The sequence below is a fragment of the Paroedura picta genome, chromosome 5 (assembly GCF_049243985.1).
Source record: "Paroedura picta isolate Pp20150507F chromosome 5, Ppicta_v3.0, whole genome shotgun sequence".
In the NCBI taxonomy this organism is placed as follows: Eukaryota; Metazoa; Chordata; class Lepidosauria; order Squamata; family Gekkonidae; genus Paroedura; species Paroedura picta.
The window spans coordinates 42,503,693-42,567,553 of NC_135373.1; the positions used below are offsets into that span (position 1 = coordinate 42,503,693).

A 63,861-nucleotide genomic window follows, 5' to 3' on the forward strand; every position below is an offset into this window, starting at 1 on the left:
TCACCTGGAGTTCTGCTTTGACAGGGCTATCACTCAGCCAGGTTCTTCCCTTGCTTCGGAGCTGTGCCACTTGCTCACAATAGACCCTGGATACAGGGACAGACAGCACAAAAGAGTCCAGCTTCCACAGATGGCTCTCACCACTATCTGGAATGCACCTGAACATCTTTACCCATCTCTGGTCTATCTTCTTTTCCTGTGAGAAAATCTCTTTTTGGCATTTTGACATGATGCAGAAATCATCAAACAGCCTGTCAGTGTCCAGGGCCAAAATTAAGGGCTTTGACAAGACTTTCTAATGGATCCCACTCACAGGACTGTCAAGCGCAAACAGTGCTTTGTTGTTGAAATCTGACATATCAAAATTAAACCATTTCTCAAGGTGGTCAATGTGTCTTGAGAACAGCCGGTCTGCTTCAGTTTGGAATTTTGCCCTTTGAGATGCAGAGTTGTTGATCAGTGTGGCCATAGCAGATCTTCCATAGAACTATTTCTGTCTCCTCTCCTTAAATTATTCGAGAAGTTCGTTCAGGAGTTCTGTGCAGCTAACATATTTTTTCATAATGGGATTGAACATGCCATCAAATTGTATAGGAAGTACATATCACACAGAGTAAGAGATGACTCCTCTTCTGGACTGAATCCTTCCTACACTTTTTCATAGTCTTCTTCCCCACATGACAGGAAGTACGTGTTCAGCACAGGCAAGACCAACACGGCTACCCATGTGAATCTGTCTTTATGGAAGGCACCACGTTGAGCCGGTTGGAATGGAACTCCATCATCCTTGTTCTGTGGTCTGAGGAAGAGTGCAGGCACTCGAAAGTTCACAGAGATAGATCCTTGTTGCTCTTATTGGACTCTGATTTTGTTGTGCTACTTCAGGCCAACACGGCTACTCACTTGAACTGTTCAGCAGTAGGCATCTGAGACAACCACCGCATGGGACTATGCCAAACCAGATCTCTATGCCCTCCATCTACAAACTCAAAGAAGGACCTCATGGAGCCTGTACTTTTGGCTAAGCATGAGAACACACTGGCAAAGGCTTTTACATTGAAACTCAGTGCTCTCTTCCCCGTTATAAGGCACTTGTGAAGTGAAATACATGGCATGTACAGCCCACATCTATCAGTCACAAGCTAAGCTGCTTCCGTTTTTGAAATGCTGACTTGTGTTTCCCAGAATTCACTGCAGCATTGTCAGCGACATCAGAGGACAGGTTGTCCAAAGTGAAACCAGTTGCTGCTCTTTTCTCAAATCACACACCACTGCAAGCCCAAGGAGCTCTATCAGAGCACAGGTAACTCTTTGGCCAGGTCTATGTCAGTTGCATTCCCTCTGCCTCAGAGGAGAATTTGCAACTCTAATGCTTCAGGAACTCAGAAATTTGGAAACTTAAAAAAATAATCCACATCTGAGGGAATTCTTAGTGGCCCTTGGAGATGTCCTAGGCATGCTAGAAGATATTACACTCTCCTCTTTGCTATGCCCTTCACTATTATTCCGTTGGCATCAGGTAGACGTGATCTCCCTCTTAGCGTCTAATCAGAATGTATGTGTACTACTGAGCCCTCTTCTCTGTTGATCTAATGAAGTCATTTAAGAGCCTTGTTGATCTCCAGGAGAAGAGCTGGATTCAAGTCCAGTAGCACTTTACAGATCAATGAAGGGAGCTTCAACTCGCAAAAGCTCATACCACAAATGTCTTGTTGCCCTTGCTTGCTGGGATTCATTAATGCTCCTCTATGTCTGCCAGTTGGGGGGGAGGGGAGGAATACAGCCTCAGGTCCACGATGTTGGGGGTCTGGGCTGCCCACAGGTGGCACACATACTGCCAAGCAGTCCTCCGCCCACCAGGGCAGGTGTCACTGGGCATGGGCTGGTTGGCCCATGGGGGCTTGATCAGGTCCTGTGTGTCTCCATCAAGTACGGCACCCAAGGCATGAGCCCTGATCACCATATGCTAAATAGGTTGTTAGAGCCAGTTTGGTGTAGTGGTTAGGGGTGCGGACTTCTAATCTGTCGAGCCAGGTTCGATTCTGCACTCCCCCACATGCAGCCAGCTGGGTGACCTTGGGCTCGCCACGGCACTGATAAAACTGTTCTGACCGAGCAGTGATATCAGGGCTCTCTCAGCCTCACCCACCCCACAGGGTGTCTGTTGTGGGGAGAGGAATAGGAAGGCAACTGTAAGCCGCTTTGAGCCTCCTTCGGGTAGGGAAAAGCGGCATATAAGAACCAACTCTTCTTCTTCTTCTTCTTCTAGGTGTCTAATAAAAAGGCTGTTCAATGTGTGCTGTCCCATTCTCTGCTCACTATTTCCATGTCTTGTGTATGTTGGTGGTGTGTGTTTCAGGTGGGCTTCCTGTCAAATTCCTAACTTAAAATGTTGTACAAAACAGCCCTATCGACACAACTTCAATCAATCTACAGCAGGAAGAATGATATTTTTGGATCAAAATTAGTATATTACTTCCACTCTAAGAATCCATGCTTTCTTCTCTGCTGATCACGGCTTGGCCAAACAGAAGCATCCCCTCATAGATCAGGACTGTAACTTATAATGGGCAATTCAGGAACCCCTGACTGCACACGCATGCTAAGTGGCTATTTTACCTGTGCCTTTTCCCCCCTTTAAAAACATTAAGATCCTTCTTCAGAGCAGGAGAGAAAGCTATTGAGTGAAGTCTGGGTCGGTAATTTTTTATTACAGCCACTGGAAAGCACAAGCTCCTAATCCCCCAATGAGCATTTGCTATTTTAAATGCTCTTCCTGCTTACCATCCAGCCTCAGGATGCTGCAATAATCACTGCTGCTCCCTTGTTCTACCATATTAGTACTCTATTGTTATTGCCATTTACTATTACTGTTATGTAATTTCTAGCCACTGATTTTCTAGCCACTGATTTCTCTGTACGGTTCCTATTCCGCCAAGTTTTTATGTAAACCGCCCTGAGCCCCAGGGGAGAGCGGTATATAAATGTAAAATAAATAAATAAACAAAAATACAGCAATCACTGTGACATTATTCTCTTTATGGGGACTTGCAGGTGCCCATGCAGAGGTGGCCAGTGGCCACGCATGGAACATCAGTGTCACTTTTGCTGCTGGATATTAGGCTGCAAGCACATACTTTATCAATGTAAAAATTACTTTGATTAACACTCACTGATATGTGCCAAGGGAAGTGAGGAGAGAACACATTTCTAAAGAGAGAGGTTCTGGGACTGTGTGGGAGCTCAGATAAAATGGACAATCCTTACTGATGACCCCATCAGGTAGCTATGCAGTGTTACTCTCACGGAGTGGATGCTGAGAGAGGCCATGGCTTCGTTGTGCCTATGACGTTCATGGCAGAAGCACGAGCTGAACCAGAAACTTCCAGATTCAGAGGTCAATCTCTCTGGAGTGCTCCTAAGCAGGTCTACCCAGAAATCAATCCCAATTCAGCCAATGGAACCTACTCCCTGGAAAGAGATCTTAAGGATGTAACCTTAGTGACTTTTGTGAGAGTTATGGGCATTTGAAGACGTGTCTCGAGACTGTGTGACTTGATGAACTCCAAAGTCATTCGATTGCTTCCTAGGCGCCACTTCAGAACAAGTTGAGGATTGCAAATTGTTTAGAACAACATTTGAGCCTGGTGGCCCCTTGAAGAAGTGTGCCTGCATCCAAAGCTTATACCCAGAACTGAACGTTGTTGGTCTTAAACCTATGCTTCGGTGGGTGGGTTCTATGGCATTGTGCTCTATTGAGGGACCCCCGCCCAAGACTCCATCCCCACATCTTCAAGACTGTTTCTGCAGTCAAAGAATGCCTGGTTGCCATTCCCAGTTGCCCTCATTTCTAAAGTGACTGTGCTCCAAGCCCACACTTCTACACAAGCAGAGATTTGCCTCTTGGATTTACTTTCCCCTCCTCGTTCTCTGTGAGGCTGCTGCCTGCCCTCCCCGCCTTTCTTCATGAAAAGAAAGATAAACAAACAACCTCATGCTCCATTTGCCCTCCCCCAGATTGCTATGGCTCTAAACTCGAGAGTCAAAAGGCAGAAAATAAAGCACTCTCCAGCCTTGTGCTCCTCCAATACTGGCTGTAGCTTCACCTAACCCCCCTCCCTCCACCAAATGGGAAAGAGACCGAAAACTGGGACAATGCAAATGCAGAAGGACAATGTGTTTAAAATTGGGGGGAAAGGAAGGCTGTAGATACAGGTCCAAATCGACTAGAATTTGACAAGTGAAAAAAAATGGAAGTGCAGATTCTACCCAGAAGGGAGAACCATGGGGGGGAGGGGGATTTTAAAAATGCAATAAGATACAGTCCTTTCATCAAGCTCAAATGTATAAGAGCATCAGCAATTAATACCTTGAATAAGAACAGCTATTTTTCGCTTTTATTTGTTTCTAGCAACACCTTCTTGCAATAAATAATGTTCTCCTTCATTCCGCCCTAGCTGAGATCCATTGTACATAAAGGGAGTTTTGTTTCAGCATTATTCAAGACCGAGAGTGGTTGTTATCTTCAGAAATCTGCCTCCGAGCCAGAGGGAGGAGCGTCTGTGCAGGAGCAGGTAGGTCAGGCAGGTGCAGAATGGAGCTATGCCATTTTGGGAGGATCATTTCAGGTAGGTAGGTAAGCTGGTTCACAGTCGAAAAGCCAGCTTTGAGTTTGCTAGATCTGGCTCATGAAAGCTGATACCTTGACAATCTCATTGGTCTTTATGGTGCCACTGGACCTTTAAGGTGCGACAAGACTCAGATCTCAGACTTTTGCAGGGGGAGGATACTGTTAATTTTTTCTTTTCTTTTTTGAAACCTGAAATTTTCTATTCGAGAACAAGCTCTCATTCTTTTAATGGAAGTTGTCCAGTGCCAACCCCAACTCTGGTCAATAGGGATGGTTAACTTAGCAGGGTTAACTATTACTCCAGGTAGACAAAGGGTTTTTTTCTATTTTTAATATAAAATAAAATCCTATGCACAAAAAAAAGAGCATTAAAAAAATCCTACCAGCCCAGTTGAAAAGTACATACATTTTGATGGTGCCAGGGAGACACCGTGTGGCCAGAAGGGGAATGTAGTTTCATCTGAACATCAGGTCCTTTCTGAAACAAGTTTGGGCCCAAAAGTAAAATCCAGACAAAGAACAAAATCCTTGTAATACTTGATGTAGTGGCTTCTAATCTGAAGTGGCCTCTAATCTTGATTCCCCACTCCTCCTCCACCTGCAGCCAGCTGGGTGACCTTCGGCTGGTCACATTCCTGCTAGAGCTGTTCTCACAGAACAGTTCTGTCAGAGCTCTCTCAGCCCACTTCCCTCACAGGGTGTCTGTTCTGGGGAAAGGAAGGGAAGGCAATTATAAGCTGCATTAAGACTCCTTCGGGTAATGGAAAGCAGGGTATAAAAACCAACTTTTCTTCTTCGACTACTTTTTATTAGCTCCAACTGAACAAGGCATAGCCGTGCACAGCTTTTGAGTTCCCTCAAAATTATTCATCGGGTCTTCTGTCACTAAATTAAAAAGAGGAGAGAAGCTGAATTTTCAATTATCATGCTCTTGAGTGTCTCTCGTACCTGGATATAGTAGCAGATTCCAGTTTCGGGTTGCTGCTCACCAGGAGCCATAAAAGCAGGCAGCGAGAAAACAATACTGCAATGCTTCACCCCAGTGTTTCTAATCTCCCCCAGAACCAGCAAGATTTCAAATTCCTTTAGGGGAGATAGAGTAGAAGCAGCAGCAGGTTTGATAATGACAGAAAGTGAATATCTGCAGTACAAAAGCATATTGATTTGGTTTTCCACGAACAATCTCTATCCTTTGTAAAGGTAAAGGTAAAGGTATCCCCTGTGCAAGCACCGAGTCATGTCTGACCCTTGGGGTGACGCCCTCTAGCGTTTTCATGGCAGACTCAATACGGGGTGGTTTGCCAGTGCCTTCCCCAGTCATGACCGTTTACCCCCCAGCAAGCTGGGTACTCATTTTACCGACCTCGGAAGGATGGAAGGCTGAGTCAACCTTGAGCTGGCTGCTGGGATTGAACTCCCAGCCTTATGGGCAAAGCTTTCAGACGGCTGCCTTACCACTCTGCGCCACAAGAGGCTCTATCTCTATCCTTTGACGATGCACTAAATATTCTCTCTTGAAATGATCCTTGGAAAACCCTCCCTGCATGTCTCTATCCCACCTTAACTCCAAGTAGCTCAGTGTGGCACGCATGGCCTTATCCATCCCAGATGTTACCCTCACAACAATTTTGTGGGATAGGTTATGCGGCAAGAGAATGACCAGCCCACAGTTACCTTGGATCAGAACATGCTTCTCCACCCTGTAACCACAACCCCACACCAGCTCTCCCAGAACCACCAGTCTGCATATTCCATGGGAAGAAAGAATATACCTGTTTGCTGAGTTCATTTATTAGCCACCTTTTCCAAAGAGACTCAAGGCAGATGACACAATGAAAGAGAACAGCGTCACAGGCACAGGACAATACAACCCTTAACACATGCATGGAGACCAGATTGTAAAATTAGAGGATGGTCGTTAAACATGTCTACATCTAGTAGGAAAGACTGTGATGCTGAGAGCAGGTAGTCATGAGACACAGATTAAAGAGGATAATAAAGGTTTTTAAAGAACATGGAAGGGTTGTTCTTCAAAGGCTGAGTTCATCAAGTTAATGGGAGGGCACAGGAGTTGGCATCCGCCAGTCAATGACACTCTGTTGTTTTGCTCCGCACACTGGACCGGTTCCCAGCCCAAGCAACAGAGGTTTAACTTGGAGATACAGGCAGTACTTCTGGAGCTCAGCCTGTTCTAGCCAAGCCCAGCTCTTGTCTTTCTTTTTACCAGGAAACTGACGTCTTCCCAGGTAGGCTCAAACCCTAAAGGTTACCTCTGGTGGGTAGGAAGATGCGTAACCAAGCCTCTAGCAAATCTACCAGTACCTTGTGGGCCACGTGGCTCGGATCCTTTGCGGGTAGTAGCAGTTGGTATCAGTTGGTCTTTGCCTGCTCTGCTCCCAGAAGGAAGCCTCAGGTGAGTGTATAACTCTGGTTTGCACTGTAGAACTGAGGGACCCATGCAATGCTGGCTTCTGGGGCCACTCAGCTTGGCTTGGTGTAGGGGCTACCCTTGGTGTAGCTTGGTGTAGTGGTTATGTGCAATGACCTCTAATCTGGAGAAGTTTGAGCTCCCATTCCTCCTCCACAGGCGGCCAGTTGGGTGACCTTAGGTTAGACACAGTTCTCTTAGAGCTGTTGTCACAGTCCAGTTCTCTTCAGACCCTGTCAGCTACATCCACCTCACAAAGTGTCTGTTGTGAGGAGAGAAAGGGGACGTAATTGTAAGTTGCTTTGAGACTCCTCTGGGGAGTAAAAAGTGGGGAAACTAAAAGTGGGGAACAAAAAAAACCCTCTTCTTCTCTTCTTATTCTAGAACAATTTCCAGTCTGCTCCTGCTGTTGTGTGAACCTGTAGGAAGCCTGAAGCCATCAACAAACTTATACAACATGTATGCACAGTTTTTAAGGTATGGATTGTCTTTTGCAGTGGATTTGTTGTTTATCAAGGACCCCCTTAAAAGAGTAGTGTTTGTACAGTACAACAGGATCCAGCACCCTGGCAAGCCCCGCAAAACATTATAGCCTGCCTGCCTGCTTGCTTGCCTGCTTGTGGAAGCAGAGCAGGTCCCACCCACCTGGTAGATTTGGCAGAGGTCTCTGGCACTGTCAAATCACACTAGAAAACCAAGATGTGTACATCATCCCACCCTCAGCTTCCAAGCTCCACCCCCAAGCCTCCATGCCATTCTTCATTGGGGGAGCCAAGCCAGTAGATGGGGACTCTTCCTGTGAAGGAGAGGCCCACACCTGGTGTTTATTTTTTGAGTCACAATTCAGCAGAAAGCTTTCTGGTGTACCACTAACTTGAAAAGTCACCGTACGCCCACAGCACCCCCTGCTTTGCATAAGTGAGTCTAATTGATTGTTTTCCCAACAATTCAGACATGCAGGAATTTGAGTTGATTTTTCTGTATGTTCCTGTTGATGACTGGCAGCTGAGTGTCTAAAGATGACCTAATTGAAAAGCAGCAATTGAAAGCAAAGGCTAGGGTTGCCAACTTCCAGGTGAGGTTTGGCGATATTCTGGCATACAGCAGATCTCCAGCCTATAGAGATCGGTTCTCTTTAAAGCTTAGATTAGAATCTATGGCATTAGACCCTTCCCTGCCTCCTCAAACCCTAACCTCTCCCGGTTCCACCTACCCCACCATCCAGAAATGTCCAAATCTAGACTTGGCAACCCTAGAGAAGGCAGAGATTCTGTCTCTTGGGATTGTCCATTCACACATGCACCTCATCGTTCCATCGGACAATGAACATGTGTGCACAAGAGTGGCAGGCTTGTGTGAACAACGCTCCATTAATTAGCATGGTGCTTGCGTAGAACCGAAGATAGCTTGCTCCCACATCCAAGCCATCACTTTGGGTTGCAACCAGTCCAGTGACCACCATGTTTGTGTCGACTGGCTCTTGGTTCACTGAATGTGAAAATTATGAGCACCCTGAATGCATGAAGTGGCCATCCACTGAGCCAGATTCTTGGCCTACCAAGGTCAGCCTTGTCTCCTCTGACTCTCAAGGATCTCTCAAGGATCTAAGAGTATCTGATATCTGATACAGACTTCAAAAAACCCAAAACACCATCCATGTAAACCGCTTTACAGGATCAGCTCAACATAAAAAATGTGCAAGCTTTTGAGTCTCCCAGAACTCTTCATCAAGTCTGGTGAAGATTTCTGAGGAACTTGAAAGTGTGTGCAAACTTATGGGGCTTTTGGTTTGGTCCTAAATGTATTACATGGATGGTGTTTGGGTCTGTTTGCCGTTTATTATTGGCAGAAGTGGTTTAAGGATTTGCAAGGCCTGGCAGAGTACAATTGTATCAGGGGCAGCCAGACAGGGAGCAGAGGGGTCCCCCACAGTGGAAAGGGCTGCCTCTCCAAGTGTCCTTAAAAAGGGCAAAGGGGGGAGGAGAGAGGCTACAGCCCTGATCCATGGGGAGGGACAGTGTGGGACTCATAGCATGTGCTACGTGAATAGACCAGCCCTGACGATTGGGACAAAACAGGTGAAAAACGTGGGTCTACCTGACAGGCTTGTTTGGCGTAGCTTTCCTCTGCTCAGGGCCACCAACCTGTGTGGAACCTGTAGGCACTCTAGGATTGAGTGGCTGCCATGAGGGCTGGGCTCAGTCATAAGACACTGGGAGGCTTGGCAGAAGGTCAGGAAGTTCTTTGCAAGCCTACGATGAAAGGAGTTGCTTCCAAATGGGCGCTCCCTGCAGACACAGAGGTCGTCCCTCCTTAGTTCTCCTGACGTGCCTCCTGATAACAGTACGATGGAAGAAAGTCAAGGCCAGCTCTTTGCTTTGGCGAAGAGACAGGAGAGGGGAATGGGTCCCAGGGAATACAAGGAGCCATGGGGAATCACTCTGATCTGTTTGTTGCTTGTCTAAGGAGCTTGTTTTCCTTTTCCCTCCATTGATTCTATTTTAGATTGGATGACTGGATGATGTTGATGGTTTCCCGTGATTTTTATCTGCTCGTGAACAGCCTGAAATGCTATTTTTACCCCACAGGTGGGAACATTACTCCCCCACATCACACCTCCTTGGAATCTAATACTGGTGTTCTGCTATAAGTGTGTGTATGTGTGTGTGTGTGTGTGTGTGCATGTATCTTTTTGTCCTCCAACCTTCACAACTTGTCAGGATCAAGGAATGTTGGAATCAGCCCTGAGTCTGGCCTGCCCCTCTTTCACAAATGGCAGGACATCTTCCGAATACTGGATCAGGGTCTCTCTTCGAAGAGGCACCTCCCATCTCACGTTGGGGCATTCAGTCCCTTGTGTGCACCAGGCAGGTCTCAAACCACATTCAGAGCCCTGCTAGATCAGACTGAAAGTCATAGAACTCTGTGTCCTACAATGGCCAGACAGAAGAAGACAGAGGAGGAGGAAGAGCTGGGTTGGTTACTACCAAAAGAAGTCTCAAAGCAGCTCGCAATCACCTACCCTTCCGCTCCCCACAAGAAGACATCCTGTGAAGTAGGGGGGGCTGAGAGAATGCTGAAGAACTGTGGCAGGCCCAAGGTCACCCAGCTGGCTGCCTGTGGAGGAGTAGGGAATCAAACCCGGTTCTCCAGATTCGAGGCTGCTATGCCACTACACCAAGCTGGCTCTCACAGCAAACTGGCTTTCAACGTCATAAACAGGGCACAGATGCCATCAGGACACACATGTACTATTTGCATTCCTCTGCCCCATAAATGTCACTCAGGAGTTCTCTGCCAGGGCTGGACATTGGGTTCTGTTTAGCCATCATGAGTAATGGCTGTTGAGAGATGCATCCCCTCTGACTGCATTCATTCATGGCAAGTTGTTTCTTTTCCTCTATAAAGGGACCTTCCAGGTGGGTTTGTCCAATTTCTTTTTAAAGCCATTTAAGCCAATGGCCTCTGGTGTCTCCCACAGCAGCAAAATCAGTGAATTAAGGAGGAGGGAACATGATGAGGAAGATGTTTGTCTGCTCTTTGGTTTCACAGAGCGACCCTGAGTGTCAGTATCATGGCGACAGATAACATGTCCTCCCTCTCTTTGGATGGTGGACTCCGAGGCATTGCTTGAAGCCAACCAACCCAGCAGCATCTGCTGGCCCCCCCTCAGGCACCCCCTTCCATGACTGAATATACTGACTTACCTAAGGGTTCTGTGCAAGTTACCATTCCAGTTGAAATATTGTTCTAGTTGATATGTTATGTTATGATTCATATATTTGTTATGATGTTCTATGTCATTACCCTATATCTTTTTATGTAAACCGCCCAGAACTGTATGGAAGGGTGGTATAAAAATCTAAGTGAATTTAATTAATTAATTAATTATATCCTGCTGAAGTGCTTCCGCTCCCCAAACCCTGCCCTCCCCAGGCTCCACCCCCAAAATCTCCAGGTTTTTCCTAACCCAGAGATGGCAATCCTTCCAGGGAGATTCAAAGCAGTGCTTTTCTTTCAGGTTTCCATGGCAGAGTGGGGATTCAGCCATGGGTCTCCCAACTTCTAGACCTACACCAGACTTTCTCAACCAGGGTTTCGTGAAGCCCTAGGGTTTCTTGACAGCCCTGGAAGGGTTTCCTAGATGGCTAGGAGTTAATTCAATTTCAGTATATATATTTAAATATGTTAAGGTGATCAGGTGATATGACTATATATGGTCATTTCAACCTGCCCCCTCCCTCTCAAAATAGCCAATGATATGGCCCAGGAGGGGGTGGGAAGGGGAGGAGCCCCAGGTGAGCATGTACACAGTTATGCTTCCCAACCATATTTTGTATTATTGTGCCACTTCTGGGGTTTCTCAAAGCCTGAAGAATGTTTCAGGGGGTTCTCAACAGTAAAAAGAAAAGTAGAGGAAGCCTGGCCTACACTCTACCAGCACACCACATTGGGTGTGTAGTGCTACTACATTCAGAAAAGGGGGAGGGGACCAAAGGTGTTCAGTTAGAACAGGCATGCTACTCATACCTTCCCAAGGGGCACACGGCCAACCTCCAGTAGCCCTTGGAGCAATCCAGGCCCTCCAGGGGGCTGTACCCCTAGCCCCTCCATCATGGCTGCCCTGTAGGTGTAACGGCACCACCCAGCCCAGCCCCTTCCTCAGCCAACCTTTCTTAAAACTCGAAAGCTTCAACTCCTTGTCACCTTTCTTGGTATTGAAGTTGCCCCTCATGGTTTTGGTGGCCCTCTCCTGCTCCTCTTCCAGTTCTCCTGTCCATTTTGCGAGATGGGACAACCTAGACCGCACCGTCTGCTTCCCTCGGCCTCTGCCTCTTGCGACACAGGCTGCTGCCTTCAAATCCAGCCCTCCTGTGTTGCTCCACCCCTGGAATGCTTGCTTTTGGGATGTTCCTTTTCCTCCCCGTCCTTCTCCACACTCTCTCAGCAGGGCAGGAGGAGCCTGGAAGTTTGGATGGCCTTTAACTGAGGGGGGAAAGAACGTTCATGCTGCAGATGGAAAGAGCTGACAGGGGGGGAAAGCATTTTAGGAGAAGAGGACTCCCTCCAGGTAAGGGTTTCGGGGCACTGCGGTGGGGGGGGGGGGGCGAAGAGACCTAAGAATGCCTTTGAAGTGTCACGTCGCAAGAAAGGAGATGAAGACTGAGCCACAGTTGCCGAGCTCTGAGACACCAACTGTGTGAGAAAGGCTGATATGGAGCATGAAGTGTGTGTGTATGTGTGTGTGTGTGTGTGGGGGGGGGGTTAATATTGGCCGCAACCCATCAGAACTAAGCCCCAGAGCCTATTTTTCAGTGCTGGAAAGCCAAAACGATGTGGCATTAATATACTTCCAGCGTGCCGAGAAAAGCCGATCCGTTTCCAGTACGAGCCGTACAAACTCAGGAAGGCTCGCAAGAAGGGTCTTGCAACCAAGAGCACATCCCCTACCCACCCTCCCTCTGCACCTCTTCTTTCAGAAATGGAGCGCTGACAAATAGGATCAAGTTGCAAGAAGTCTCAGGTCAGGGAATTCCAGTGGAGCCTGAATTTTTCTGGCACACACTGGCAACCCCGAAGGAATCTCCCCTGTGCAGTTCATTTTTATGTTTGGCGTGACAATCCAGATGCCTTGAGTATTGCGTGTGCATTGGTCAGCAGGGCTGGAAGGTGTAGTTCAGTGGGATCGGTCAAGGGGGAGGGGCTGTGGCTCACTCTTAGAGCATCTGCTTGGCCTGCCGGGGGTCTCAGCATCTCTACACTCAGGTGACAGGCGATGTGAAAGATCTCGACCTGTGTGCAGACTGGACTGACTTTGATGGTCCAGTAATCTGATTCAGTACCAAGCAGCTTCCTGTGTTCAGGGTGGTAATTCGGGGGGGGGGGGGGCACTTTATTTGGATTAATGGTCTGGAAAACTGTTGGTATCTTCCCGCCCCCCCTTTTTTTCTCTCTCTCTGCCGCTTTCATTCATTGTTGTAATAACTCTGCAGTCCAGTTCGGAATCTCAGCAAGATAGGCAGAGGATCAACAAAGTTGCTAAATAGCGAGAACAACAGCAATAGTAATAAAACCCGTGTGAAGCAAATCCTAGCGAAATACCAGCCAAGCTACCAGAAAAGAATCATTTACATTCCTAAAGTTCCCCAACAATCATAGTTATCAAAGTATGAGAGGGAGTTGGTGCCTTGCTAGACATGGGGGGGGGGGGGGGGGGTTGCTTTGCTTTGTTACCTTTGGATAAGGCCAAGCGAGTACAATAGGACCACAGGCTTAGATCCAAACAAGTACAATACGACACAGACTTAAATTACAACCCGAATGGTGACGGTAGAAAACATCTAGATAAAATTACCTAGTGTAATTTTCCCCCCATATTAAGGCCAAAAATGGACACCGAGCTCATCTATTTGCTCTGCTACGCAGTATCAAAAAGGATCTTGAGTCTTTTTGCTTGCAATTTTAAGCCCTACTAAATTCCACTGCAAGGCTGAGAAGCAGCCCGTTTATATCCTTATTTTAGTGATAGACAACTAAGATTTGCCAGCTTTGGATAGGGAAATTCCTGGTGATTTGGGGAATTGCGAGGTATAATGTCATTGAGCCCACCCTCCAAAGCAGTCATTTTCTCCAAGGAAACTGATCTCAGTGGTGCGGAGACCAGTTAAACTTCAGGGAGATCACCAGACCCCCCCCCCCATGGAGGTTGACAGCCCCATGCTATGGATGCCAGCCTCCAAGTCTGGCCTGTAAAGCTCATCTCTGGACTATGGAAATCACATCCCCTGGAGAAAATGGGTACTTTGGAGGATGGACTCTACGGCATTGTACCCCATGAGGTCCCTGTCCTCCCAAGGCCCCATCCCCAAATCTTCAGGAGTTTTTAGACATGGATCTGGCAACTCTATCCCTTCCCATTCCCCATCAGTGGCCAGGGGGGAGGCGGGAGCTGGAAACCTTACACTGTGTACAACAGAGGCCAGGATAATGTCATGGTTCCTAATCTGCTACATAATTCCATGACGTTTGAATCAGGGCCTTCCAGATCCCAGTCAATGGGGGATTGAGGTAAAAGTGATCAACCCAACCTCAAAGATAACATCTTCCACTTGCTTGCAGATTTCCCTTTGTCCCCACTGCTGAATTACTCAAAAATGGAGAAGGAGAAAGCAGGGACATCTTTCTATCCACTGGACTGTGTCTTCAAAACCCTGCTTATTAATGGACAGCCCACTTTAGGCCCTCTGAGTCTTGTCCATTAGTGCATCAAAAGCTCTGCCTCTTCCTTGTTTTCTTGCATCCCTCTGATATACTCCAGCAGTCCATGTTCCTCATAATTATGTTATCACTGCTGTTTTTTACTCCCCAGCTAGTGTGAATAGCAAGGGGTTCATCTTTTGAGAATCAAGTTCCTTCCCTTGCATCTGTAGGAGTTACCTTCTTTAGTAAGCAGGTAGATGCTTCTTCAGGTCTCATGCATATTAATGCCTGTGCATGAACACTAAACATGATTGCCAGTTCCAGGTTGGGAAATACCTCAAGATTTCAGGGGTGGAGCCTCAAGAAGGTGGTGTCATGGAGGGAGAAGCAGAGCAGTGCCATGGTTAAGAGAGGCAGCCTGTACTCTGGAGAGCCAGGTTTGATTCCCCGCTCCTCCACATGCAGCCAGTTGGGTGACCTTGGGCCAGTTATGAATCTCTTTACAGAGCAGTTCTGTCAAAGCTCTCTCAGCCCCACCTCCCTCACAGGGTATCTGTTGTGGGGAGAGGAAAAGAAGGTGATTGTAAGCCACATTGAGACTCCTTTGGGTAGTGAAAAGCGGGGCATGCAAACCACTTCTTCTGCTTCGTGGGGAGAGCAGGGACTACAAAGCAGCCATTTTCTACAGGCCATCTGACCCCTAATATCAGTTGTAATTTCAGGAGATCTGCAGCCACCACCTGGAGTTGGCAGTGCCAGCACTAAAGCACCCACCCACCAATCTCAGCCTGCCATTTTGCAAAGGTGTATATTAAATTGAATCAATATCCCTGACCTGAGTGACTTTGTTCCAGTCACTTTCTTTCCCTCCTCCTACATGGGCTAGCCAGGGTTGGCCCTGGTTAGAACTTAGATGGGCGATCAAGTTGGTATCCAGAAACAAGCAATAGCAAACCACTTTTCTTTGTGTCTGCCTTGAAACCCGTACAGGGCTGCCATAAACTGGTGGTGAACTGACAGCGTTTTTCACAGCCACTGAACCAATCCTCCCCACCCTCTCTTTTAAATTGCTTCAGTGCAATATAAATCAACATGGTATGCAGTTGCAGAAATGGAACCTTCAGCATCATATAAAGCAGAGGGGCTGGGGAGGGCTTCTCAGGTGGAGCTCCTCATCTTGGTATAAGGATTAACCTTACAAGCACATCCCCACTTGGGCTTGTGAAATGCTGGGGGGTTATGGGAGCCATCCGAAGCAGGTTCACTTAGTACCATGTTATTCAATGAGATTTACTTCCAGGCAAAGGGTAAAGGCAGAAGGATGTGATGACACTTTTCTCTCTGTCGGCTCTCCTGGCGCTCTGATTGTGGCATCTGCTTTTGATGGCACAGTGGAAAGAAACCTGAGCCATGATGTTTGAAGTAACATGGAAGGAGCATCTTTCTTTACACTCACTGCCCGATTGTGCTAAAAATCTGTTTAAAAAGGAGGAAATGAGGCTGACAAGGTCTGCAGAGAGCCTGAAAGGTATAGATTCCATAAATAAACAAACAAACAAACAGTGTTGGGTGAGGGCATCCTTTCTCAACATTTTGACCATTGAGAAGCCCCTGAAACATTCTTCAGGCTTAGAGAAACCATGGAAGTGGCAGGATCGTGCAGAATATGGTTGGGAAACATAGCTGTGGACACGCCCACACGGGGCCTCTCCCAATCCCCTCCAGGACCATTATTGGCCATTTTGGGAAGGGGAGGTGGGCTGACATGCAAAGGGTCATGAATAAGAAGATAGTCTCACTGACACCACCTTGGTTCTTACTGAGCATGCATCATTAATCAGGGCTGGTCCTGCACTTAATTTTTTTCCACTTTAAATCTTGCTGAATTCTGGTCGATTTGAACCCGTATGTACAGCCTTCCTTTTTCTCAATTTGAAACATACACCCCTTCTGCATTTGCACCATCCCAATTTTTAGTCTCCTTCCTGCTTGACCGGGGAGGTGGTCAGCTAAAGTGGACATTGAAGGAGCTTTATTTCCTGCAGCCCAGAGCAAGCCAGGGTAGGGGCAAGTGGAACATGAGGCTGCTTGTTTATCTTTCTTTTCATGCAGGAGTGGGGGGGGGAGGGGGAGGGGAGGGGGAGAGGAGGGGCAGCAGCAGCCTCACAGAGAATGAGGAGGGGAAAGTAAACCCAAGAGGCAAATATCTGCTCATAGAAGTGTGGGCTTTGAGAGTGCAGTCACTTTAAAACAGATCCCAAAATGAGGGCAAAAATAAGTCTTGCAAAGGAATGGCAACCGGGAACCAGGCAGTCTTTGAACCTAAGCCCTGACCAATCAGCGACAGACTGCTTCGCTACATCAACATTGGAGGCACAAGAGAGGAAGTTAATCCAGCAAAATGTAGAACATCTATGCTTAATACTGGAGCTCTCAGAGCAGTTTCCTCAAGTAGCAAGTTATATCCGCTCCTGGATAACACGGGAGAAAGGTAGTGTTACCGTGGATCAATCATAGACATTGCAGAGGGAAAATTTAAAGCGCTAAATATCACGATTGAAATTGAATCATGTGTAGATGGCTTTCTTTAATTCGGGGTCACTGGGGATAAAAAACCCAGTGCAGATTCACCCCAGGTTGGATCTCTGTCCTTCAAAGCATTTGTAGATAAGAAGCATGAACAGTTAGTCTAATGGTTTATGGAAGTCCTAAACAGTGGCTAGTTTTAGGAAGGTCCTGTGACTATCAGCTTTCCTAAACCCAATTTTTTTACCTATGTCTGCCCCTTTTGAACCCTCTTTCCTCTGATCCATACTATGGAGCAGGCAGGAGAGAGGAGCTATGTCTCAAAAGTGAAACTGGACTAAAGTCAGGGCTGTCTCTTACTTTTTCCCTACCCCAGGATGGCCCAGGCAAGCCCAATCATGTCAGATCTCAGGAGCAAAGCAAAGTTTGCCCTGACTCGTATTTGGATGGGAGACCTGTAAGGAGCACTAGAGTCTTGGCTTGGGGGCAGGCAATGACAAAGCACCTCTGAACATCTCTTGCCTGTCTCCCAGGCTATTCTAGGGTCTCCTGGCTCTATTACACACAAGCCATATACTGCATATAAGTATATAATAACTTTCTATAAAGACGTGTCGCTGTTTATAATTGACACAGAGGAAAGCTAAGCTAGAGTCATGGTAGGGGCTCCCCGGGAGTTTCTCCCAAGCCAGGTGGCACCACTGCCGAACGTTCCCAGTGGAAGAAATAACAGCACGGGAATGGTTCTCTCTTCCAAACTTGGGCTGGCATATAAAATCCTGTTCTTATCCCCCCCCCCCTTCCCTGGCATTCTCGTTTTCCATCTTTCAGGAAATGCCTTCCTGACTGGTCAGCTTCAAGCTCTGAATCAGTAGGGCAGGAAACCATGCCCTGGGTTAATTGCTGTCTGTCCACATCTGACACATGTGGCTGACTGGAGTTAACACGGCATTGATTTTCACTTTCTTCTAGAAAATCGTCCGCTTCCCTTGTCAATTTGTTTCAGAATCAAAGGTTTTATACTGTCGGTTTTATCACCCTTGCTGTTGTTTTACTGTTATTACCCACCAACACTCAGGAGAAAGCAGGATGTTTTTTTTTTATGTAAAGAAGAAGGAGAGTTGGTTTTCTTACTCCAATTTTCTCTACCCGAAGGAGTCTCAAAGTGGCTTACATACGCTTTCCCTTCCTCTCCCCACAACAGATAACATAGGAGATCTGTGGGGATGAGAGAGCTCTGAGAGAACTGTGACTGGCCCAAGATCACCCAGCTGGTTTGATGTGGAAGAATGGGGAATGAAATTCAGTTCTCCAGGTTAGAGGCTGCAACTCTTAACCACTGCACCATGCCATTTCCAACAATGCCATCTTTTTGCTATGGACCCCTTCATGGTGTTCCTGGGGATCCCTTATTCTCTAGGACTGGGGTGGCCGACATGTGGCTCTCTAGATAAGCAGGGGCCTATGGGAACTGTAGTCAATGGACATCTGGAGAGCTACATTTTGGTCACCACTGCTCTAGGACCAGCATTTCACAGAGATCAGTGGATGGTAGGAATAGGATTGACAGGCCCAACATCCAGCATCCGGGCAGCAAATGGCTGGCTATATCCTCCATTTCAAAGTGCTAGTTGGGGAATGGCGTAAACTGGATTCCCCAACCTAAAAAGCGTCAGCTAGAAGCCACCATCAGGCCACCAACAAAAAAAATGTGTTGAGGTGAAGAAGTGCGATCTCCACCCCCAATGTCCTGCCCTCTCACCCGCCTCCCTCTCCCTTCTCCCAGGGAAGGGGTTTGTTTGTTTTAAGAGAACTGCCTGGAGCAATGAATAGGCATACATGCATGCAGGCAAAACCAAAAATTATTTTCCCTCAAAGCTGTCACACAAATTATGCCTCTCTAACCCCCCCCCCAAAAAAAATCAGGAACAAGATTTTTTTTGAAGAAGAAGAGTTAGTTCTTTTATGCCACTTTTCTCTACCCAGAGGAGGCTCAAAGCAGCTTACAGTCGCCTTCCCTTTCCTCTCCTCACAACAGACACCCTGTGAGGTGGGTGAGGCTGAGAGAGCGCTGATATCACTGCTCAATCAGAACAGTTTCATCAGTGCCATGGCGAGCCCAAGGTCACCCGGCTGGCTGCATGTGAGGGAGTGCAGAATCGAACCCGGCATGCCAGATTAGAAGTCCACTCTCCTTACCACTACATCAAGCTGGCTCCCCAAGTACCAAGACTTATGATTCCATAAGGGGTGGCAATAAAAAAAAAAACCCACTATGCAACAGAGAAGTATTGAATTTTAAAAAATTATCGGGCATCGCGGGCCCTTTAAAACATTGAGAATGGGGATTGGCTGCTAGGATTGATTGACAGGCAGAAGAGAGTCACATGTAAAGCGCGTTGCTCTCTTCTTCCATTTCCAGCAGGCAGTGTGAAATGTAAGGAGCATGAAAAGGTGGCATATGGAAGAAAGACAGCAAGAATGTGAAGAATGGCTGGAAGCGCGATAATATTTAGCGCCAGACCATTACGCTGGCGTATTGCTATTTTTTTCAATGTGCGGAAGTGCCCTAGGATCTGGGAAACCTGGATTTGAATCTTCACTCTGCCATGAAAGCTAGCTGGGTATCTTTGGGTCAGTCATTCTCTTTTTATCCTACCTCACAAGATTGTTGTGAGGCTGAAATGGACAAGAGGAAATGCTGCAGACCACTTTGAATCTCTACTTGGCTTGTATGTTGCCTGCAGTGTTCAATGGAGCAGTGGGAGCAAAGTGGCAGGAGGGTTTTGGTGTTGAGCATGCCAGGAAGCGACATCAGTGTCAGGTGACACTCTAGGAATCCCTCCAATACCTGTGGTAAAAAACCATAGAGACTTAGGGATTTCCTAGACCATCACACAATCCCAGTATCCACAATCTCTGCCCCCCATGCTCTCAAGAATAGCCAGCCAGGTCCCCATTGGGGAGAAATGCAGAGTGCAAGTAAATAAGTCATGTCTTCTGCAGTGTTCCCATTACCCAATCCCTGTTATTTGCCTGCTTAGTTTAGGAGTGATTTGGAATGTGCCAGGCACTCCCTCCCTTTCCCTCTTAACTAAGCACCACTTAATGAATGGTATTCTCCAATTAGGGAGCACCCATGTTATTTGGGATGCTGAGTCCAAGTCTGGGTACATTCCTGTACGCCATGTCAGGATCCGATCCCAGCAGGGCTTTTTTTTTTCTTTTTGCAACTCTGCCTACTCATTCCTGGAAAGGAATGTTTCCTGGCACAATGTATCGGTTAGCCTTAACATTTTCCTTTTGGACTCCGGGAGGGGCAGTAAGCATGGAGGATGCCAACGTGGAAAGAGCTGTGCTTTCTCTCCATTGCAGAAAGCCTCCTGCAGGAAAAGCTGAGATGTCAGCCTTGGGAGGGGATCCTGGCAGAGACAGGTACAGGACTCACCTATGAGTCATCCGTTGGCCTCTTACATTAACTCTTACATTAACTTGGATCATTTACTGTTTTTGTTAAGTTTCAAGTGGGTAGTCATGTTGGTCTGAAGGAGCACAACAAAATCAGAGTCCAGTAGCACCTTTAAGAGCAACAAAGATTTATTCAAGGTTTCGAGTGCAAGCACCCTTCGTCAGACAAAGAACTGACCATCATAACAGTAGGAATATATAAGCAAAAGTTAATCCTGTTACATTGGTAAACTGTGTCAGCTATATGATAATTCTGCATTTGGATGTTGTGACACAGTTTACTAATTTAACAGAACTAACTTTTGCTTTATATTCCCACTGTCATGATGGTTGTTCATCGTCTCACGAAGAGTGCTTGCACTCGAAAGCTCATGCCTTGAATAAATCTTTGTTGGTCTTAAAGGTGCTCCTGGACTCTGGTTTTGTTTTTGTGAAGCCGTCCCTGGCCAGCGACGCTGCTGGCTGGGGTGTGACCAAGCTCTTTTTAACAGCAGGGAGAATGACATTGGCGTTTCAGAAGCAGCAAGGATAGCCTGGAGGGGCCTCCCACCTTCTCGGTACCCTTTGGCACAGTGTCTAAAACGTACGTCTTCCAGTACAAGAAAATCCATGCTTTTGCGTCCAAAGTTCCACATAAATGTTACCTCCACCAGAATAGAATGCTGTTGGTATTAAAGGTGCCCAGTGGACTCAAATTTTGTGGCTTCAGAGCAACACAACTACTCACTTGAATCTACCCCCAACTCCCTGGGTTGCCTTTTAAAATGAAATGAGAGTACAGACAGTGTGGTGGTGAAAATCCAGGGTGGACAGATGAAAGTGGGCCAAATGCTACCCCATGCGGGCATGAGATGACACAGAGCAACCAGCCTCAGACCAAAAACAAGGCCCCAGTGTGGCAAGAAGGGTCATAATTCCATCACTGCTGGCTATTTTCCCAATCAGATATCATAATTGTTTGTTTGTTTATTGTATTTATATACTGCCCTCCCCGAGGGCTCAGGGCAGTTTACACAAAACAATTAATTGGTACAGGTAATATCATTCTGGTAACAGTAAGGTGGTAACAACAATAGCATTAACATAATACCCCTCCCCTATAGCTAGGCTTACAATTTGCCTGTTCATGGCAGATCAACTCCCCCCCTCCCCCCCCCCCCCACATTTCCTGTGCTTGATCAACTGAGCATCATGAAGAAAGGGAACAAGGCTGTGGATGCTTTGACATCGCTTCCAGGGGACTGACGTCACAGTGTCCACAGCCATAATTTCCCCTGCTCTCTGTGGCATTTACCATAGAGGTTGGGGGAATTCCCAGAGCTTCTTGGGGGTCTGTGGCATCACTTCTAGGCGATCACCTAGAAGTGATATCTCACCATCCTGTGGTATTCCTCCTTCCACAGGCCTTGCCAACCAAAAGCTTCTGGGCTTCCAGGCACGGAGCTGGGTGATGCTCCCCCAGCTTTCTGGCTTCCCCACAGAGGAGAACAGCTTGCTTTAATGGCTTGTCATCTTTATATGGATAGTTTATTATTTTAATTAAGTGGTGTTGAGCAAGACTCTGAAGAGGTGGCCTTGAAATCTCCTGAATAAAAGCAATCTAGGTATAATTCAAAGATACAGTCCCTCATACCTGTTTCCCTTCAGGATTCTGGGCCGTAAAATTGTTCCCCAGGTAAAAGTTAAGCCCCAGACATAAATCCCAGAGAATTCAAGAGGGATTCCTGGCTGTGTTAGTTTCTAGCTGAAAAACTAAGCAGAACAGTCCAGAACAATCCTGTTAAAGACTCAAAAAAAAGTATTCTGGCAGAGCTCACTTTGTTAGCTGCCTGTGACCTTGCCTTCCCCCCTCTCCTGTCAGGGGTCTCCAGGGGCTACTTTTCATTTTTAAATAAGTCAGCAGACAGATAGGTGGAAATCCGCAAAACAGACTGAGCCCCTGGAGGGATGGAGAAACATGTATTCTTTCATGGTGCTCATCGTTTTCAGAAATCTCGCTTGATCCCTCGCGTGCATTTGAATAAATGAATTGATTAAATCTTTGCCCTGTCGCACAAATAAAAACAGTTGTTGCGACAAAGGGGAAAAACAGCAGAGAGCTTTGCCTGGCGTTGCACCATTTTAGAAGAGACTTTCCCTCCCGGAGGGGGGGGGTAGGACAGTGTCCCCGCATGGTTGGCTGTTGTGCTGCAATTGAGCTAGAGAGGTCACTGGCAAGGAGATTTGGGCATGTGGCCAAAATGACCCAGGCACATGCATGCTGAGGAGCCACAAAAGCACCATAACAAATGAGGTAGGAATGCAGCCACAGAGCCAGAAAAGAAAGCCTCTCTTCTAAGCCAGAAGAATTTTTGTGTGTTTTTTTTAATTAAAAGTAACACTTTTTTTAATGTGCCAATTAAATAGCGGCATTCATTAAAGCAATTAAAGGTAAAGGTAAAGGTATCCCCTGTGCAAACACCGGGTCATGTCTGACCCTTGGGGTGACGCCCTCTAGCGTTTTCATGGCAGACTCAATACGGGGTGGTTTGCCGGTGCCTTCCCCAGTCATTACCGTTTGCCCCCCAGCAAGCCGGGTACTCATTTTACCGGCCTTGGAAGGATGGGAGGCTGAGTCAACCTTGAGCCGGCTGCTGGGATCGAACTCCCAGTCTCATGGGCAAAGCTCTCAGACTGCATGCCTGCTGCCTTACCACTCTGTGCCACCAGAGGCTCTTAAAGCAATTAAAGGGGCTTTATTGGTTTGGTTAATTGTGGGGAAATTGATGGGAATTGATTGGGAAAGGGTGAAACAGACTTCTAGATCACCCATTAGCACCTTCCTTTGCAGGGTTGCCAACATCCAGGCTGGGTCTTGAGATGTCTCAGAAAGACAGTAGATCTCCCTACTACACAGATCAGTTCCCTATAGAGAAAAATGGCTGCTCTGGGGAGTGGACTCTGCAGCATGATGTCTCACTGAGACCCCTCTCCTCCCCAAACCTCACCTGACCAGGCTCCACCCCCAAATATCCAGGAAATTCCCCACCTGTAATTGCCAACTGTCTCCTTTCCTGGGCCTATTCTGCACACAATAGATAATGCACTTTCAATGCACTTTAGAAGTAGATTATCATGTTCTGCACAGGAAAATCCAGCGGCCAAAACAGTGCAGTATCCTATGTGTGCAGACTAGGCCCTAGAATCCAGGATCTAAACTGTGTGATAACAGTGACACGTGATAGTTCCTTCAACTCTCAAGCAGCCCTAAATGAGAACAGAATACTAAGTGATATTGTACATCCTAATGTTGTTCTAGGTGCTGGGGTGGCCAAACTGTGGCTCTCTGGATGTCCATGAACTACAATTCCCATGAGCCTCTGGCAGCACTGTCAGGAGCTCGTGGGAATTGTAGTCCATGGACATCTGGAGAGCCACAGTTCAGCCACCCCTGTTAGGAAATCAATCAGTCCATCACGTTTTCATCAGAGTTTCCCCCAAGGAGCTATGGGTGGCCTGTGTGGTTCTCACCTTGTCCATTTATCCTCACAACAACCTTTTGAGGTAGGCTAGACAGCAAGACGGAGACGGACCCCAAGTCACCCTTCAAGCTTCAGGGTTGGTCGGGGATTATTTGAACACAAATACCCCAATAACCGTCTGACAGAAAATCTAGTAGAGTAAACTGGATTTGGAAAGAGAGAGCCAGTGTGGTGTAGTTAAGAGTGGCAGCCTCTAATCTGGAGAGCTCTGCTTCTCCCCCACATGCAGCCGGCTGGGTGACCTTGGGCCAGTTGGGGTATAGAAACCAACTCTTCTTCTCCAAACAAATGAAGCTATACTGGACCGGCTCAAGGAGGGATGAGGATGAGGAAACACCTCAAGAGGGGGAGATCCAGTCCAACAGGCCTCACTGCAACTCCATAAAGGAAATTGCGGGAGAGAAACAGCGGGTGATCCGTGCAGCCTGGAAATGTTTGCGCAAGGCAGAGTGGGCAGGAGAGGTAGGAGACAATTATGGCTGAAAAGCAAGCATCATTTAGGCCTCTGATTAAGAAAGGAGCACATTTGCATTTATAAAACCCACGTAGGGAGCTCAGAGCAAGGAGGTGATGGTGAACCTGCTGCTGACAGAGCATTCCAGTCAACAAAACTGCTTTCCTTGTTCTCTGTTCATCTTTACTCTTGCCTGGATAGTCTAGCAGACCGTCCCCCACAGAGCTGTTCATCTGTCTGCAGACAGGACTCGTGCCACTGCAGTTTGAACCAGTTCAAGTTTCCACAGCAGTCTCAAGGGCAGCCCTGCCATAGAGCGAGTTGCAGAAGTCTAGCCTAGAGGTGACTGTTGCATGGATCATTCTGGTTAGGTCCGGCTCCGAGATATATGGTGCCAGCTGCCTTGCCTGGTGCAGAAAGAAAAAAATATTTTATTCCTGTCACCTCTTGGAGTGGCAGCAGGCAACAAGGGCTGCCAGTGGGAGACCCGGCAACCCCCATCTGGGGCAACTGTGCAACAGCTGCACATTGTTTTAGTTACTGGGCCAAACCATTTCTCTACCAGTACTTTTAACTAGGGAGCTGATCTTTTTAATTTTACTTCTTTTTCAGAGCCAGCCAGGCGTTGTGGTTAAAAGCCTCTAATCTGGAGATCCGGATTAGATCCCCCACTCCTCCTCCACATGCAACCAGCTGGGCGACTGGGGACCAATCACAGTTCTCTCAGAGCTCTCTCAGCCTCACCTACCTCATGGGGTGTCTGTGGTGGGAAGTGATCGTAAACCACCTTGAGACTCTGAGTAGTGAAAAGCGGGATATAAAAAAAACAACCTTCTTCCGAATGTCTTGTCCTTGTAACAGAGGACTGGTGTATAGACATGGGTAGTCCAAGGTTTTCATGGCACAGAGTTAAATGCCATTGTCTGCTAAATAACAGCTAATTGTCAGCGTCTTCTTTTTACAACCTGCTCCTAGTCCACGTAAGCTATACGGTTGTGATGCTGTTGCTGCTTTTCCTTATCAGATGCCTCATGCAGGGTTTTTAATAGCTTGATCGTATGCTTTTTATGATTTTATCCTGGACAGACAACCAGAGGAAGGCTAACAGCTTCACGGTTTGTGTTCAGAGGCACAGGGATTAGAAACAGGACCGTGGACTGGCCGGCTCTTGGGTCTGATTCAGCAAAGTTCTTCATCTGTTATATCCACAGAGTTTAGTCTGTGATGAATTAGTAAGTCTCCGCAGTTATACCGACACAAAAGATGAATCATTGCAGCCTCTGAACCCTCTGGGGACTTTAGCAAGTATAGTTTTCTGTTCTAACTTCTCTGTCTCTTTGCCTGGCAAGAAGGCGAGGGCAGGGGGGGGGGGGAGGCAGCCCTGTCAGGCTCTTCTCCACCCTAATTAGCCTGCTAACACTCCAGCCCCCCCCTCCAGTCTTGTATCCTCTACGTTTCAAAGGGAACCAACATCCTTCTGCAGCATCTCCTGTCCTCAAAGCCCCCCTCCCTCTCAAACCAACGCCTGACTTTCTTCTGTACCAAGTGCAGACTTCCAGTCGCTGGCTGGTTGGAAAGGTCCTTGATCATTTCAAAGAGCGGAAACCGATGCTTGGCGTTCTGCCGCTGGCGGTCCAACCACTGCGCCACACTGGCTTTTGGCATTCTCACTGGGGTAGGCGTCGGGTAGGACTTCTGCCAGCTTTATTCTTCCGGCTAGGAAGGCCAGAGGGCCTGTTCTCCTCTTTCCTGGAGTAAATGCCAGTAGGGGGGGGAATTATTTCCATTGGGGAGGAGGAATTCTAGTTCCCTGCAGTTGCGCATGCATTGGCCTGTGGCTGGAGGCAGGTTCCCGCATTGCATTCCTCCTCAGGGGGCAGGGCTACAACCTCCTGCAGCTTTAGATAGGGGGCCATTGGCCAGCCAAGGATTGGCAGGTCCTTGAGTGGGATCTTCAATAATCTTTTTGTGTTTGGGGGAGAGAATTCACAGTCCAGCAAATCCCAGATATTGAAATCATGAACACATGGCGCTTTTTGGCCTCAAATCAGGCTTTTTGGCCTCAAATCAGACCTTGAGTTCATCAAGGTCAGGATAGGCATCAGCTCCCCAGGGTCTCAGGTGGAGGTGTTTCCTATCAACAGCTTACCTGGTCCTTGTACCTGGAGATGCCAGGGATTGAAACAGGGGCATAGGAGAGTATGGTTAACTAAATATGAGTTTTTCAAATTATCTGGCTGAATTGATGAGTGGTTCATTTATTAATGAGCTTGTTTGTTTGCTTGTTCATACCTCACCATTTTCTCCAGGGGAGACTAGAAGAACCTTGCATCATTCCCCACTGCTCCCTTTAAATCCTCATAACAATCCTGTAAGGTGGGTTAGGCTGAGAGTGTGAGACTGGAGCACAGTCACCCAGCAAGCTTCATTGGCAGAGTGGGGATTCAAGTCTGGGCCTTCCAGGTCCTTGATCCAGCTGGCAGAAGTGCATGGTAATTGTAGTGCATGGACACATGGAGAGCCACAGTTTGGCCACCCCTGTCCTAGTTCAGCACTCTCACCAGTATACTACACATCTCCTTTACAAATGTGACTGGAAAGACAATGAGGTACAGATTTATGAGGTGGGCATGCAGGAGTCAGAATTAGGGGGAAGCCCAAATGATTCTTGCTTTCCTCCACCCCCATGAATGTTCTGCCATCCTTGGGCTATAGCGAACATTCACAACTGGCTTTTCCTGAGTGAACAAGACCATCCGATTGCTAGTGGTTGCTATTGTGCAATATCCAAGAGGGTTCGTTTGTTCCCACCTCCATGAGGTGACTCAGGTCTAACAAAGCAATGAGATGTCATTGGTCAGCTGCCCAGGGGCTCTATCCATAGGCCGTGCCAGTTAGTCACCTCTTCTGACTTACACCTTCTCTTGTTTCAGGGATTGTTAACTGAAGCCAGAGACCATGAACTGGGGAGGCTTTGAAGGACTCCTCAGCGGTGTCAACAAGTATTCCACAGCCTTTGGACGCATCTGGCTCTCGGTCGTTTTCATCTTCCGCCTGCTGGTCTACCTCGTGGCTGCTGAGAAAGTCTGGGGTGATGACAGCAAGGACTTTGACTGCAATACGGAGCAGCCGGGCTGCCCCAATGTCTGCTTTGACCATTACTTCCCGGTCTCCCATATCCGCCTCTGGGCCCTTCAGCTGATCCTTGTCACCTGCCCTTCCTTGATGGTGGTCATGCATGTTGCCTACCGAGAAGCGAAAGAGAAAAGGTACAGGGAGAAATACGGAGACAATGGCAGGCGGCTCTTTCCTGACGTGGGCAAGAAGCGTGGGGGCTTGTGGTGGACCTACCTCTTCAGCCTAATCTTCAAGGCTGCCGTGGACATTGTGTTTCTCATTATCTTCTACATTATCTACCCAAACTACACTCTTCCCCTTCTAGTAAAGTGTTTCCTACCACCTTGCCCTAACATTGTAGATTGCTACATATCCCGGCCGACGGAGAAGAACATCTTCACCCTGTTCATGGTTGTGACAGCCTGTATCTGTGTCCTTCTCAGCCTCATCGAAGCATCCTACCTCATTGTTAAGAGATGTAAGGAGGTCCTTCAGGTCAGAAGTGACAGATACAACCGACACCGCAGTGGGACCCTCCTACACAAGGACACTGGCTCACTTCCCCCCAATCAACAAGAACCTTGTGAAGTGGGGGTACAGGTCTTCCATGGGGCAGACTACAAACTAGCCACTGCATCTCTCACAAACAGCTCTCCGTGTACATCAACAAAACATGAGAAAGTGGGTTAAAAGTTCCACCAAGTGAGGAGAGACCACCCCAGAAGAACCTGTGTAAATTCTCATTTCAGAACCTTCTTAGCCATTGATAGAAGAAATGGAGGGAAGGTTGGGGGATGAAGAAGAATGTCAAACTAGCCCTGTTGTGCTAGCCTCTGTCATACGCTTCCTAATAGAACCCAGTCCAAGCTCTTCATTAAAAAAACAGACTCCAGTTCCTGAGGTATTGATCCTCCTTGATGTTGTAATCTATAAGGCCAGAGGCAGGTGCTAGTTACCTTCAAAGAGCCTACAAGCAGTTTCAAAGATGTTTTTGCTAGCATGATGGTCTGTAATAAGACTGCTATCACTCTAGTCAAAAAGATATTGCCCTCTAGTTTCTGGAGAATGCATTTCTGGATGCAGAACCCACAATCACAGGGATACCCATCGTGGAATCTTTGGCCACCACGTTGCCCACCAATACCTTCCTTGATGCCCACCAAGTGTTTTTTAAAAAGTGGGTGGAGCCAGGTGGGGCTCCTACCCAATACAATACAATACCTTTATTGGCATAAAGCAGATTAGGAGGCTATACAAAGATAGTCAAGATACATCGGACAGTTTAAGTTTAAAAACTGAGGACAGAAATTTAGCCATAATAAAAGTGATGTCGGCATCCTTATCACTCAGTAAAAATTGGCAAACCAAGTCTCTTGAATGGTTTCTCCATTTTGGTATAAGAGGTATGATATGCCTTCTCTGTTGAGTAAACAAAGGGCAATCCAGTATGATATGTTGGATGGTGTCAGGAGAACTTGATTCACAGGTGCATAGTCCTACCCAACAGTCTTTGGAATGACAACTGGAGATCTGGTTAGCCTTGAAAATAAAAGTTGCTTCAGCAACAACTGTCACTACAACGTTGGTTCTATTCACTTTTTTCGCAGGTGTGTTTTCTAAAATGACTCCTCTTGTCCCACGTATTGTGACTTTCTGGTGCATGGGTGTGGTTTTCTCTGCCTTCCTGGGTGCCATTTTGTGGCCTGCATCTTGCAGCAGCCATTTTGTGGTTCTGCACCATACCTTGTGTCAGAATTTCAAAGGTGCCCACAGGCTCAGAAGGGATAGGGACCCCTGACCTACTGCATCACATTACTGTGATACCAAAGAAAATCATCTCTAACCTGAGTGACAGAAACTGGCAACAAATACTTGACATCTGAAGAAGGGACCCTATGCATCCTTGATGCTTTTGTACCATGGCAACCACAAAACATGACTGAAAATATTTTTTCCATTTTGAGAGTCAGGACAAAGGCAGAAGATGCTGGGTGTTCTGTATCTGAAGCTCAGGACTATGGTGTGGGGAAAGGGAGAGTCAACGTTGTCCTGGTCTAAAATGGCCTCAGGGAATTGCTACTTAATCCAATGGACATAATTGGGCCAATTCAGTAGCATGTTTTCCAGAATTTCTGAACCAAACAAGGATGATTGGAGAGAAAAAGAATGCTGGGCCGGCCCTGTTGTTGTGGCCCAATCCAGCTATGCAACTCTTGTTGAAGAAGAAAGACGTGTGCTAGATGGGTGGTGGGAAAACATGACTTTCTGGAATCTCTGGCAATAATAAATAAAAATATTGATTATTTATAAAGTGCCTCGACAGTTTGTAATTATTTCTGATTATTTATCAAAGTACGCCTGACAAGTATGATAACTCTGTGAAAAGGAACAACCCTTGCCACAGGCTTGTACTGTATTTTTGCAAACGGGCAAAAAAAAAAAAAAGGATACACTGGTCATAGACTCTATTTGAGCATCTTGGTCACATTCATTAAGGTGGGCTTTGAGTCACTTAAGCCCTACTCAGAACAGAAAGGGTAAGAGCTGGACAATTTCCACCAAATCTCTCTTCCCCTTGCAGAGCACCCTGAAGAGTCCCTGTCCCTGGGTAGGGTTACCAGGTACCCCCAGCCACCAGTGGTGGATGGGGAGTAGGTTTACCAGATCCATACTGAGAGATCTGGGAATGGAGCCTGGAGAGGAAAGGAGCTCAGTGGTCCAACCTGGATTCTGGCATCCCTACCCCAAGAGCAGCAGCATGGAGGTCAGTGGGCATGGAGATCAATCAAGGGCAGGGGAGAAAGTTCCATTCTGCCACTAGAAAATGTAGGCTGGATGCAACCAATGGCTTTGTCTGTCTGGATTCTGTTTGTTGGAATATGCAAAATCTGCCATGTGCATAACAGAGCAGAATACAAAGGGTTTCCTGCAGGGGGCATCAGAAGAGATGTATATTTAACATAGATAGGATAGGAACTTCCTGATGATTTTCAAACTGTTTTAGTGTCCTGATTGGCACAACAGGAGACTTCCTGCTTTTTGAGCACACTTCTCCCCTACTTACTTCCAGAACAGTTGTTGGACAGAAGAATGATTGCAGACAAGAGCTAGAACAGTTAGTTAGGGGAGCCTCTCTCTCTCTCTCTTGCTCTCTCTCAACATAGTTGTTTCTTTTCTGAATAAAAACTAATTTTTTTCTTTAAGCAGCCTGGTCCTCCACACTCTCTGCACATTGAACTGTGCCAGCATGATTCTAGGCCCCGAGTTAGCATTCAGGCTGAGAAATACGGTAGATAGTATATGATAGGCAAAGAGAAGAAGAAACACAAAATGGCTGTTTTATGCAAGGCTAGGAATGCCAGTCCTCCAGGTGGGACCTGGGGATCCCCTGGAATTATAGCTTCTCTCAAGACTAGAGAGACCTGGCAAAAATGTCTGCTTTGGAGGGTGGACTCCATAGCAATATACTCCACTGAGGTCCTTCCCATCCCAAATCCCACCTACTCCCAGCTCCACCTCCAAGTCCCCAGGTATTTCCCAACCCGAAGATGGCAATCCTATGCAACACTCAGCACTACCTACTTGATCAGCTCATAGAAGTTAATTTCCTGATTTTGAGAGGGAGAATGAAGAGCCACCAGCTAAAGACGGGACTATGGCATGCTGTTAGAGACACGCCACCAGCAGGAAGGACAAAAGACCTGGGATTCTGACAACATGAAGGCACAAGGAGCCCTGATCAAAGTTTTGACTGATAGAAACATGGTAAGAGACACATGTCCAGACAGCAAAAGCAATTTGGAACCCTAAAAACCCAACTGATGACAGTTAGGACCTTCAAAGGTTGAATGTCTGTATGAATGTTAAAATTATATAACTTTTATATGATTTTTTTTTAAATTAAAAAATTAGGAGTTAAAAACATATACAATATTTGCTGGTGTATAAGACTACTTTTTCCCCCTGAAAAACATGCCTCCAAGTGGGGGGGTCGTCTTATACGCCGGGTGCACTTCAGTTGGGATAGACATAGCTGCCCATAGTGGCCCATAGTACTGTATTTTGAGTGGAAATGTTGGGGGGTCGTCTTATACGCCCAGTCGTCTTATACGCCGGCAAATACGGGTATACATCCCATAGGCTATTGCAAAACACTGTGCTATGCACTATATGAACAATAGACCAATGCATTTCGACCCTTATAGGGCCTTCTTCAAAGGTCTGATTTTAACACACACCATTTCATTACACATATGAAATATGTATAGCAGCCAATAAAAGCTGCAGAGTAAGAGCTGTAAAGTACTAGAGCCACTTAATGAATGAAGATGACTATTTATCAATTATTAGCTCTCTTCCAAAGGCTGCCAAAATTTCAATGGTGTGTTCTCTTATTAGGGCATGTATTGCAATATATACACTAATAAAAGAACACACCATTGGAACTGAAATCTGTGTGACCACTTAGATGACATGTTTGGTTTAAATGAGGAACTCCAAAGTATTGGCAAAGAGATTTCAGAATAAGATCTGGTTGTAGTCAAGTCAGATTTTATTACATGTAGCCATAGGCCATTACAATACAAAAGGAAAATATAAAAGGATTTAAAAAATTTCAGATCAGTAATAAAAAAGGAATGTGCAATCTCAGATAATAATTACTTAACATCATAAAAACATTTCCAGATTACATATGTCCACATGTCCTATATCTATTCTAGGTATTTGCTCTCTGCAGCACCACTTTGGCCCTTATTTTCTTCACTGGAAGGACAAATAATGACATTTTGTTAGAAACAAATGAATTAGTATCTGCTAACAAAAACACAAGTTTTTCCTGATTTCCGGATTTATCATTTATCATTTAGCCCATCTAGTAGGCCAGCAAGAAATTTGGCCCTAGGATCCGTATACAATGGGCCAAGTGAGAATGTAATGTTGGAGATTCTCCAGAACTAAAGCTCCACAAATACAGAAGCACTGATCTTTTGGTGTTTTATGGTATCGCCCACTCAGTAGAGCTGTTGGTGTTGTTTGAAATCGCATGGAGGTAAAAGCTACTCTGAGACTATGAGTTAAAAGATAGACTAAATAGGAAGATCTCAAATGATTTATTTTAAATAGTTTGTACCAGGGTGAACTTTTAGATTGCAGGATTAAGGATTAAGATCTGGTTGTATTAACTTTAATTGCCAAAATTTATGAAAATTTATTGAATGGTTGATTGATTTCTTTCCCACTGCTATCAGCAAGCTGTCTCGCGACAGGTTACATAAAAGATAAAACCCCACATAAAAATTAAAAATTAAAAACATTATCAACACCCCTTACAATCAAGTCCTGGCAGCGAAAAATAACACCCCCCCAGCTACACCCAATTTCCACCCATATCCCAAATTGAGAAGCTCAAAGCACATGTTGCAATGGTAAGCATTGGCCATTCACACAGACAATGGAGGAAAATGTGAGTTGTGACATGAAGGACTACTTGATTAAAAGAGGAATAGAACATCAGCTCACTGAGCCAAACACTCCAGAACAGAATAGCATAGCATCAAGAAAGAATTGCCCCTTAACTGAGTTGTCTTGGTGCATGCATCTAGAAGCGCAGCTACTGGAAAGAAGCCATTAACACTATTACTTGCCCACAGAACAAGCTACTCAACAAAGGTGCCAAAAGAAGGCCATATAAACTATGGTATAATCATTATAATTATTATTTTATTCTTATAGCCTGCCCTTCCCTGGTAGGTTCAGGGTGGGTAACATCAACATTAAAAACATTCAGTACAAATAAATTCCAATAAATTACATAACAATGTAATCTAATTTAGGTTTTAATATTAAATTAAATGCCGTCTCATCATTGTGGTTAGAATCATTCGGGGTGGGGCATCTTGGCTGGTATTTGGGAAGATTTTCTTCATAGTTTGTCAATTCAGTTTTCAGACGAGGCCAGTATTTTGTTGACGTTAATTTCCTGACCTCAACCATAGGCCTGTCAGACAGGCCATCCAGAATTAGTCAAAGTCCCAGAGGGCCCTGATCTCACTACGCAGAGAATTCCACCAGGCCGGAGCCCTAACCCTGGTGAAGGCTAGTTTTACTTCTTTGGGGCCAGAGACCCTGAGTAAATTTAGATCATTCAATCTTAGTGGTCTATGGAGAATGTAGTAGAAGAGCCAGTCCAGTAAATACAGGGATCCCAGACTATTTAGGACTTTAAATGTAAGAATCAAAACCTTGAACTTGATTTGGTTCTCCAATCTGGAACCAGTGAAGCTTGGAGAACACTGGTGTAATTTGTGCTTTCCATGGGGTCCATTCTGGACCAGCTGGAGTTTCTGGAGCAGCTTCAAGAGCAGTCCTATGTAGATTGAGTTACAGAATTCTAATTTGGATCTCACTGCTGCATGGATCTTGGTGGCTAAATTGGGTGTCAAGAGGTAGGGGACAAGTTGTCATACCTGGCAAAGATGTTAAAATGCCTGGCGAGCAACATTTGTGATTTGGGCCTCTATAGATAAGGAGGCATCTAGAAACTCATCCAGACTCTTGATAATGGTCAAAGGTATTAAATAGACCCCATCTGGAAGCTGAGCTACCTCCCTACCGGGCACACTGGCCCAGCCAGAGGGCATCCATATTAGCTGGATTTAGCGTCAGTCAACTCTGAGCCATTCCACCATGGCCTCCAGAGAATTGGCCAAAGAATCTGGGGGTGTAAGTGGATGACAGCTCATCAACATATATAGCTGGGTGTCATCAGCGTATTAGTGGCAACCCAGCCTGAAGCCCCAGACCAGCTGAGTGAGGAGGCACATGTAGATGTTAAATAATATTGGGGAGAGAATATTTAGGGCTTGCCCCTGGGAGGTTCTCTCCCCTAGTACCACCATCTGTCCCCAACCTTGGAAAAAAGACCGCATCCATTGTAAGGCTAAGCCTTGGGTCAGCTACATGGGTATGACACAAACCAGTTTGAAGCATTTGAGGATATTTGGTCATGAGAACTGAGCAAGGCATTTTTGGAGAATATACCTTAGGATGTAACAGCTGCAGGATCTTTAATCCATTAAAATCTGGCCACACAGTCTGATGTTGAAAAACAAGACCCCACAATCACAGAACATCGAAGAAGACACCATGATGAAATAAAGCAGAATACAACAGCCAAAAGCAGTACAGTTAAGCACCATGGACTTTGCTGGTGAAGCACCAGCAGAATCCCAAAACCCAGAAATGGATGCAGAAGCTGGGGCTGGAAAGTCAACTAGAACAAATAAGAGAGCATTACCAAGAAGACTCTCCTACTAAATTAAATTAAAGGCTGTTGCAGAACCTTCCATGTGGGACATCATAGATACAAACTAGCCAGGTAAAAGGGTGGGAGAAGATAACAGAAAAGGAAAGTGGAGCTCTTGTTGAGGACATCCACATGGACATCCACAGACCTGCCTCCGGGCAATAGAGCAGCAGGATACAGATGGGTTTTCTAAGAAGAATCACAGAAAACTTTACAGAAAAAGTTGAACCTCAAGGACTATGCACACTAGATCTTGAGAGGGGGTGTTGGAATATGCAAGATCTGCCCATGTGTATAACTAAGCAGAATATAAAAGGTGTTCTGCAGGGGCATCAGAGGAGATGTACATTTAGCATAGATAGGATAGGAACTTCCAGGTGATTTTCAAATTATCTCCCCTAGCATCCTGATTGACTCAACGGGAGACTTCCTGCCTTTTGAGCACACTGCCTTCCTGCTTGCCTCCAGAACAGTTGTTGAACAGAATTATAACAGCAGACAGCAGCTAGAACAGTTAGTTAGATCTCTATCTCTCTCTTTTAATTTTTGAGCAGCCTGGTGCTCTACTCTCTCTACATATTCAAACAGTGATAAAACTGTTGAATGAACCTTGGTGGGAGGCATGCTGGCCGTCAGGAGAAATCTCAACAAACTGCCCCAAACTGTGGACAATACTCTAAAAAGGCCACTTGAATGTTCCTGCATGGAGTCCAGATCTTCTTGTTCAACCACGAGTCAACACCACCCTCCAAGCTTGACTGAAACCCTGCAAGGGGTGGCATCTCTTACCACTCCCTTGGGTGACCTACTCCACTTAGGCAATTAACTTTTAGCGATGGGGCAACGGTGATTACGTAGGTGTCCCGCTTCCTTTGAATCACCGGCTCTTCGAGGTGCTTTAATCTCTTGGGGAACTGGCCTGGACTGACCTACATTCTCCTTCTCGCTATGCCAGAAAGCAGGCTCTCCAAGACAGAAATTACGACCTGGCATCAATTGTGCCGGACCAGTCGTTTTTATTTAACACTTCTTCCAGAAATGGCATCATGCTTTTCTACCAAGCGTTGAAGAGCGGCGAGCCATAAAATTTAGGGATGCGTGCTTTAATCTATTTAATTGGTAAGTTAATTAACTGAGTTTATGAGTCTCTGAGGACCAAGATGGAGGCTGGAAAGCTAAGGACATACCCTTTTTTAAATGTTAGGTTCTTTTGTGCTACTGTATCAGGGCAAGAGCATGGGAAAAAAGAATGAAATGTTCTAACACACAGTGTTTGCTTTCTTCATTAAATGGCAAATCATTCTGGGCTTTGCTTTGATGCGGCACAAAGGTCTGGGTAGCATGCCAACGCATTTATCTTTAATAGTTGAATGGGTGGGGGCAAATTATTTATCCCCTGAAAATTCTTTAATGAATCGAGAGCCCCAATGTTAAGTACTTAAAATCATCTCTCCTGGTCTGGATGGCTTGTGCTAGCCCAATCTTGGGCTTGTGCTAGCCCAATCTCAGAAGCTAAGCCGAGTTGGGCCTGGGTAACGTTTGGATGGAAGACCACTAAGGAAGTGGAGGGTTGCTAAACAGTGACATGCAATTGTTATTATTTATATTTAATTTATATACCACCCTCCCATCTGGGTCAGGGTGGTGTGCAACAAACACATTACAATAAAACAGTAAAGGCCTTAAAAGAATAAAAGAATCAAGGAAACCCTAAATCACGACAGCTCCGTGCCAATTCTCAATGCATCTTCGGACAGCACCTTAAACAGCAATTCTCATTGTCCAAGGGGAATGTACGGGGGTGGGGGGAGGCCCATGGCAAATCATCCCTGTTTGTTCCTCCCTTTGAAAGCCCCACTGCTTGTCTCAAAACACCACAGCACAGAGAGTCTGGTGTTGCTCAGTGAAATGGAGAAAGCGCTGCACAGTTCAGTCTTCTTCCACCATGAACCCACAAAGCTCCCTTATACCGAATGAGGCCATTGGTCCATCAAGGTCAGTACTGTCTACTCAGACTGGCAGTTTGAGTTGCCATCCTGCAGGTAAGGGCTGGAGATCCACTGGAATTACAAAGGATGCCCATATGACATAGAGCGGTTATTTATTTATTATTTGTTTCCTTATAATGTTTATTCCACGGCTGCTGGGGGGGGGGATGCTGTTTTGGGAGGTGGACCGTATGACATTAAGCCCCTCCAAGGTCTGTCCCTTCCCTAAACCATACTGTACCCATGCTCCACCCTGAAATCTCCAGGTATTTCTGAACACAGAGTTGGCAGTCCTAACTTGGGAGTGTCTCTCCAGAGTCTCAGATCAAACCACTGTCCCTTTTAGCTGGAGATGTTGAGGATTGAACCTGGGACTTTCTGCATATCAAGTAGATTATGTACCATTGAGCCACAACCCCTTCCCATCAGAGACGTTTGGGCATACTTTAGCCATTGTGCTCGATTCCAGCTCAGCTGCAAATCCCCTCCCTCGAGGTACACTTCCCACTGAATTTGAATTGCCGCTCATTTCAAATTTGATCTGCTTTGGGAGCCCATGTTTGGCTGGAAAGCAGAATGTTAAAAATCTAATAAAGCAAACTCGAAGGCGTCAGAATCGGCAGCAGTTCAAAATAGGGGGAAGAGCAGATCTGCCATTCCAGGTGGAAAGTGACAGGTCCTGCTGTGGATACACAAGCTAATTTTGTTCTGTGGATCAGGACCATCCTCTTTCTCTAAACAGGCGTCCAATCTCATTGGGAAGGCCAGGACGTGATCCAAAAAAGATAAGTCCGTTGAATTCGGTGTCTCTGGCTTGAAAACCGAATGCAGCACAATGGCTAATTGAGCTGATTAGCGGAATGTGGATGGGGCACGCCCAGCATCAAGACACACCACTGCACCATTGTCAAAGTCAGAGGAGCCTTGGGGCTGTCATGACTGTAGGAAAACCCAGCAAGAGTCAGCAACAGGCTCTGTCCTCAGGTGAGGGCACGATCGTTAGACAGGGTTCCTTCTCTCTGTGCTGTAGAAATCCCAGATTGTCCTCCAGGTTGATCTAAGGAGGCCTGCATCCATTGAGATATTCTTGGCGAAGTAAGTTTGATTTGCAGCCTTCATTCTGAAGCTGGGGAGGTGGCATCTAACTGAGGGATAATGGCTCAACTGAGCACTTGAACAGAGGGGCAGAAGGAGAGAGTTGTGGCTTGAGGTGACAACTGGAGGTCTCCTGGAATTACAACTGATTTCTAGAAGAAGGAGTTGGTTTTTATATCCTGCTTTTCACTACCTGAAGGAATCTCAAAGCAGCTTCCCTTCCTCTACCCACAACAGACACCCTGGTAGAAGGTAGGGCTGAGAGAGCTCTAACAGGACTGCTCTGTGAGAACAGCTCTAGCCCAAGGTCACCCAGCTGGAGAAGCAGGGAATCAAACCCTGTTCTCCAGATTAGAGGCCAACACTCTTAACCACTAGACCAAACTGGCTCAAAGTTCTGTTCTATTGGAGAAAATGACAGCTCCAGTGGGTGGACCGTAAGGCATCGCATTCCAGCTGAGCTCTATCCCCTCCCCAAATTTCACTCTCCACAGGGTTTGTTCCCAATTCTCCAGGAATTTCCCAACAATTAATTGGCAACATTAATCACAATGGTATTATCTTCTAGGAGATGGACCCAGAGGCAGTCAGCCCAAGCCATGACTCTACAAGCTGTGTGTAGCTCATCGGCCTTGAATTAAGGCAGGTCTCTCTCCACTGGCACCATAAAGAATGACAACATTTCTTCCAACAGAAACTTGCATACATTACCCCTCACTTCATCAGATGCACAGGAGGGGAACTCTGTCAGGCTGACGTATATTCAGAACAGATAACGTGGCAGGGGAGGGTGGGGAGGAACATTAACAAAGAGAAGCCAATGCAAAACAAGATCAAATCCAAAGGGTGATCATGTCACCCAGCATGGGTGTGAGGCAGACACTCCCAAATGTTGTTAGATAGGCCAAATGTAAAAACATCTAGTACATGATAGATTAAGATAAGCAGATGCAATAAGAAGTTGCACGCAGGTACCGCTGGAGTAATTCGCCTCTTCAAGGGGCTGGATAGGCAAAATATTAGCTTGGGGCTCCAAATCCAGGAAGCAAAACAAAAAAGGGAGCAAACACCCAACCCAAGAATACAAGTCAGGAACGCAACGGCAGAACAAAAAAATATTAAAATTAGAATTCCAATATTTATTAAGAAGATTAAAAACTGCATTAAAATATGTTGTATTGCACATACAGTCTCAATGGTTGCACATGATGTGGCCATAGACCAAACATATTTGGACCCAAAGGGTTTTCATCAGTGATCAAATAAATTATAATATATGCATGTATATAATTTTAACACCGCCCGTGGTGCCGCGGGTGCCACGGACTAAATAAAAGGGTAAGGGGTTCTGGGGCGGGATGTGTCCGGGATGAGGAAGGGTCCGAATTGGACCCTTCCTCCGGACAGACAATCGGAGGGACCAATCGGCAGGCGTGCAGCCGATTGGTCCCTCCGATTCCCAGCCCCAGCAACTGCGAGTTGCCCCTTTGCCGCAGTTGCTCCTTTGCCGCTGGTCTGACGCCCCGAGAGGTGCGAAGCACCTCTTGCCGCATCAGGCCACCGCCCGAGGGAGCCCCCGGCAGTCGCGCGGAGCGCGGCTGCCGGGGGCTCCCTTGCCTAGCGACGAAGAAAATGGCCGCCCTGCCACCAGCACCAGGTAGGCTGCACCGCCGCCGCTGCCGGGGGGGCAGGACGACCCGCCTCCGTCTCACGCGCCGCCCCACAACCTCCCCGGGGCTTGGGGATCGCTTTAAATCCTGCCCGCCTCCTTAAAACGGTCCCCAAGCCCCAGAGCTTGGGGAACATTTGGCTACATGGGGGGGAGGGGAAGCAAACCCTCCCCTAGTGCCCGCTGTATTTTTTTGACAGCGGGCTCTACTGCTAGTCTTATAATATTACAATAAGACCTGGTCATTGGCATAAGAATCACAAAATATGAAGCTCCCAGTAATATATTATGACTAGGGCAAAGCCCGTTGCATTCAGGAATGCAACGGATGCTAGACTGGGGGGGGAGGGATGGAAAAATTCCGTGGATGGACTCCCCCCCCCCCAGGACCTGGAAAGGCTGCAGGCCGCAGTGAACTCACCAGCAGGGGCAGCTCTCACATGGCAGGGATCTGCAGCCTACGAGCTTGGGAGGAAAGCGGAAGAAGTAGGGAGTAGTCAGAGGTGGGGGATAGAAGGCTGGCCACTGGACAGACAGGTGAGCCGGTTGGAGGAAGAGACACTCAGAGGTGGGACAGCTGCCCTGAGTACATGTTAAGTCCTAAGTGCCACTTAAGCCATGAGACCAGCTCCTCCTCCAAGCCCTTACCAGTAATATTAAGTGGAACAGATTCCTGATGTGGAGTTCACAAATTATCAACCACCACCACTCTGTCCAAGGCCAAGATTGAATCCTGTGCATGTCTCCTCACATGTGAACCAAAGGAAGGTCACCAGGCATGGTTGGTGGAGGCTGTGATCCAATGAGGGGTCTAGGGTTACAAGGTGCCAGGAAGGCCACCACCAGTGGATGAGGAGATATAGTTCTCAGATCCAGGCTGGGAAACTGTCTGTATCGGGGAGGGGGCTTGCAACCTACACTGTGCAGGTACCAATTAACTTCCAGAGTCCTGTTCATAATCCATTATACTACATGTCTGCACAGTTTTTAAGGTATGCATTGTCTTTTGCAGTGGATTTATTGTTTATCAAGGACCCCCTTAAAAGAGTAGTGTCTGTACAGTACAGCAGGATCCAGCACCCTGGCAAGCCCCACAAAACATTATAGCCTGCCTGCCTGCCTACTAGAATGTCAAGTCTAAGGTCTGTAAAGGGTCTTTAGGAGTTTGATCCAAGTGCATTCTCTTACTTCAAGATGGGGAGAAGCCATTTGGCTGACATGCATTTAACCTTTTTAAGGACCGATAAGACTACCTTCCTCATGAATGTACATTAGTGAGTGTTTTACAAGAGATCAAACTTGGTACCATTCTGTTGTTTAGATCTGCAGAAAAGGGATTTTTCACCATGGAGGAAAGCTGGAACCAGGTACACAAAAGAAGAGCCTACTAAATCCTTCACATGGTTCCTTTTCTCTTTGCCACTGCTAAAGATAGAAGGACCACAAGCAAGTGAACCTCTTGAATGTCCACACAGGGCTGTCATTCATCTAATGTCATATGTCTGTATTTTTTCAGTCTGACCTGGACTGTTTCCACACTGGGAATTTCACTGCCCCAGTGGGAGCACAAATCCAGGCCAGACAAGCTGAATTGGGCTAAATGCTCCCCTATGTGGGACCAGGAAGATGCAGGGCAACCTGTCCCGATTCAAACTCCAGCCTGCAACCTGGCATAAATCTTCCAGTGTGGAAATGTTCCTGGCCTCAGTCACATGAATGATGTTACCACATGGGCTCAGTTTTCTGCATTGGGCCAGGCCAAACATTATTCATGTGATGCTAGGCTTGGATGATGCAACACCTGACCACCCACCATACCATGAATGTAATTACAGGTCCAAACGCCCAACCTGGGCCCATGGTAGCATGAGGCAGCAAAATTAAACCCCAAACATCTTAATACTTTATCATACCTGTTGGACCTGGCTTCTGCAAAGGCAGAGGAGCAAGATTGTGGTAGGAAATCCCCCTTAGCTCTGACCAGAGAGCAAGTCCGACTGGAAGCTCTTAGGTATATCAGATCATATCATGTGATCTGCTGTGGCTTATTGTTTTTTAAGAGGCTTATCTGCTGGTCTCCCACTTTTGTCCGGAACTAGGAGGTAGAATACAGGCTTGATCCCTTCCTCATATCTCACATTCAGGCTTTGCTAGTCTGTTTTGGTCAAAAAAATCAGTGCATAGGAGTAATCTCACTATAGTGTGCAACAACATAGTTTTGGTGAGGGTGGATCTTATTGTCCGGAGAACTTATATGGGTGTATATGGGTGGATGGCCATATCATTTGGACCTCTGATGGGTGGATCAGTTACTCCTCCAATGGGTGGATCATCTGACTACCTAAAATGTGACATCTATATTCTTATCAATGCTAATTTTATGAATCAACTGTGTCATTCCCATAGAGAAGAGACAGCAGTCAAACCCATCCTCACTGTGCCCTGTAGCTGGGTGTCATCCTTCATAGTCTACCTGCCATTCATGGGGTTGTAAAGGGAAGAAGAAGAGGAGTTGGCTCTTATATGCCACTTTTCTCTACCCAAAAGAGTCTCAAAGCAGCTTACAATCTCCTTCCCTTTCCTCTCCCCACAACAGACACCCTGTGAGGTGGGTGAGGCTGAGGGAGCCTTGACTTTACTGCTAGGTCAGAACAGCTTTATCAGTGCCGTGGCGAGCCCAAGGTCACCCAGCTGGCTGCATGTGGGAGAGCGGGGAATCAAACCCAACTCGCCAGATTAGAAGTCACCCAGGTCTGGATCCACTTCCACCTGGTTCTAATGAGACCATTTGAGGAAAGGCAGCAAGTATCCAGTAGACAGTGTCTTCAAGTTGGGTTGCCAATGCATGTCTGAGAAACCCTGAGGACAGCAGCTTTTGGGAAAAGGAGGAAAGTGTACAATGCCATAGAGCCCCCCCCAACCCCTCTCCCCCCCCCCCAAGGCAGCCATTTTCTCCGGGCAAATTGATCTCTGTCATCTGGAGATCACTGTTCATTCCAGCAGTGTTAATTCTAGGAGATCTCCAAGCCCAACACCTCACCATGGAATCATAATAACAATAATGACAATATCGACAATAATAAAAACCTGTAGTGAAATTGTTCATACTGACTAGAAAGAATGTTGCGATAGAGTTGCTGTTCTGTTGCACTGGAAGCTTTGCAAGAACTATGGCTTACCGTTAGCCAGAAATTCATGGGAGCACAAACCAAGCAAGATCATGGAGAACAAGATAAGAAAGATATTACAGACAGTTACACCTCTGGAGCATAACATCCATGATATCACAGTTGGAGGAAAAAACAGAAATAGGGTATGGATCATTGACAATCCTAGGAGACAGCAGAAGAGGAAAGGAAGGACAGGAACTACCAGGACCTATGAACTGAGTTAGAGCATCTCTAGGAGAAGAAGGTCACCATTGTGCCAGTCATCACTGGAGCCCTTGGAGCAGCGCCTAGAAGTTTCAAGAAACACCTTGACTTTCTGACCATTGAGCAGATGACACCAGCTCAGTGTCACAAACCAAGACTGGTGTAGAATATAAGACAATGGAGACATTCTTATTTTTAATAGAGTTAAGAGCTGTTTATTGTGTCCAACAGGGTACGTCTGGAAAACTTCATGATAGAATAGTCTGTTTCTAAGAAAAGTAGAATGCCCTGTCCTGGGATACTTATTCATAAAGACATCATCAATACATCACTTTTCCTGCCACCTGCTATTCCCACGGCAGAAAGGCTTTTATCTTCAGAGGACAGTCAGAACAAAGCAAAATCTCCATTTTAACACATAGTGGCCCAAAGGCGGCCTGACACACTCACTAGAGTAATAACATGCAAAACAAGAGATAGCATTGTGAAGGACACTTTCTACTTCCCGGGAACAAGCTAGTGTATGTGTGGGGGGTGTGAGGGGGTGCGTGCACATACACTGAGAACCACATGGGGGGAGGGAAAACAGGAAAACAGGAGTTGGGCCTGATGGTTCCTAATATTTTGGTTGGCTTTGGCCTGAATCCGTGGCATGTAGTAAGGGATGACATGGCACTCAGCTCTAGAAAAGTGCTCCTTGGAAAAGCAAGAATCCTGCAAAGATACATCTGCAGTTTCCAAGAATTTTGGTTCAATCTCAAATTGCAGAACACCTTCAACCAGTCAAATATCCAACTGTGACATCCTCCTCCTCATTGTATTTTTGCTATCTTACTGTGTCCCACAAGCTTCCTTGACAAAAGTTTTGTCTGAAAAAGATTACCATTAAACGTATGGACTGGTAGTGGTTATATGCACGTGAGCTGCTCTTTAGACTGTTGGTGGTCGTCCTCCCCAACCTGAATTGCTCTTCGCCATTAATGAATTGATTGGACGTGACAGAGAGAAAGGGATTTGGCTTATGCAAACGCCACATAAATCATGGTGGCTCGGGGTATTCATAATGAAATGCCTGTTCATTGCATCAGTGTATTTAAGTCGTGTTAAGACATGCTGAATTACCAATGCGTGCTCAGCTTGTATAATGAATGAATTGAGTCCCTCTGCTCTTTGCCAGGTTTGAAGGATTAAATGCACAGTTTCAACCCATTCCCGCCTTTGAGACACTGCAATGCAGAAAACCGGGAAGGCTTTTATGAGCCACCTTGAGTTTTCATAGCAAGAAAAAAAATCGAATGACATTCCAAGATCCACCAGATAGAGGTCTTTGAAAGGAAAGCTTCTGTTCATCGTTTTGTTGTTGTCGTCGTCGTTCTTTCGATGAGGTGGAGAGAATCCAGCTGCACATACGTCAGTCTAGACGTACGGACGCAGTGCGTGTGCCAGCTGCAGAGTAACAACAGGGGTGGCGTGCATGTTTAATCTGGCTTAATCTATTCATGAATCATGGCCAACTTGCTGGCAATGATGACGAAAGGTTTGGAGAAAAGGTGGTGCGTGGAGGAAAACAGTGGGAGAGAAAGCACGCCAAGAAAACCCCGATTTTGAAAGCAGGGAGTCTAATGATCCTGCCACAAACCCTTCACAGATTTGTAAATCTTCCCTAAATCGTATTTCCTGAATACACAGATGTGTGTGTGTGTGTGTGTGTGTGTGTGAAGTGACATCAACTCACTTCAAGGTTGAGGTGACCTTAGAAATTAAAGTCCTCCCAAATATTTTATGGTTATGCTTAGGTCTTACAAACTGTGGGCCACAGCTTCCTGTATTGAGTCAATGTATATCATGTTTGGTGAGCAACCTTCAACTTTACTGAGCAGCCAGGAGATGCCGCTACTTTCCATACCTGCCTCCCGAGAGGGGACAGGAAGCTGTGCTGCTGAGGAAGCGCTGCCGCCACCGCGCCGCCTTCCTCCTCCTTCGCCCACCGCCGGACTCACCTTCTCCTCGTCGGCGAGCTGCTCCTCCAGGTCCGCCATCTTCGTCTTTTCCTCCCCCCAGGCCGACCACGGAAAGCAGCGGCGGCGGCACCAGACCCAACAGCAGGAGCAGGCGGAGCAGGCGCAGAAGCAGCACCCGAGGCCCGGCTGCCAGCTAGTCTTTTACATAATGTGGCCAAAGTTGGAGAGCCTCACTTTAGTCATTCTAGCTTCCAAAGCAGGCTTTCTCAACCAGGGTTTCATGAAACCCTGGGGTTTCTTGATGGCCCTGGAAGGGATTCCTGAATAGGTGGGAATTAAATTTAAATTTTAATTTTATATATACATACACACACACACACACACACACACACACACAAACATTTATCATGGTATGACCATATATGTTGATTGCCCCCTCCCAAAATGGCCAATGGTGGGCCTGGAGGGGGTGAGAAAGGGTGGGTCCTTGGGTGGGCATGTAAACAGCTATGCTTCCCAACCATAATCTCCTCCATCACCACATTTTGAATGAACACAGGCAGATGATAGGGGAATTTCGTCTTTTTCCACTTATAGCTGGTATCCTTGTAGCCCACTTTCTGCCAGCAATGGAGATCCTTGATGTATGCATAAACCTGTCCCTTTGATTGATCAAAAATTGCTAGGAAACTAAACAGTAAATAACGTGTTCCCCATTTCTTCATGCAACTAGATGGGTGGCTCAAGACTGACTGGACTCATTAGGGATTAGAGCCTATGACATCAGAGCAGTTTGGCAAATAGCAAACAGAGGGCATGACATCTGGACAGGTAACTGATTTGCAAAAATAACAAAGGCCTACACTGTTAATAGTTGCCTGTTTTGATTTTCAAGTCAAATTTCAAAAATATCAATTTCATATGGATTCTTCTAAGAGATTAAGCCAATGAGACAATGGGCTACTGGTCAATAGGCTAGCAGGGAGGAAATGCAAAGGGGAAATCACCATTGTATCAACAGTGTGATGTCATTCTTAGGGCAAACTTGGATATGACATCACATTGTTCTAGGATTCAGCAGGAACTATGGTAAAAACCATAGAGTTCTGTGCATTGTTTATGCTCACAGGTACAAAAGACCTTGAGAGTGTACAAATATTTCTTTTAAAATTCCTGTTCAAGGCCATCGCACAGTGGCTGCTGTTGTTGCTTCACAGATGTCTGTCTGTTCCTCTTGGTTGTTCACTGTTTCCTTTTTCCAATTTAGACATAATTGTCCAATTCAGACACCAGTAGGAGATCACACTATGAATGATACACACAATACCTGCTGTGATGATGTCCCCAGATGTTAAAAAACAACTATGTCCATTTCTATCTGGCTATATGATGATGCCATGGAAGGCAGAAGAAGACAATGTTTAGAAATAAGGAAACTTATTTGTAAGGTGCATCCCTATGAAATCAATTAGAAAATGGATAATTTTTTAGGGTTCTACCAATAATGTTTAAAGAGCCTCTTGTGGCACAGAGTGGTAAGGCAGCCGTCTGAAAGCTTTGCCCATGAGGCTGGGAGTTCAATCCCAGCAGCCGGCTCAAGGTTGACTCAGCCTTCCATCCTTCCGCGGTTGGTATATTAAGTACCCAGCTTCCAGGGGGGTAAACGGTAATGACTGGGGAAGGCACTGGCAAACCACCCCACATTGAGTCTGCCATGAAAACGCTAGAGGGCATCACCCCAAGGGTCAGACATGACTTGGTGCTTGCACAGGGGATATCTTTACCTTTACCTACCAATAATGTTTGTGGGGGATGGGGAGTAGCTATGGCAGAGGTGTGATTTCTGGCAATAAAACAGTTTTTTTCCCCATGAAGAAGTTGGTTTTTACTCCACTTTTCATTCCAGAAGGAGTCTCAAAGCAGCTTACAGTCGCCTTCCCTTTCCTCTCCCCATAACAGACACCCTGCTAAGGAGGTGCAGCTGAGAGAGCCCTGATATTACTGTTCAGTCAGAACAGCTTTCTCAGTGCTGTGGCAAACCCAAGGTCACCCAGCTGGCTGCATGTGGAGGAGGAGCAGGGAATCAATTCCAGATCACCAGATTAGAAGCCGCCAGTCTTAAACACTACATCAAGCTGACTCTCATGTAAACCATTGTCTAATGCATAAAAATCATCCATTTCCAGGCTGCTGTGCATCCTCAGGATCTTATTGGGTAGACAGCAAGGAGGTTCTCCTTAAAACCTAACAGGTTGCATGCCACATCAGCTACTGTAGGAAGAATATTCTACAGTCAAGGTGCCACTTCAGAATGGCCTCTGTAGATGGGTGCACATAGGTCTAAAAGTGATCTTTAATGTTAGAAAGAAGCTAGTCCTTAATATAGTTGAAGAATCATCTCTTTGAAGTTGTGCCAGGAAACAATTTGACTTTCAAGTGCGTTCCTTTCAAGCCTTTCTTTATTCTACACTCATCAACAACTTTGTGGCTTGATTCTCAACTGTCTAAAGTTTCTGAACCATCTTCAAGGGAAGCACCATTTAAAGTATATTAGAGATCTAACCTGAAGAGGCGACCCAAAGCCAACTGCCTTGGACCACCAAATGATCCTCCCCATCTCCACATTCCATAGATCTTTATTTCCCTTTATTTTTCACACTGTTTTCGGCCGAAAATCGCGCCCGTGAGGGGGGGGGGGTTTCACTCGGGGGGAGCGTGGCAACGATGAAACGGCAGCTCAAACACACCTGCTAGCTGGATGGGCCTCTCCGTTGCAACGAATCAACGCATATTCGTTGCAACGGGTGTGTTTTATTTTTTTTAAACCTTTCTTAAAGGGAAAGGGGCTGTTTGGGAGCATGCTAATGGCCGCCCATTGGCTGCTTGACGGCCAGGGGCGGGACGAGCTTGGCAATAGCACTTCCTGGGTAGCGATTTTTGCCCAGACCGGAAGCCTGTGGGAAACGATAGAAACGCAACTGGATAGAACGATAGAAACGCAAACGATAGAAACGCAACAAAGGCAGGTATGCATAACGACGAATTCCACTATTTAAAATGGCGATATTTTGTTCAGCAAACAATTTGCTACATGGATCCCGGTGCGGAAAGCCCCCCAGTTTCTTCTCCCTATGAGTAACTTACTGTATTGAATTATTCTTACTATTGGTCATGGAAGGCTTCAAGAAAGTAGTGCAAAAATGTACATGTGTGATACATTTGCAATGCAATTCAGAACAAGTGGCTGATGACAAGGAGTGTGTTCGAGGATACAAGGACAAATTTGTGATCAACTGTAGATGTTTAGCATACGTTCGTCATTGCTTCTCTTTCATTCCACCTAACTATCTTGCTTCCTCCTCTCTCTTCCTCAGTTTTGTGGTCAAAACCTCCCTTTATCCAAATATTGCATTTAATTCATGTCCTCCTCAGAAGCACTTTGTACCAACTCCCTGTACATTGCTAGCATTCTTTACTCTTTGAGTTGGGCATTAACAAGCATTCCTTTGAGGGAGAAATTGCCTGCCATTCCTTCTTTGACAACCCTTTCTCTGATAACCCTCTCCCATATTTTAATTCTGGAGAAGTAGAAAAAGGAAACCATTTATAAATGGAGATGTTTCAGGAAATCTGAATCAGAGCATTTTCAAAAAGAAATAAAGCTTCCCAAATGTTCTTTAAAAATAACCTTTTATTAATATAAATATAACAATATTCAAGCCACAGAATATATGACATAAAATAATAACAATTGTGCCATACAATCCTCTTCCAAAGTTTATCCAGCCAATACCAATCTTTGCTTTTTTCAATAATAAAAAATATTTCATATGTAAATAAAAATATTTAATTTTGTACACAAGTTTTCTATGGATTGGTGTCTTGAGTTCACTCTGTTAGAAAGAAATCTCTTCCTTAGAGATTTCCAAATTTTCTAATGGTCTAGTGATAGTTATGCCCTGAGGTGGCAAATAGCCTTAGTCGTAATAATAATAATAATAATTTATTTTTATATCTTGTCCTTCCCATTTGGCTGAGGGAAGGCACTAACAAAAATATATTTACAAAATAATATGCTTTACATCAGGGGTAGTCAAACTGCGGCCCTCCAGATGTCCATGGACTACAATTCCCAGGAGCCCCTGCCAGCGAATGCCCATGGACATCTGGAGGGCCACAGTTTGACTACCCCTGTTTTACATAGTTAAAACAGTTACTATGTGAATTTAAATTTAAAATTATTTTATTTAAAGACACATCCTAAAAACAGTATGGGAAGGCTAATTTATAGTGGGCAGACTGATATTTTGTGGGTGGGATTCAAAAGCAGGGAGACCTGCATTTCCCTGATGTTAGTTTCCTGGCCTCAACCGTAGGTCTAGAAGAACAGCTCTGAACTGCTCAACCATAGGTCTGGCAGCACTGCTAAAGTTCCCAGAGGGCCCTAATATCATCAAAGAGTGTGTACTAGGCCAAGGCCATGTTCCAAATGGCCCTGACCCTGGTCGAGGTCAGTTTTACTTCTTTTGGGCTGGGGACCCTGAGCAAGTGGTGATCATTTGATATTAATACTCTTTGGGGGGCATAGCAGGACTGGCAGTTCCTAAACACAGGACTCCCAGACCATTTAGAGCTTTGAATATAAGAGTCAGAACCTTGAATGTGATTTGGTCTCCCATCTGGGAAGTTGGGAGAGCATGCCATTTACCTGCCCAAAGTGGATAAATCCCCACTGTATCTTCCATGTAGGCTTCCTAGAAGCAATTCTGTGGCCACTCTGAGACAAGAATGCTGGATTTGATAAGAATTGGCCTGATCCAATATGGTTCTTCATACAGACACACACACACACACATATCCCCCAGTCATAGAATCATAGAGTTGGAAGGTATCTCCAGGGTCATCTAGTCCAATCCCCTGTAGAATGCAGGAAATTCACAACTACCTGCTCACCCACAGTGACCCCAATTCTATGTCCAGATGATGTACCTCTCCAAAAAAGTCAGAATCCCTGGTCAATCTGGTCTGCTCTGACCCCAAACTGGCAATCAGCATTTCCTTGGGCTTGCAATAAAGGGCCACAGGAGCCAAGCAGAGACAGTCCATTATGCCCACCTACTTACAATCTGCCTAAGAATCATTCTCCTTGAGAAATTGAGGACAGGATAAAACAGTTCTCAAAACTGACTCCATATATTACCCAAATTAGATATTGGAGTGAAGAATTTAGCTAGTGAGAGGGTTACAATGGGATCTCTTCCATTGTGTACCAGGGTTATTCCCTTAGAAATTCTTAATAAACCAGTCCAAAATAGTGGAATTTTTTATTGAAGGGAATGTTTTATTGAGGGGAATTTTAACATGGGTACAAAAGAAGTACACAATAAGCAAGTTGAACACACACACAAGAATCTAAACTAAGGAAAGCTGAGTTGACTGGGAATAAAGTAATGGAATAAATGAGTATAATATCTACCATTTTGATGTCAAGAAGTCCTTGGATCCCACGAGAATGACCAGAGTCTCTGAGAGGGAAAGTAGCCTATATACTAATAGATAGTGTATGCGGGACACCAAGAAAACACACAGAGAGATGGGTGCTAAGTGTTCTGCTTAAATAGTAAAATAGCAACCTTGGGCTAAGGTTTGATACACTAGCACCTAAAACAATGTGCATTATATGATTTCTGTGTTTAACAAGGAAACTGGAAGGCAGGTGATGGGTCTGTCTGGAGAAATGACGAACCCAATATGAACCTCAGAAGTTTCACAGAAACTAAAACAAGAACTGTGATTGGTCTGCTAGGATAGAACTAGAGAAATAAATGTGTCTTGATGACCCCTGGATTACAGGATGTTTAATAGCTAGGGTGGAACATAATTTTAGTGGTTGCTAATTGAGTTTTGCAGGTGTGACAGGGAAGGAGAGATTGGGATTTTATGAAATCAGTTATGCCTTACTGGAGGTCCCATTGTCCCAAGGATATACATCCCAGCTTTAGGAGGAGAAAGCAAGCAGTTAATCAGCCCCTAGCCATCTCTCAGATCTAATCTAAAGAGTCCAGGGAAGGCTTAGAAGCCTGGTTTAGGGCTAATATCCATGATGGCTGCTTGGGAACAGACCATGTACTTTTTGTATATAGATGCAGTGGCCAACTATTCCAAACTCCATTTCTGCCAGTCTGTGTATTGCAAAGTTAAATCTGGATGTATAATAGAAGGGTGTTTATATTCTAGCTGACTATAAACTACCCCTCATGAATGGGGGGAGAGGAATCTGACTACTAACACATAGTGACGCTCTAGGAATTTCCTCATGTCTCTATGGTCTGTAGCAGGGGAGGTCAAACTGTGCTTCCCCAGATGTCCATGGACTATAATTAGAATGATCCAGCATGACCAATTGGCAGGGGTTCATGGGAATTATAGTCCATGGACATATGAAGAGACATAGTATGGCCATAGTTTAGTCTATAGTTATAGAGGCTAGGAGAAATTCCTAATGTGTCACCTGGAAGTGATGGCATTTCTCCCACAAACTCCCTCCCAGGCACCCCCTTTAAAATCTCCCAGCAACCTTAGTTGCCAAGCAGAAAGCTTTGTCTTGCTTCTCAGGTGTAGGAACCAATGCTGATCATTCATATTTGTGTATGTGCTAAGGCAGGGGTAGTCAACCTGTGATCCTCCAGATGTCCATGGACTACAGTTCCCATGATCCCCTGCCAGCGTTTTCTGGCAGGGGCTCATGGGAATTGTAGCCCATGAACATCTGGAGGACCACAGTTTTGACTGTCCCTGTGCTAAGGTTTGAGCACACTCATTGCTGATCTCTGTAATCTGACAGGTTTCAGCGTTGCTTCATGAGATTCCAGGTTCTATCACAGGATCCCTGACTGGTCAGTATCTAAAAAGGTTATTTATATAGCAATATAACCTGCACCTTAATTTGCTTTTGTTTTTTTGGTTAGATATTGTACCCCACTTTTCTCCACGATGGGGACCCAAAGCAGTTTACTTCCTTCTCCTCTCCTCCTCTGCACATACAGTTTGTGGCACTGTGGCCTTCTCAGTGCATAATCCCTGTGGCTGAAAGTCACTGTGCAAGTCTGATAAAACGTCAGACGTGGTTGTGCAAACAGATCCTGGTTTTTTAAAAAAACTACGATACCAAGCTTGCCTCAATAGCACTTCCTCTGACCTGGAATTTCCACAATCCAATCTTGGTTAAGCGGGAGCAGATGTTGGGAATGCAGTGGTTGTTATTATTACTATTTATTAAGTGCACTGTTATCCCTCCACCCTTCCTCCAAGGAACCCAGAGTTCTTTCATACAAAGTTCTTTCTTCTCCTGCATTGCATCTTCACAACAACCCCGCGAAATAGATCCAGCGAAATGTGAGTGACTGGCCCAGAGTGAGAGGGAATCCAAACCTGGCTCCCTTCCCAAATCTAGACTGCCACTCTAACCACTCCCACTACAAACTGGACTGCGCTGCATACATGCTTAGAAGAAAGTATTTATTTCTCATGGCACACACTGAGAAAATATGTTAGGAGCTAAGCCTATTCGTGCTGAAAGCTGATTGCCCTTTCTACAGCCTTGCAAGGCAGTCAACAAATCCCTTATCTACAAGGCGAAGTTGTGTGCATGCAGGGGGGCACTCTAAGGAAACCACCACACTATTTTAACTTTTCTGCCTTTTGATGTATTTATTGTACCCAGAGCCACCGCTACCACCCTGTGTTTTGATCAAACAGAGCTGCCCAGACAACCGTGCGGAGGAATCTCCTCCGACAATGCCTAACAAGAAGGAACGTGTTCCTGGGGAGTGCTGGAGGTGTTCAAGACAGAGACAACAAACGGAGTTTCTAAGGCTACCGACTCTTGACAAGGCTGCTTGTTATGAAAGGGAATGCCACGCTCGCCAAGTGGGGCTTTGATCTCGCAATATTTCCATCTTGAGCTGTGCGAGAAGGCGAACAACAGCTCGGTAATCTCCAAGGAGCTCTGCCTTTCCCTGACCTGCATCTGTTTGAACACGCAGGGGTTCTCCTGTCTTTGGGGGAAAGGGCGATCCCGTCCTGCACGCTCAGGCGCGTTACATAATGCCGTGCTTGAGGTTATAGAGGTTGCAAAGCAACTTTTCTCAGAACGAAATTTCGCTTACAGCAGTACACTTTGGGGGGAGGGAATCAGCTCCAATTTTGCATTATTGTGTTGCGTTTGTATCAGCTGGTGGCAAATGCAGGCTTGAGTCCAGGATTGCAAACCAACACTGCTGCCTCATTTATTTATGTACGTAAGACACCCCGAACTTAGGGCAACCCTGGCAAGGGCCTTTCAGGGCAAGTGAGAAGCAGAGGCGGTTTGTCTGAACCTTCCTCTGCAGGGTCTTCCTTGGTGGCTCCCCATCCAAGTGCCAGCGCTGCTTAGCTTCCAAGATCTGACTAGACCAGGCTATACCAAAAGACCGTCCCTCGCCTCTCAGCGGCCCCCAGAGCCACTGACATCATTTAAATCCGCTGAAATCTCCTTTCACATAAGTAAAATGCAAGCAACAAGAAGCAAGGTGACTAACCTATTTACCCCATCATAATAACAGGCACACACATGAACACACTCACAAAGCCACCCGAAGCACTTTGCCTTCAGATTCTTGGCAAGGTCCAGGCCTTCTTCTCAATCTTAGCAACTCCATTCTGTAGGAGTGTCCACCCAGACTGCTCTAGCATGATGATCGCAACTTCCTTGTGGACCGGCATGGGTGAAGGGGTTTCTGCAGATCTGAGGGTCGCAAATCGCAAAGGAGCAGCCAATCAAGGTTATTTTAAACTCCCTAATATAAAGTCTTCGGAAATGGCCAATGACTGGAGAAACCAGCAAGCCAGACTAACCAGAGGCTGCAAAAGAGTCGGCAGGTTGGCTTTTGGAGTCACACCATGCTTGAGGAACCAGAACAGCATGGCCTCCCTGCCTATGGAACTTCCAGATATTCCCCAAGAGGCAGCTTAGGAGCCTGCTACCACCCTGAGCTGCTGACAATTTTGCAAAAGAGCCAGGCTCCCTGATAGTTTAATCCGAGGTTGCTAAACCAGTTAAGTAACATTAACCCACTTTATTTTGTTGTTGTTCTTGCAAGTTGAGAGCTTTGGGAAAGGTTCAAAAGCCATTACTAAATGTATAAAGTATTAAATAATTGATTTTCAGACTAAGGACTGGAATCCAGATAAGATGGTGTTGGGCATGTGGCAAAGAAGTGGCCTACACAGGGTGCACAAGGGGCACAACTTTTACATTCAGATCCCAGAGAATGATGTGCCACAGTGGACTTGGAGTCTGCCTGTCCTCCTTCTGCTCTTCTGCTGAAAGAGGCATCACAGGCATGCAAAGAGGGGGGCAATGCATGAGGTTGTTGGCTGCCTGCACCATTCCACTTGGGAGGAAATCGATGGAAGAACTTTATAGCCCAAGAGCTTTGCAGGATCATATCAAAGGTCCATCCATCCCAGGATACTGTTTCCAAGAGAGGTGACCAAAGGCTTCTAGGAATCTGTTGTTTGACCAGCACCAATGGACATTCAGAGGCATGCCAGCTCTCTGTGATTATTTTAATCACCCTTTTAAAGCCCTCTTAGTCTTCTCCTGAAATTACTTTCCTCCCCTGTCACCTGTGCTTTTGGGACATCGCTAGCTGCCATACCAGCCTCCCCTCCGCCCCCCAGGTCCTCTCGGGTCTATTTGCATGTCTAATAACCAACATACTTCACCCTCAGGAAAAAAAAGAGCAGGGACTGAACAGGCATGAAAGTAAAGGGCTGGGGATCCAGATGCAGGTGCAGAGCCGAGCAAAGCCCATTTTATTGTCCCCCATATGCATTCTCATTTTCTTAGTTGCCTTGTTGATTGATCCATTTGGGATGGCTGTGCCTTGTAGACACATGACTGGCACAGGAGCAGAAGGGCCGTGATCTGAAACAGGAGCAGGTAGGAGACGATGAATAACAAGAGGGTAGCGGGGGGGGGGGGGACTCTTTGGACCCATTCATGTCTGCTGGAGTGTAGACAGTGCCATGGTGTAGCAAGTAGGATATCCTTCCAGGGAGCCCACAAGGAAGTCCTGAAGGCGACAACTGCTCCCAGGGGCATACTGGTCCTCCACAATGGAGAGCCAGCGTGGTGTAGTGGTTCAAGGGTCAGACTAAGATCTGGGAACCACAGGTTCAAATCCCCACTTTGCCCTGAAAGCTGGCTGGGTGGTTTGGGGCTAGTCTCAGCCTAACCTATCTCACAGAATTGTTGAGAGGATAAAATGGAATGTAAAACATTTTGGGTGCTTATTGTGGGGAAAGGCAGGGTGTAGATGAGAGTCCCAGTGACTGCTTGAAGTCTCATCAGCCAGTGAAGAAAGCTGTTGTTGTTGTTGGTTGTGGGGGCGGGAAGTCTGATCAAGTTGCAGCCGACATGGCAATATTGTAGGGCAGGGGTGGCCAAACTCTGGCTCTCCAGAGGTCCATGGACTACAGTTCCCATGAGCCCCTGCCATGCAGGGGCTCATGGGTACTGTAGTCCGTGGACCTCTGGAGAGCCACTGTTTTGCCACTTCTGCTGTAAGGCCTTCAAAGCAAGACACGAACAGAGATGGTTTGCCATTGCCTACCTCTGCCTAGCAGGACTGTTACAAAGGACTCAGGGTGGGACCCAATCTGCATGCTCCGCAATGTACGAATGGAAAGCCTTGTGACACCTTAGCGACTAACCGTATTTATTCCAGCAGACGCTTTCGTGAGTCAGAACTCTCTTTGTCGGAGGCACACCTTAGGCAGATCTGCTTTGCAAAAGCTTATGCCAGAGTGAATTTTGCAAGGCTTTTCCACGCCAAGGTTAGCACTATGGTCATTTAAAATTTATTGGCTGTCTTTCTGCTTTAACAGGAGTCAAGGAGGCTTACAATATAAATAAGAATTAAAAAGACAGAATCTAAGACCACATTGATGACTGCCAGAAGATTCATTAAATGGAGTCAGATAAAACCTGTCTTCAGCTGCCACCTAAAGCGCGGGACAGATGCAATTCTCTGTGGAGGTTATTGCATCATTGCGGGGCTGCCACCAAAAGGGCCTTCTTTTGTGTACTCACAAAAATGAACATTTTGGGTTGGTGACATAGTCAGGTCTTCCCCTGGGACCTTGATCCCAGGCAAGAACATAAAGGAGACGACAGTCCTTCAAATAGCTCAGTCCCAAGTCATGTCGAGATGGGCTGATGTAGTTCCCCTATTGTTGCCGCAGCTGCCAAAACACTACAGGGGCAAGAGGACTTCCCCACCATTTCTTCATCCCTGTCCCCAGTCAGCAGCCATCCCACCAACCCACCTCCTGGCTTTTCCAGCCAGCTTGGTGTAGTGGTTAAGACTGGCAGCCTCTAATCTGGAGAACCCGGCTTGATTCCCCACTCCTCCACATGCAGCCAGCTGGGTGACCTTTGGCCAGTCACAGTCCTGCTAGAGCTGAGCTCATAGAACAGTTCTGTCAGAGCTCTCTCCGCCCCACGTACCTTGCAGGGTGCCTGTTGTAGGGAGAGGAAGGGAAGGTGATTTGAGATTCCTTTGGGTAGTGAAAAGCAGGGTATAAAAACCAACTCTTGGCTTTTAAAAACTTTCTGCAACTGAATATTATTATATCATTATAATGTTATAACAATATGTATGTCAGGTTTTCAGAATGCTAAGCTTTCTTAATTTTTTAAAAAACGTTAAGTCCGTCATCTTACTTATTTTTGAATAAAAGCTGGGGATTCAGAGAACCTTCATATCTTGAGCAACTTCCATTACAGATGTTTTTTTTTTAAATTTAAAACATTTCTATGCCTCCTTTCCATTCAAACCAGGTCCCCGACATTCCAAACTGTAAAACACTTCAGACATTAAACAGCATTCAAAATACATACATTCATATATATATATATGTTTTTACCTAAACAAATATGAACACAAAGAAAATGTTTCGCATTCAGAGTAGTTCAGCAGTGGAGTAGGCTGCCTAAGGAGGTGGTGAGCTCCCCCTCACTGGCAGTCTTCAAGCAAAGGTTGGATGCACACTTTTCTTGGATGCTTTAGGACAGTGGTTCCCAACCCCCGGGCCGCGGCCCGGTGCCGGGCTGCGAAGGCCTTGGCGCTGGGCCGTGGCTCCCTCTTCCCGCCCCCCCCCACAGCAAGAAGCTCGCCAGGCTGCAAGCAAATCGGCCGCCAAAGCGGCCGATCAGCTTGCGGCCCAGCAAGCTTCTTGCTTTGGGAGGGGGCGGGAAGAGAAGTTTGCTGGGCCGCAAGCTAATCGGCCACTTCGGCGGCCGATTTCCTTGCGGCCTGGAAGGGCGGGGAGAGGGAGCTGCAGCCGCCGGCATGCCGGCGGCGCAAACGCGCACACGCAGACTTGCCGCGCGTGCGCACTTGCGTCCGGCGGGAGCGCAAACACGCACGCATGGCAAGTCCGCACATGCGCGTTTGCGCCAGGGCTGCCGGGCATGCGCAGGGCCCCGGGTCACCCTCTCCCCGCACCCCGGCGCAGCGGTCCGCAGCCTAACAAAGGTTTCGGACCACTGCTTTAGGATGCTTAGGGCTGATCCTGCATTGAGCAGGGGGTTGGACTGGATGGCCTGTATGGCCCCTTCCAACTCTATGATTTATTAATCTACCATACGGCGCCCATGTATGTGTGGCCAAGAGATTTAAGGACTGCCTGGCAGCCAGGCAAGAGACGTTCGCAGGTGGCTTGCTGTTGCCTGCCTCTGCATCCTGACCCTGCTGTTCCTTGTAGGAACTACCACCCAGATCCTTGAAGGTCTCCCATCCAAATACTAATGAGAGTCAGCCCTGTTTAGCTTCCCAGGTCAGGGCTATTAGTGAGAAAGTGACAAACAAAACCAAAGATCTTCATAACTTCTCCTTGACATAAGCAGCTAGAGCAGCCTTTCTCAACTTTTTTACCATTGAGAAACCCCTGAAACATTCTTCAGGCTCCAAGAAACCCTAGAAGTACAGTAATTCTGCAGAATATGTCTGGGAAACAGAGCTGTGTACATGCCCACCCGTGGCCCCTCCCCTTTCCACCCCGTCCAAGCTCAGCATTGGCAATTTTGGGAAGGGGTGGGTAGGTCAACTCGACCATATATGGTCGTATCACTGGATTTGGGAAACCCTTCCAGGGCCCTCAAGAAAACCCAGGGTTTCACTAAACCTTGGTTGAGAAAGCCTGATCTAGATGGTTACTTTTGAAAAAACCGTGAAAACAAGGGAACCTGACATACAGATTATTCTAACATTATACTCATATTAATTTGCTGTTTTCTAATCCCCCCTCTCCCCAGGGGAGAGGAGTAGAGGAAATGACTGCCGTATGGGTGGGACTGGGGAAATCCAAACTTCCCCACCCACCTGGCCGCTGTGCATGCAAGCCGTGCATGTAAACGATGCAATCTTTCCCAAAACGTTTAAGCAAAGCAGGTTTGGGAAAGACTGGAGAAAAGCCAGGGAAGCCCTGGGACGTGCATGAACGCACCACAATAATGTGGGAAATGGAGGAGGAAATACATTTGGAATTATTGTATTCTTGTGCCTGATGTACTACTCAGTACATGAATACATGTAAGGGACAACCTGGCTGGCCCAGGCTAGCCCAAACTCATCAGGTCTTGGAACCTAAGCAGGGTGGGCCCTAGTTAGCATCTAGATGGTTTAACTCCAATGAAGTCCAAGGTCATGATGCAGAGGCAGATAATGGTAAACCAACTTTGAACAGCCTGTACCTTGAAAGCCTCACAGGGTCACTATAAGTCAGCTGGGTGACTTAGCAGGAAACTAGATGATAGATAGATAGATTTTAAAAGACTAACACTTTACACATGCAAAAATCATTGCATGGGTGAAGGTTAGAATGCCCTTCCCTGGGGATCTCTGCTTTCGTTTATTAAAAACAAGTTTCTAGCCCTCATGCTTGCAACAAGATGCTAGCAAGAAGGAGTGCAACAAGCCGGGTCTGCTGATATCTCAGAAGTTAGAGAGGTGGTTGAATAAAATGCCCCCTTTTGAAATGGTGCCCCTCCCCAGAGCTTTGTGATACAAAATAAATGATAAATCAGCAAGAAATGTTCACCATCATAAAATTAGCATAACCGCAGTTTACGTAATTCCATTCATTAAGATGTGCCTTCCGGAGGGCCTTCTGGTCTTTACTTCATCAGTGCTCCTGTCTTGCTTGCAGCCATAAACGCATCTCTTTGTGCCACAGACGCTCTCCACCAGCTCTATATATGGTCAGGCAATGCAAGACCAGGTTGTCTGCAAGACGTCCTTCATGGATTGTTTTCCCCTACCCTGTTAACCCAGGCTGAACTTCCCAACACGAAAGCCAATAAAAATCACAGAACGATGTTCTAAAAGACTGCAAAGATGCTGAAGTTGCATTGAGTCGAAGGGGAATTTCTCAATGGCATCCTGGAAAACATTTGCGAGAACCCCTGACGTGGAATCCAGGCTGCAGGACTTTGTGGTTATGAAGCAGTATATAAATCATTTAAATCAAAGGATCCCTAGGAAAGAGAGATACTCTTTTGCATTCTCTCCTTTCCAGGAAAAGAGATGGTTTTATGGTAGACAAAACAAGGGCATTGGTGATGAAGTGGCTTCTAGCCCAGAACAGCTTCTATAAATCTTTTGGCCATTCATTTAGCAGGAGGCCCCTTCTTGATTTTTCTGCAAAAGAATAATAACGTGGCTACACGTTAGGCAGGGGCTATGGCTCAGCAGCAGAACGTCTTCTTGGCTTGCAGGAAGCCCCAGGTTCAATCCCTGGCATCGCCTGTTAAAACGACCAGGCAGAAGGTGACGTGAAAGACCTCAACCAGAGATGATGGAGAGTTGCTGCCAGTCTGAGAAGACAATACTGACCTTGAAGCACCAATGGTGTGAACCAGTATAAGGTGGTTTCATGTGTTCATGTTAAGGGGGAGGGCTGTGGTTCAGTGATGGATCATCTACCTATCGTGCAAAAGGTCCCCGGTTCAATACATGGCATCTCCAGTTGAAAGGATCAGGCAGTAGATGGGGTGAAAGAGATCTGCCTGAGACCCTACAGCAGGGGTGGCCAAACTGTGGTTCTCCAGATGTCCATGGACTACAATTCCCATGAGCCCATAAGCATGGGAAATGAAGACCATGGACATCTGGAGAACCACAGTTTGGCCACTCCTGCCTTACAGAGGACCTGCCAGTCCAAGTAAACAGTGTGAACCTCGATAGACCGATGGGTTGATTTAGAATAAGGTAGATTTATGAAGGCTTCTTAAGGGGATGGTTCAGAGGCAGAGCCTCCACTTGGCATGCAGAATCTCCCAGGTTCAGCTCCCAGCATGATCAGATAAAAAGGATCAGGTGTTAGATGATGTGAAAAATCTCTGACCGAAACCCTGGAGAACCACAGTTAGTCTTTGCAGACAGTACTGTCCACAATGGACCAATCAGTCTAGGACTTCATGTATTCATCCATATCCTCACTGAAACACAAGAGCCTTACATAAAAAGCTTATTTACTAAGTTATCCATGGAACACGGAGGAAGCAGGAACAAGAGTATCCAAATGAGCTCTCTCATACACTCTTGTTTTCCTCAAGCTGTTCCTACCAGGCAGAAGCTGATAGTCAACTTTCCTATCCAACTCCAAGCTTACTGTGAGTTGGCATCTGAAATGGGGACACCAGAGAATATATTGGTGAGCACCATGTTGTGGGTTAGTGATCTAGGCTAAGAACACCCATGTGCCTAATCCAGGGAACCTCTGGCCTTACTCTGAATGGATTTTGTTTGCCCCCAGTGATTAATTAGCATCCCCCACTACCTGGTTCCACCACTGGATGCATCTCCCACAAGGCTTATCAATACAGGCCGAGACTTGGATCCTCGTTGATGGTATCTAAAGTATTCTCAGAATGCCTGCCAAACAGGTTTCTTTTCAATACTGCACATGAACCAGCCAATCCAAATAGATCTTTAGCGGTTAATGTTTCTAATCATTACTTAAACAAGCACAGAATGGTAGGGGTTTTTAAAACTATTTATGACTGATGCATATGATTTGTGACTGACTTAACTGGAACAGGGCACAACAAAGGCAGAGAAGCAGAACTCAGTCATGTTCTGTGAGAATGTGCATGTGCCAAAAGCAGATTGCTCTGTATTGCACTGTTTGTTTGGTTTTTTGTTTGTGTGTTTGTGTGTTTGTGTGTTTGTGTGTTTGTGTGTTTGTGTGTTTGTGTGTTTATTTGTTTATTTGTTTATTTGTTTATTCGTTCATTCATTCATTCATTCATTCATTCATTCATTCATTCATTCATTCATTCATTCATATACCGCCCTCCCCTGAGGCTCAGTGCAATTTACATAAAATGAGGAAACAAATACAGATAACTCAGTCGTTATGAACAAACAATAACAATACAGTGATAACAAGATCAATATAATAGAACAGGAGAACAGTGATGAAACATTAAATCAACTGATGGCCCCATGGATTGGACAAATTGGCGATGTTTCCCATGGGAGGGAGGCCTGGGGGCCAATGGGAAGTGATTGGTTTAGGTCGACCTCAACCAAATGCCTGGCGGAGGAGCTCCCTTTTGCAGGCCCTGCAGAACTTTGGAGATGGAGACAGCTCTGGCCCTGGCTGAGGTCAAGTGGGCTTCCTGGGGGCCAGGGATCACCAGAAAGTTGGAGGTAGCAGAGCACAAGGCTCTTTGAGGGGTGTAGGCAGGGAGGCGATCCCTCAGGTACACAGGAACCAGACCGCATGTGGCCTTAATATGGTAAAAAAAAAAAAAACATGCTGAGCACTCAAAAACAGGTCAATGGAAAGACCAACAGTCTGAACCAGGGTTTGAGCCTTCATAATCACAGCCAGGAGATGCATTTTCTGCCAAAATGGGTGGGAGGGGACTCTCTTTCACAGAGTCTTGATCTGCTGAAAGCAGCTGAATAATTTCATAGCCTGGGTACCCTGCTGCTCACGTGGCTATGGAAGATGAGAGTGAAGGCTCACAGGTAAGTCAGCAACCTTACTTTGTGGTTACCCATTCGTGCATACAGGCATCACAGCACAGAAGCAGCCTCAAACAAAAAAAGCGATTGAAGATCAGCCCCCAGGCTTGAATGGTAGGAGAAACACATGAAAACAAAGGGTGTGCTCAGCTTTTGGCTTAGGTGGCTCGGCCAATAAATTGAAGCAAAAAGAAAGCAAAGATACACCCTCTCACCCCAACAGAGGACAAGAGAGAGAGAGAGAGAGAGAGAGAGAGAGAGAAAGAGAAGAGCAACCTGGGTTTTATCCTGTGCCCTGCAGAAAAACAAAGAGACAAGCCTAGGCCACGGGGAGAAGAGACGTCCTGAATCAACAGTCTGTTTAATGAAAGAATTTCTAGGGCTGAAACTATAGACTCTCAGTTCTCAGACATCTGCCAGAAGGGAGGGGATGACTCAGAGGAGCCAGACCAGAGCTGGCATGAAATACCGCAGGGATCTCAGCCACATCTGCAAGCAATTTTTTTCAGTGACAACCTAGCCACAACTTTAAACAGGGGAGAAATTAGCTACATTTTTAGTTTTCACAGGAGAACTCCAGACCCCACCTGGAGTTTAGTAACCTCAGCTGTACCAGGAGCCAGAGCAGCTAACCTTCATGGCTGCCCCCAGCCATCTTTTCGCAAAGCACTGCAAGATGCTTCCTAGAGCTTCACAACCATGCAAAACTTCAGAAAGCCCTACTGGGCATGTGCTACTCAGTGTTTACAGGAGCCTGAGGGAACAAGGAGTGTTAGCAGATGGCCCCCGGTAATACACAGCCAAGCTCATCTTTTCATGGAAATAAGCTTGTGATATATGGTTATTATAGGGTTGTCAAGCTTCAGGTGGGACCTGAAGATCTGGAATTGCTCTCCGAGGTCCCCTGAAGAAATTCACTGCTCTGGAGGCCATTACACCCCACCACATTCCCTTCCTTCCCCAAAGATTTTGCAACCCGGAGCTTGCAACTCTGTGTTGGATCAAGGCCATTGTTTTAAACCATTAAGCACTGTGAAAGCCACAATATTAAAAAATATAGTTTACCAAATTCGACATTATAATCCTGCATTTAGGAGCTCTTGATACCATTCAAACCTTCAGGGGAAGGTGGAAGAAACCGCTGTTTGCAGAACATCCGTGGGCTTCAACGCATTGTAGGCAGTGGCCTCCGGTTCTGGTAGACAAAGTCATGCGGGGGAGAGGGTTTCGTTATGGTTGTGGCAACCTCCCTTCAATGTTCCAAACTTCAGAGCTGAGGAAAACAAGTTTTCTGTCCAAGTCTGAGTCAAGAAGACTAAGGATGCTGCCAAGAACAAATTTCCAGATTCCTCTGACCACAGCTGTTTCCAGCTAGAAAGGAGGAGGGCAGAGTTGCAGAGAAGGCAAAATTATTCTATATGTTTTCAGAAATCGTTCTGAAAGCATATATTTTAGCTATTTTGGGGAAAGGACTAATTGCCCGATGAGCTGTGATTGGAGGACAACTGCTGAAGTAGGCGGTGCGCCAGAACATTTTTCTTCTACATTTGGTCTCAATTTTTTAAAAAATGGGGCAAGTATTTCCTTAGGTGAAGATGCAAATGCCCATTCCTACATTTCTTGCAGCCTCTGAGAGGTGACTTTGAAGTTTAGGATGCAGCGATTGGGAATGGACTCTGCGACAGAACTACTAGCGTGACGCAGGCCGCTTAGTTTGGGAAATCCATTGATCTCTGCTGGACCCAAGCACAGCTCCTGCCGCCTCCCTGCCAGCAAGAATCAAAGTGGGTCTGGTGGGTGGGACTGGCCATGCCTGCTGTCAGCCTGTAAGGCACAGGGCACTCTATCAACACTGCCTCTAGGCCATGACTGTTTGTGTTACTGTAGTAACTACTGGAGTGGTTTTAGACCTCACCTGTGTTGTCAAACAACTCTTGAACAAACCAAAATTCGGTTACCCTGGTAGGGCCCAGGAAGCGAAAAGGCAGGGCCTAGCTCAAAAGATCCTTGGGGTGGGGGAATACTGGAAAAACTCTGGTT

At 46.3% G+C, this 63,861-nt stretch overlaps 1 protein-coding gene across 1 annotated transcript; it reads left to right on the plus strand.

Annotated features, from left to right (window-relative positions):
- Positions 1-11,972: 11,972 nt before the first annotated feature.
- On the plus strand, positions 11,973-29,655 carry LOC143837540 (gap junction beta-5 protein-like). Its single transcript, XM_077337494.1, has 2 exons — positions 11,973-12,129; positions 27,161-29,655. The coding sequence occupies exon 2, from the start codon at positions 27,186-27,188 to the stop codon at positions 28,032-28,034; it is 849 nt and encodes a 282-aa protein (XP_077193609.1). The 5' UTR covers positions 11,973-12,129; positions 27,161-27,185; the 3' UTR covers positions 28,035-29,655.
- Positions 29,656-63,861: the final 34,206 nt, after the last annotated feature.

What these genes read in the sequence shown, in the direction of transcription:
- LOC143837540 (XM_077337494.1), top strand. Translation starts at nt 27,186, where the DNA reads ATGAACTGGGGAGGCTTTGAAGGACTCCTCAGCGGTGTCAACAAGTAT.